Raw genomic sequence first — 65590 nt, 5'->3', positions numbered from 1 at the left:
CAAAACTGAGGGAAACATTTACTTACATTTACCAGTTTGTTTTAAAGGATATTACAGGGCAGGCAGGGTGGCTAACGCCTGTAATCCCAGCACTTTGGGAGGCCGAGGTGGGCAGATGACTTGAACTCAGGAGCTTGAGACCAGCCTGGGCAACATGGTGAAACCATGTCTCTACAAAAAATACAAAAATTAGCCGGGAAAAAAGGCCAGGTGCAGTGGCTCACACCTGTAATCCTAGCACTTTGGGAGGCCAAGACGGGCAGATCACTTGAGGTCAAGAGTTCGAGATTAGCCTGGCCAACATGGTGAAACCCCGTCTCTATTAAAAATACAAAAATTAACCAGGCCTAGTGGCACATGCCTGTAATCCCAGCTACTCAGGTGGCTGAGGCAGGAGAATTGCTTGAACTCAGGAGGCGGAGGCTGAAGTAAGCCAAGATCGCACCACTGCACTCCAGCCTGGGAAACAGAGTGAGACTCTGTCAAGAAGGAAGGAAGGAAAGAAGGAAGGAAGGAAGGGAGGGAGAGAGGAAGGAAGGAAGGAAATTACATCACAAAGGATACAGATGAATAACCAGGTGGATGAGTTGTTTCCAGCAAGGTTTGCGGGAGGGGTATGGAGCTTCCGTGCCCTCTCTGGGCGTGACATCCTCCCAGCGCCTCCAAACCTTCTCCAACCTGGAAGCTCTCTGAACTCCATTGTTTGGGGTTTTTATAGAGGCTCCATTATGTAGAATGATTGATTAAATCATTGGCCTTGGTAATTGAATTCCTTCTTCAGCTCCTCCCCGCTACGTGGAGGCTGGGGACGGGGGTTGAAAGTTCCAACCCTCTAATCACGTGGTTGGTTCCTCTGGCAACCAGCCCCCATCCTCCAAGAGTCACCCCACCAGCATCAGCTCAGGTATGGTTGAAAGGGGCTTATGAATAACAACAGATGCTCCTGGCACCACTGTCACTCGGGAAATTCCAAGGGTTACAGGAGCTCTGTGCCAGAGACCGGGGTAAAGATCAAATATATATTTCTTATTATATCACAGCATCACAGATGGAGGGGAGGCCGAGGAGACGGGGCACTGTGGGTTGGACTCCAGGCTCAGGTCCTCTTCACCCTATCTTGCCCCAGCAAGAAACCGGAGGCAGAGACTCAAGCCTGCTTTTAGTTTGGGCTTGGGGAAAAAAATCCAGGGAATTAGAAGCCTTTTTTTTTTTTTTTTTTTTTGAGATGGAGTCTCGCTCCTGTTGCGCCCGGCTCACTGCAACCTCCACCTCCTGGGTCCAAGAGATTCTCCTTCCTCAGCCTCTCGAGTAGCTGAGATTATAGGCACTGCACCATCGTACCTGGCTAATGTTTTTTGTATTTTTAGTAGAGACAAGGTTTCGCCATGTTGGCCAGGCTGGTCTTGAACTACTAACCTCAGGTAATCCACCTGCCTCGGCCTCCCAAAGTGCTAGGATTACAGGCGTGAGCCACTGTGCCTGGCCTAGAAGCCTTTTTATTTCTCCCCTTTTTCCTATTTATTTCTTACTTTTTTTTTTTTTTAAATGGAGTCTCGCTCTGTCGCCCAGGCTGGAGTACAGTGGCACAATCTCAGCTCACTGCAACCTCTACCTCTCAGGTTCAAGTGATTCTCCTGCCTCAGCCTCCCAAGTAGCTCGGACTACAGGCACCTGCCACCACGCCAGACTAATTTTTGTATTTTTAGTAGAGACAGGGTTTCACCATGTTAGCCAGGCTGGTTTCGAACTCTTGACCTCACCTGCCTCAGCCTCCCAAAGTGTTGGGATTACAGGCATGAGCCACCGCGCCAGCCTATTTTTTACTTTTGGATTTAAGTTTCTCCCATCCCCACCTTTGCCCATAAAGAGAGTGGGATGTGGGGGAAGCACAGCCCGGCCATCCTAATCGCTGTTAGGGAGCATCTCCTTCAGGCTGGGATGCAGCACCCATTAACACTTAAACCTGGAGACCCAGATGGGGCACCGCCCACTCCAACTGCCCTTCCCTAACCTCTGCCTTGCCCCGCAGGCTCTGCGTCTGGGAATGAGGACCACATTCACAGCAGCAGGGCCAATTCTTCCCCCACAGGGGAAGATAAGCAGAGAGGCTACTCAGCTGCCTGGCTGCCCTCGCCACCCTGGATGGGGGTGGGATGGGAGAAGCACAGGTTGAGTGAGGCCCATTCCTGTGCAGAGGCCTCTCCATGCCAGTGAGGAACCACATTAGTACCTCCTTAGCTTCTCCTTCCCTGCTCTGATCCTGAGATCAACCAGCTCTCCTCCTTCCACCTCCCACAAGCCAGGCTTTCAACAGGGGAAAGCACCTCAGCATCTTGGCTCGCTCTCCCCTGAGCCTCTGCATGGCTGTTCCCTCTACTGGGAAAAGTCTTCCCAATCTGGCCTACTCTTGTCTCACTTGTTAAATGCAAGACACCTATCCCTGGCCGGGGCAGTGGCTCATGCCTGTAATCCCAGCACTTTGGGAAGCTGAGGCAGGTGGATCACCTGAGATCAGGAGTTTGAGACCAGCCTGGCCAACATGGTGAAACCCCATCTCTACTAAAAATACAAAAGTTAGCTGGGCATGATGGCGTGCGCCTGTAATCCCAGCTACTCCGGAGGCTGAAGCAGGAAAATCGCTTAAACCCAGGAGGCAGAGGTTGCAGTGAGCCGAGATCACGCCACTGCACTCCAGCCTGGGTGACAGAGCAAGACTCCGTCTCAAAAAGAAAAAAAAAAATTAGCTGGGCATGGTGGCGGGCGCCTGTAATCCCAGCTACTCAGGAGGCTGAGGCAGGAGAATCACTTGAATCTGGAAGGCAGAAATTGCAGTGAGCCAAGATCGTGCCACTGCAATCCAGCCTGGACAACGGAGTGAGACTCTGTCTCAAAAAAACAAAACAAAACAAAAAAAACACCTATCCCTGACTGCTCTGGTGTCTTCCTCTGCACCTCAAGTCCCTCGTGCTTTCCCATCATTGCACTCATCACTCTGGTAGAATTTGCCAGTAACTTGTCTCCCCTGCTAGACTCTAAGCTCCGGGTAGCCAAGGACCTTATCTTGCCCGGCCATTACTATGTCTCCCCTGTTCAGTCTATCGCCTGACTTACATGCTACGTGCTCAGTGACATTTGCTGAACGAATGGATGAGACAGAGTTATCTGAATTGAGTGAAGCAAAGGAGAGGTTTGTAATTAAGAGCTCCTGTGCCGGAAGTGATGGGAATGGCAATCTCCGAATCTCACCAATAAGCATTCTTCTTCTGAACCCATCCATGAGGCCCTCCCACTTTGGTACTCCCTGGCCCTGCACAGTCAGCTCTTCCCAGACCCTGGGGTACATCCTTCCTGTTTTTTTGTTTTGTTTTGTTTTTTTTTGAGACGGAGTCTCACTCTGTCACCCAGGCTGGAGTGCAGTGGTGCGGTCTCAGCTCACTACAAGCTCTGCCTCCTGGGTTCATGCCATTCTCCTGCCTCAGCCTCCCAAATAGCTGGGACTACAGGCGCCTGCCACCACGCCCGGCTAATTTTTTGTACTTTTAGTAGAGACAGGGTTTCACCGTGTTAGCCAAGATGGTCTCAATCTCCTGATCTCGTGGTCCGCCCGCCTCGGCCTCCCAAAGTGCTGGGATTACAGGTGTGAGCCACTGCGCCCAGCCCACGCTTCCTGTTCTGTCACCCCAACTTCATCTCCTAGGACCCTGAGTTCCCATCCATCCTTCCCAATTTGCATTTGCTTCACTTGTGTTTACAATCATCAGTGCACCCCCTTGTACCTATCTGCTGTTTTGCTTTCCAAAGTGGAAGCTCTCTCGTGCTCACCACGTTCCTTCAGGCTCACGGTGCATCTGAGATGCTTGACAGCACAGTGACTTAGGCCTCAACACTGGATCTGCCTGCCTGTGTTCTATCCAGCTTTACCACTTAAAAGACTGTGAATCTGAACAAGTTACTTCTCATTTCTGTACCTCTGTTTCCTCATCTACAAGATATGTCTATTAGGATCATCTACCTTATGGGGTTATTGGAGAAGTAACCATCCACATGTGCGGTAACCGGCCTCCAAAGTGGCTGCGGCTGCAACGCCCCTCCGGGTATTCCTACTGTTGTATAGTCCCTTCCCACAATGAATGGGGCTCATCAGTGTAACCAGTGGGATCCCCAGAAGGGATGGTGGGTGACTTCTGAGACAAGCCGTATAAGGCAGCATGGCTTCTGCCTGGCTCTCTTGGATCACTCCCTCTGGGGAAGCTGTCATGTCAAGAGGACACTGAAAGCCGGGCGCGGAGGCTCACGCCTGTAATCCCAGCACCTTGGAGGCCAAGGCGGGAGGATCACTTGGGGGTCAGGAGTTCGAGACCAGCCTGGCCAACATGGTGAAACCCCGTCTCTACTAAAAATACAAAAGTTAGCCAGACATGGTGGCAGGTGCCTGTAATCCCAGCTACTCGGGGGCTAAGGCAGAAGAATCGCTTGAACCTGGGAGGTAGAGGTTACAGTAAGCCGAGATTGCACCACTGCACTCCAGCCTGGGCGACAGAGCGAGACTCCATCTCCAAAAAAAAAAAAAAAAAAAAAAAAACTGCTTAGACCGTCTGACACGCTGTCTCCGTACACATTAGTTATCATTAACTCCATTTTGCAGGCAGGAGGACTGAGGCTTAGGTTGCTAAAGTAATGTCCCCCGGTGCACATGGCTAGGATGGACCCAGCCAGCCGTGTCATAAACCCAAGACATTTAGTGCCATGTCCTAGGCTCCTTTTTCTGTCCCACTGTACCAGTTATCTGTTTTGAAGAAATAATACCTAGTGGCATAAAAAACACTGTTTGGGCTGCGCGCGGTGGCTCAAGCCTGTAATCCCAGCACTTTGGGAGACCAAGGTGGGCGGATCACAAGGTCAGGAGATCGACACCTTCCTGGCTAACACGGTGAAACCCCATCTCTACTAAAAATACAAAAAAAAATTAGCCGGTCGTGGTGGTGGGTGCCTGCAGGCCCAGTTACTCGGGAGGCTGAGGCAGGAGAATTGCTTGAACCCGGGAGGCAGAGGTTGCAGTGAGCCAAGATTGTGCTACTGCACTCCAGCCTGGGAGACAGAGCGAGATTCCGTCTCAAAAAAACAAAACAACAACAACAAAAAAACACTGTTTGATCATTGCCCTGGACTTCTTGAGTCAGGAATTCCAGCAGGACACTGTGGGGTTAATCTCTGCTTTACAATATCTGGTGTCTTGGAAAAATAAAAGTCTGGGGGTAACTGGACATCGGGGGGCTGTAATATCACTCATATGTGTGGCAGGAGATGCTGGCATTTGGCTGGGACCCCTCATATGGACTCTTCCTGAAGCCTGGGCTTCCTCAGAGATGGTGACTAGGTTCCAGAGTGAGTCCCCCAAGAGACAGAGAGTGGAAGGTGCCAGTTCCTTAAGGCGTGGGCCCAGAAAGTGGAGCAGTGTCACCTTCTCCCACATTCCACTGGTCAGCCAGACACAGAGCCCAGATTCAAGGGAAGGATCCATAGAATCTGCCTCTCCATGGAAGGCAGGTCAGAGAGGATTTGGGGGCCATTTAAAAATGTTTCTGTACCCACAGCAGCCTCCCTTGTTTGGGAGGTGCTCAGAAATACCAGCCCTGTAGACCATACTCCAGTGGGCTGGCCTTATGTGCACAGAAAGAAACACAGGCCCAGTGCGGTGACTCACGCCTGTAATCCCAACACTTTGGGAGGCCGAGGTGGGCGGATCACTTGAGCTCAGGAGTTCAAGACCAGAATGAGCAACAGAGTGAGAGAGTCTCTACAAAAAAATTTCAAAATAGCTGGGTGTGGTGACATGTGCCCATAGTCCAGCTACTTGGGAGACTAAAGTAGGAGGATTGCTTGAACTGGGGAAGCCAAGGCTGCAGTGAGCTGTGATTGCACCAGTGCACTCCAGCCTGGGCTACAGAGTGAGGCCCTATCTCAATAAATAAATAAATAAAATGCTTGAGACTGTGTCCCACATATACTGGCACTCACTCAGCATTAGCTATTATAATCTCTTGTTTAAAGATATGCCTGGCCAGGCGCACTGGTTCACACCTATAATCCCAGCACTTTGGGAGGCCGAGGTGGGAGGATCACCTGAGTTCAGGAGTTCGAGACTAGCCTGGCCAAAATGGTGCAACTCTGTCTCTACTGAAAATATAAAAATTAGCCGGGTATGGTGGTGCACACCTGCAGTCCCTGATACTTGGGGGGCTGAGGCAGGAGAATCGCTTGAACCCCGGGGGACAGAGGTGGCAGTAAGCCGAGATCACGCCATTGCACTCCAGCCTGGGCAACAAAGTGAGACTCTGTCTCAAAAACAAAACAAAACAAAACAAAAGACATGCCCTAGCTCTCTTCCTTGCCTGCAGTTTACAGACCTGGCTTTTTTTTTTTTTTGAGACGAAGTCTAGCTCTGTCTTCAGGCTGGAGTGCAGTGGTGCCATCTCAGCTCACTGAAACCTCCACCTCCTGGGTTCAAGCGATTCCCCTGCCTCAGCCTCCTGAGTAGCTGGGACTACAGGCACGTGCCACCACGCCCGGCTAATTTTTTGTATTTTAGTAGTAGAGACGGGGTTTCACCGTGTTAGCCAGGATGGTCTTGATCTCCTGACCTGGTGATCACCCGCCTCAGCCTCCCAAAGTGCTGGGATTACGGACGTAAGCCACCGTGCCCGGCCTGGCCTCTATTTACCCTGACATTCCAGGCTCTCCATCAGCAGCTCCCACTTGTTATATCTGCTCCTCAGGCCAGAGCTGTTCAAAGGTAGCACTGCCTGGAATCTCCACTTGAATGTCCCCACCCGGGCATCTCAGATTCCGCATGTTCAAGCTCACCTTCCTCCCTGAACCCATCACTTCTCTGTGACCTCTCTGGAGCTTCATGGCAGTGCCAACTGTACCCTGGACATTCTCTTCCTTCTTCGCTTCCTGCCATGCCCACATGCCCACTTCTCATCAGTAAGCGAGTGATCTACCTGTGTAATACTTCCTGGAACCTGGCCCCCACACGTCCTTGTGGCTTTATCTCTCAGCACTGCCCACCCAACGCACCCCCCACGGCCATACTGAATCACCTGTAGCTGCCCAAACACCTCCTGCTTTTTCATCTCTCGTTGCCCAGGCTTGTCCTTATACCTGGGATGTCTTTCTCCTTTGGCTCAGGCACAACCTCTTCTGAGAATCCTTCTCTGAGCCCCTGGGGGTGTCCCTTCTCTAGACATCCCTCAGCTGTGTCACATCAAGGTGGTGGTGTTTCTTTGCCAATCCATCTTCCCTCCGAACCATGCCCTGCCCTATTAAACCACCAGCTAACAGGTTTTTTGTTTGTTTGTTTTCAAGACCGAGTCTCACTCCATCACCCAGGCTGGAGTGCAGTGGCACAATTTTGGCTCACTGCAACCTCCTCCTCCTGCTTTCAATCGATTCTACTGCCCCAGCCTCCCGAGTAGCTGGGATTACAGGCACCTGCCACCACACCTGGCTAATTTTTGTATTTTTAGTAGAGACGTGGTTTCACCATGTTGGCCAGGCTGGTCTCGAACTCCTGAGTGACCTCATGTGATCCAACCGCCCTGGCCTCCCAAAGTCTGGGATTACAGGCATGAGCCACCGTGCCCGGCCACCTAATAGTTTTTTATCTTTGTTTCCACAGTGTTTGGCACATGGCAGACTCCAAGTTATGTACCTGACAACCCCAGCCCCTTCTCTGAACCCTTGTGATATAAATTCCCCTAGTAAGCTCTTCATGAGCATGTGGCACGAGAGGTTGGTGGAGTTTGTGTTTCTTTCTTTTTTTTTTTTTAAGACAGGGTCTCACTCTGTCACCCAAGCTGGAGTGCAGTGGTGTGATCTCAGCTCACTTCAGCTTCGACCTCCTGGGTTCAAGCGATCTTCCCACCTCAGCCTCCTGAGTAGCTGGGACCACAGGCACGCGCCATCACACCCAGCTAGGTTTTTTTGTTTTTTTGTTTTTTTTGTTTTTTTTTTGTGAGATGGAGTCTTGCTCTATCCCCCAGGCAGGAGTGCAGTGGCTCAATCTTGGCTCACTGCAACCTCCGCCTCCCGGGTTCAAGCAGTTCTCCTGCCTCAGCCTCCCAAGTAGCTGGGATTACAGGCATATGCCACCATGCCCAGTTAATTTTTGTATTGTTAGTAGAGACAGGATTTCACCATGTTGATCAGGCTAGTCTTGAACTCCCGACTTCATGATCCACCCGTCTTGGCCTCCCAAAGTGCTGAGATTACAGGCATGAGCCACTGTGCCCAGCCAACACACCCAGCTAATTTTTAATTTTTTTTTTGTAGAGATGGTGTCTCACTATGTTGCCTAGGCTGGTCTCAAACCCCTGGGCTCAAGCGATCCTCCTGCCTCCGCCTCCCAACATGCTGGGGTTACAAGTATGAGCCACTGTGCCTGGCCTCAAGCATTTTATATTAGCTTATTTAGACTTCACAGCAATCCCATAAGGTAACTACTACTGCATTTCATTGAATTTATCATGAATTGTAATATATCAATTGTAATATATACTATTATTTTATTTAATTTTTAAATATTTAAACTTCTTCTTATTATTATTATTTTGAAACGGAATCTCGCTCTACTGCCCAGGCTGGAGTACAGTGGCGTGATCTCAGCTCACTGCAACCTCTGCCTCTCGGGTTCAAGCGATTCCTCTGCCTCAGCCTCCTGAGTAGCTGGGATTACAGGCACCTGCTACCACGCCTGGCTAATTTTTGTATTGTTAGTAGAGATGGAGTTTCACCATGTTTTTCAGGCTGGTGTTGAACTCCTGACCTCAAGCAATCCACCCGCCTTGGCCTCCCAAAGTGCTGGTTTTACAGGTGTGAGCCACCGCGCCCTGCTGATATACCATTATTTTATATACTGCTAAGAAAAAAAATACTACGTACTAAGCCATGGCATGCCTTCAGTTTAACATGCATTCTGCCTTCAGAGATGCTCAAATGTAAACAGATTAAAAACGTTATATAGAGTCAATAAAATACATTTACTGCATTTAAAAGATGAGGAGGCAAGGTGTGGTGGCTCACACCTGTAATCCCAGCACTTTGGGAGGCCCAGGCGGGAGGATCACCTGAGGTCAGGAGTTCGAGACCATGCCGGCTAACACGGTGAAACCCCGTCTCTACTAAAAATATAAAAAATTAGCCCGGCGTGGTGCTGGGAGCCTGTAGTCCCAGCTACTCGGGAGGCTGAGGCAGGAGAATCGCTTTAACTGGGGAGGCAGAGGTTGCGATGAGTGGAGATCGCGCCACTGCACTCCAGACTGGGCAACAGAGCGACACTCCATCTCAATAAATAAATAAATAAATGAAATATGAGAAAACAGGCATAGAAAGGTTAAATAACTTGCCCACGGTCCAGTAAGAGACAAAGCCAGGATTTGATTGAAACCAGGCAGCCCAACTCCAAAGCCCAAATTCTTAATCATCATTTGATGTGGGGCTTGGGGTTGTGAGCAGTGTGGTGTTTTTAGGGAGGCCAGCATTGCTGCTGAGGGTGAAGTGCATTCCAGGAGAGCAGGCAGTCTGGTGGCGCCTCTGGGAGACTGGGGTCCACTGTGAGAGGGTTCTGGGTGGGCTGGGGTTATGGAAGGATGGGACAGACAGGATAGAGATCCTTGAAAAATGGGCAGGACTGGCTGGGCATGGTGGCTCATCACTTTGGGAGGCTGAGGCGGGCGGATCACTCGAGGTCAGGAGTTCCTGACCAGCCTGGCCAACATGGTGAAACCCCATCTCTACTAAAAGTACTAAAAAAATTAGCCAGGCATGATGGCGTTGCCTGTAATCTCAGCTACTTGGGAGGCTGAGGCAGAACTGCTTGAACCTGTGAGGTGGAGGTTGAAATGAGCTGAGATCGTGCCATTGCACTCCAGCCTGGGCATCGCAGCGAGACTCTGTCCCCCCCACAAAAAAAAAAAAAGAAAGGAAAGGAAGGAAGGAAGGAAGGAAGGAAGGAAGAAATGGGCAGGACTGGTTGGCCTCCTGAATATTGACTGTAAAAACAAGGATGGCTCCAAAATGTTGAACCTGGAAAGAGAGGACAGCATGGGAGGGTACGGGCACCTACTGCCATCCAGAGCAGGCAGCAAATGTGGCTTCCCATCCCTTCTTGATGGGTGGATACTCACTAAGTCTTTGTCGAATGAATGAATGAATGAGTTGTATGATCTTGGACAAGTTATATGATCTTACATGATCTCTGGGTCTCATTTTTTTCATGTGTTATATGAAGGGATTGGAATTGAACGTGTAAAACAAAAAGAGAGATACTTGGCTGAATGCAGTGGCTCATGTCTGTAATCCCAACAACTTAGAAGACTGAGGCAAGAGGACTGCTTGAGGCCAAGAGTTTGAGGCCAGCCTGGTCAACATAGTGAAACCTTGTGTCTTAAAATATATATATTTTTAATTTTAAAAATAGGCTGGGTGTGGTGGCTCATGCCTATAATCCCAGCACTTTGGGAGGCCGAGGCAGGCAGATCATCTGAGGTCAGGAGTTTGAGACCAACCTGGCCAACATAGGGAAACCCCATCTCTACTAAAATACAAAAATTAGCCGGGCATGGTGGCGGGCGCCTGTAATCCCAGCTACTCAGGAGGCTGAGGCAGGAGAATCACTTGAACCCAGGAGGCAGAGGTTGCAGTGAGCTGAGATCATGCCACTGCACTCCAGCCTGGGCAACAGAATGAGACTCTGTCTCAAAATAATAATAATAATAATAATAATAATTTTTAAATTTTTAAAAAATATATTGAAAAAAAAGGAGAGGTATGGTCGGGTGCAGTGGCTCACGCCTTAATTCTAGCACTTTAGGAGGCTGAGGTGGGTGGATCACATGAGGTCAGGAGTTCACCACCAGCCTGGCCAACATAGTGAAACCCCGTCTCTACTAAAAATACAAAAATTAGCCGGGCGTGGTAGCGGGTGCCTGTAATCCCAGCTACTTGGGAGGCTGAGGCAGGAGAATCGTTTGAACCCGGGAGGTGGAGGTGGCAGTGAGCCAAGATCGCGCCATTGCACTCCAGCCTGGGCAACAAGAGCAAAACTCTGTCTCCAAAAAAAAAAAAAAAAAGAGAGAGAGAGTACTACCATGGAAGACGTAGGAGTTCTTCTCTCCATCCTTAGGACCTCTCTGGGTACCCCAGAACAATGATTCTAACCCTGGCTGTGGGTTACACTAACCAAGGCCCCATATAGGACCACTTATTCCAGGATCTCTGGAGCTGGGGCCAAAGCACAGCTAGTTTTAAGGCTGCCCAGGTGGCTCTGATATGCAGCTGGCTGAGAACGCTTACCCTGGAGCCTCGAGGTACCCAGTTTGAAAACCCCTGGGCTAGGTAAGGGCTGGAATCCCTGCCAGGCCTAGGAACTCAGACTGTGCCTTGTGGTTGGCAACAGGCCTCTCTTCTCATGTTCCATGTCCCACGTTCCATTCCCAAACCAAAAACTCCTGATAGGCAGGAGACAAAACACCAGGGTTTCTCAACCATGCTCTGACATTTCGTGTCTTTCTTTTCTTTCTTTCTTCTTCTTCTTCTTCTTTTTTTTTTTTTCTCCTATCTCCCTTTCCTGGTAAACACTGACATTTTGGATGGGATAATTCTTTGCTGTGGGGACTTTCCTGTGTGTTGTGGGATGTTTAGCAGCATCTCTAGTCTCTACCCACCAGAGGCCAGCAGCACATTCCCCCAGTTAAAACAATCCAAAACGACTCCAGATGTTGCAAAATGTCTACTGGGGTGCAAAATCACCCCCAACTGAGAAGCACTGTGCTACTCTGAGAGTGTCCCATCCTTCCTTTGCCCTCCCCAGTTGCAGACAGAGGCTAGGCAGGGGCAGAGGCCATGAACAGCAAGTTTACTTAGGCCTGGCAGGACGGAGGCCTCTGAGGGAGGCCAGGGTTTCAAACTGTTAACACAATGGAGGGAGGGGATGCCCGCGAACCCACTGATGTGATCTCACTCTAGTGGGGTGAGTTTTCCAGAACATGCATTCCCGGATTCCCAATCAGTCACAGGAGGGCCTGGAATAGCTTCTGGGGCAGATGCCCCCGCTTTCCCGGAACAGGCAGAAGGGGGTGTGGGTGTGGTGGGAGTGGCGTAGGGGATTCTTTCCTTCTGTAGATATTTTCCTGGCATTGTTGACAGCCATGTGATCGGTTGAGGGCTGGAGGGGAGGAACTTTCCAGCTGTGGGTGCCTGGGTTCCCGGGAGGCCGTCTGACACTGGGATTGTGGGGGGTCTGGGTTTTTGGGGATTTTCTTGTTTTTCATGATCTTACCAACCAGAAACAGGGATGCCTGGGTTTTAGGGTCTGGAGACTGTCTTTGGAGCTGGGACTAAGAGGCTGGCTGGTTCCCCTCCAAGGGATGTGGAAGTTGTGACTGCATACTCCTTAGAGCTGGAGGCTGGGAGGTTTTCAGCGTCTTCACAAGCCACTTTTTGCTTGGAGGTGGTGGGACCTGAGGGAAGACGAGGATGGGAAGCCTACGATGGGAAGCCTACGGGAGGGGCCTGGGAGGGACAGAGGGAGGGAGGGTGGGCGGTGGAAGACACTGGGTGGGGTAGGATTCGTGTCTTTATCCCAAAACTCACTCCACCAGGAGGCTCAGAACACCCAGAAGCAGGACAGCTCCGAAGATGGAGAGGAGCAGAATCTTGGCTTCCCAAAGATCCTGACTTCCTGCAGGGAACCCAGGAGGCAGTGAATGATTCTGGGACCCACACGTACTGATGGGGGAGCCCAAGGGCTCAGGGTCTGGGCAAGGTGGGGTGGGGCCAGGGTGGGTGTGAGGACCTGGGAAGCAGCGCTTTCGGGGCCAGCAGGACACCTCCGTCCCCTTGCAGGTGGAGCAGTTGTACAGCGTGGTGCTGCCCCCTGCAGGAGACAGCAGAGGCAACGCTGGGGAGGGGAGGCCGGGCCTCCACCCTGCCTGGTACCCAGCTTCCTCCTGCAGCTGCCAGGCCCTCCTCTGACATCCTGCAGGCCCCAGGTCCTTGCTACCCCTTTCCTTTCCTACTCACGGCAGGCGGGGGGACAGAGAGCTGAAATGAAAGACAAGGAAGGGGTGGGGGTGTGAATGGATGAGCTGCTCACGACACATTCCTTTGGCTAAGACCCTAGGCTCCCCTTGAGGCCCATCCCGCATTGGTACCTTCCCTGGTGTACTCAGGGAGCTTGGTCTTTCGAAGCCAACTCCAATATGAAGGGAGTGAGGAGACAGCCTCTTTGATCTCTGGGGAGGCAGAGAGCAGCTCTGTTGCTCTGGGCCTCGACAGGGCCAGTTCCCCCTCTCTTCACCCAGCCCCCTCCCTGATCAGCCCTCCTGTCTTTGCCCCTCCACCCTTCCTTCCCCACCCCAACCCCTGTCACCAACCCCTCTCCTTGGTGTCCTCCCAAGCCCCTAGGTCACTCTTTCCCCTTGACCTCACCCATGACCCTCAGGACTCTGTGAGTCTTCTCTGTGACTTTGTTCACGGACACCTCATCTGTGGAGATGGGCAAGGACCAGCGCCTCCCTCACCAGCCCAGGTTCTGGGGTCTCTCCTGACTTTCCCGGATATGGAGCTCTCTCAGAGGGAAAGGCCAGCATGTCCAGAAAGGGCCACAGATGGAGGGCACAGCTGGAAGGTCACATGCCACCCTCTGGGGGTAGGGGGGTGAGGGCTTGCTGGGCCCATCCCTGGATGTCTGGTCCTACCTAAGGCAAAGGCCGAGAAGTCCGGGGAGGCCCCACATTCCTTCTGCCCGGCCTCCATCTGGCTGCAGAGCCGAGCCAGGCGGCCTGACAAATCGTGGGCTGGGAGGCGACAGAAGACACAAGCCTGGGCGGCTGCCAGGAAAACCCCGCCTAGTGCCAGCCTCCACATGAGGACCACTGGGGGATGGGGCGGCGCTGCCCCAGCTGGGCCGAGGAATGCTCTGCAGCCCTTGCCTGGAGGTTCTAGAGTGTTCCAGAACAATAGAACAATGGCACTGCCCATCCTCAGCTGGGGTAAAACTGGGGCTCAAGGAACTGGGGTCCAGAAGGCATCTCCAGCAGGCGATGGGCAGAGAAAGCAGGGCTTCTGTTGTGAGGGGACAGCACCCCCAACCTGGCCCTCAACAGCCTTCACAAGTTTGTAGTTCCAAAAGCAGTTTTATTTTTCTTCTTGTAAATCATGACCAGTGAGAAATAATGCGTGCCCCCCCCCAGTGAAGAAGCTGTGCATAAGTATCCCACCCGCTCCGGGGCCCAGAAATCCCATCTCTTCCCATCTCCTCCCCCACTGTCCCAAACTCTTCATCTCCTCTCTCTGCCCTGGGCAGCCTTGGGCCTTCCCCAGCTATCTCCTAGCAACAGGCCCATGGTTGCCTCAGCAACCAAGAGTTCCATACAGGCCTCAGAGGCCCAGCTAAGCCCAGTGACTTCTCTTACCTCTCACCGGGAAGATCCCAGTGACTCAAACCCCAACAGGCCCCTCCTGGCTACGTGGTGATGCATATACATGCGTGCACATAAACACACACACACACACACACACACACCCTGTGATTAAACTACTAATTGTCAACCACCTCACAGGTATACCATAGACACACCCTGTGCCAGAAGAGTCACTAGGCAACCCCAAACAGGCCTGGACATGCGGACATCACAGACACTGTAGTCAGCAACACAGATATGAACCAGGATGCCAGGGACCTATACATCAGTCAGACACACGGGCTGATATGCACGCACACATGAAGAAAGGCCAGGACCCACAGATACTATCCTCTTCCCCCTGGCCAGCCCCACCACCAATATGGGATTCTTCCAGATGAGGGATGCTCCAGCCCCATTGCCATGGGGACTGTCCTAGCTCCCATACATCAACCTAGGGTGGGTTGTGGCCTTTCTGCCTCCCTCAGTAGATGGTTTGGAACATAGCAAAGAACTCCTCTTCTGATGTTCCAGAGTGTTCTGGCCTCTCATTGGTCAGGCCAGGCCAGGCCACCCAGCTTCAGGAGGAGAAGCCATGGTCCAAGAGACCGCACTGGGAAAATGCAAAGTCCTCCCTTTTCCCCAGACCTCAATATCCTTCCAGGGTTTTGCTAGGTCTAGTCTGGGTAAAGAGATGTTCCCCTCTTTTCCAGGCCCTTAAACACTGAGCTCCAAATCAAGGAGAGACTGGAGGTGCCCAGCCTTAGGCGAGAACAAGCCGAGAGAACCTTCCCTACCCCTCCCAGGGTCAGCACAGGTCGAGACCTTCTGGACCACTTGTGAGTCCTTGGTGGGCCCAGGTTTGGGAATTCCTGCCCACATCTGAGCTCCAGTCAGGTGCAGGAGAGTCCCGACTCTCATAGCTCCTGAAGCAGAGCTGGAAAGAGGCTTCAGGGGTGCCAGTACCCCATTCTCTCTCCTCCCCACAGTCAAACTGAGAACAGCGTCCTCAGTGCCGGACAAAGCGCAGAGACCGGGAGTTGAGCAGGTCTTCGGGGTCGGGGAAGACAGAGTCTAGGCGGAAGCCGTGCTCGAGAGCCACCCGCAGCACCTCCTCCAGGAAGCTTGGGGTGCCCACCACCTCCCGCCGCTCTCCTGGCCCCCCAGTCCACAGCGGCTGCAGCCCCAGTCTCCCATACTCCACCTCGGGGAGTTCCACGGGGCGGGGGGCCCACTCCAGATGAAAGTGTGGGCTCCCCTCTGCCCTATCCCCACTGGCCACACCAAATCTGGCCCGCAAAGCACCTAGACACTCAGAGTCGGTGCAGAAGAGGTTGGCTCGGAAGGTGTCCACCTGGACGGAGCTCAGCTCATAGTGATGGGGTCCCCGGCGAGCAGAGAAGTGCACCAGGCGGGGGCTCACATCTACATCTGCGTGGAGCAGGGCAGCTGTGGGTGCAGGGGTCCCCCGAGAGGCCTCCAGTTCCCGCAGCGCGTCCAGGAGGGGCCGGATCTGGTAGAAGTCAGCCTCTGCCCTGAGCAGCGCTGTCTCTCCGTACCCGCGGGGCAGGTCCAGGCGGCCCAGCCTCAGGAAATTGAGGATGTGCCGGAAGGCCTTGCCATCCCGGTCGATGAAGTAGTGGCCGCCTCCTTGGGGATTGAGGTTGGGGGGCATGGGGGTGCCGGCCCTAAACATGGCCCCCAGCATGGAGTCTGGGAAGCGGGTCAGGGTCTCCAAAGTGGTGGAATATAGTGTGCCCCCCACATTCAGGGTCACGGGGCCCCCAAAGGAGGGGGGCGAAGAGGGCACAGGAGGAGGAGAAATTTTGGGAAGTACAGGAGACACCGAAAGAAAAGAAAAGGCACAACTTCCTGGGTGTGTGCAGAATTGGGTCGAAGCTGTCAGATTCGCTGGGTTGGAGGCACAAGTGGAGCACACGCAGTAAGGTTTGGGGCTCACTCCGGATACTTTGGTGGTGGATGGGGAGCTGGTGTCAGGACACAGAAATCCCCAAAAGGTTGAGAGAAGAGATGAAAAGAGCAGAGGGCAGCCAGAGAGGGGAAGGGAGCTTGAGGTCTGGACGTATCCGATTTGGGGTGGTCAGCGACACCCCTCTGTGGTCTTCAGACAGTGGGTTTCCGGAATCCAACCAGCAGGTGACGGTGGCGAGCACAGGGCCGACTCTGAAGGGATGGCTGCAGAGACCCCGGGCAGATCGCTGCCGCCGTGGACGAGTCCAGCCAGGGCTCTGGGGCCACTCAGAGGCCTGGCCTGGCTGCCGGCGCGGGTCCCAGGAGATGGAGGCGGAACCGACGGGAGCGGATGGCGGAGCCCCCTTGTATCCGCCAGGGAGCGACGATGCGTGCTCAGCCCGGGCTGGGAGTGTCCGAGGGCTCTGATGGAAACAGCCAGGAGTTTCGGGACCCGGCCGCGCCGCCTTCCTTGGGTGTCGCCGCAGCTGCTGAGGTCCTCTCCGCCCCCAGGAAGTGGCCTAAGGGCAGCGGCCCGGGGCCCTTTAAGAGACAGCCCCGCCCCTTGGCGCCCCGCCCCCGCCCCCGCGAGGCTCGCGCGGCTCGGGCGGAGGTGGGAGGCTGGAGGCGAGTCTCGGACGCGAGAGACTGGGCGGACTGGCAGGACTGGCAGACGCTGGCGGGACGGGGTGACTCAGGCACGTCGCCCCGGATGTGGCCGCGACCGCCCCGCCGCCGCTCAGGTGTGCCCGACCTCACGTCTGCAACTCGGCGGGGCTGGAGCCTCTAATCCCACCGCTCAGAGCCCGAGGCCCGGCCGGCCCGGCCCGGGAGCCGAGTCCCTCCCAGCGGCTCCCCCGGGGAATTCCCGAGGGGGCGGGTGCTGAGCCGCCGCATTCCGGGGATGCCTTCCAGCCGGGGTGGCCCGGGCGCGCGCTCTCCGCGGCGGCGCGGGGCCAGCGAGCCCCAGGGCCAGCCCCACCCCTCGGCAGGACTGGGCTGGCCACGTCGCCCTAGCCCTAGAGCCCCCGCCCCGCAGCGCCCGGCGTTCAGGCCGCGGCCGAAGCTGCAGCCTCGCTCCCCGGAGTCGCCCCTTGCTGGACTGGAGCTCCCAAACCCCCAGTCGCTCCCCGCACCTCGGGAGCCGCAGCGCCCAACACCCTACGGGCCCGAAGGTGGCGCCCAAGAAGTGAACCAGAAGTGAGAGCGAAGCACGGAGGCTTTAATGGCAGAGGGCCCGGTGGCGGGGAAGGGAGGGAGGCGCGGGCCCCGAGGGCCTGGGGTCACAGCGTGTGGAGGTCATGACTGCGCCGGCTCAGCTTCTCCGGGTCGTCTGACGCCATGAGGGAGAAGTCGCGGAAGATGTCAAGATACGTCTCATCTCCTGGGGGAGGGAGGAAAGGCCGGGAGGCGGCTGGGCCCCAGTGCAGAAGGGCAGGATCCGGCGGTTGGGGCCCACCTGGGGACCTCGCGCTCCGAGCCCGGGTGGGAACGTGCGCGCCGCGGGCACTGCGCCAGCACCTATGCCTTGCCAGGGCCTGGCACGTCACATGCGCCCAATACGCATTTGTTAAATAACGGAATGAATGCAGTTGGGCACTAGGGAGAGAGGTCACCGTGGACCAGAAGCCCAGAGTTCAGGTGTTGGGCCTGGGGGGTGGGGTGGGTGTATTCTTTACCTGCCTGCCCCTGGGCCGCTTCAGCCTCCCTCATCTTTGCCAGTCGTAGCCTGAAGGGGAGGGAATTAAGAAATGAACGACACTATCTTTGGCTGGGCGCGGTGGCTCACGCCTGTAATCCCAACACTTTGGGAGGCCGAGGCAGGCGGATCACGAGGTCAGGAGCTCGAGACCGTCCTGGCCAACATGGTGAAACCCCGTCTCTACTAAAAATACAAAAAATTAGCCGGGGTTGGTGGCGCACACCTGTAGTCCCAGCTACTCGGGGGAGGCTGAGACAGGAGAATCGCTTGAACCCGGGAGGCGGGGGTTGCAGTGAGCCAAGATCGCGCCACTGCACTCTAGCCTGGGCGACAGAGTGAGATTCCGTCTCAAAAACAAACAAACAAAAAAAAAACGACACTATCCTCACCTCCCCCACAACTTCCCATCCTTTGAGCTGGGTTGCGTTCCGTTCATCTGCCCCCACCCCCGGGGTCATGTCTAGTGCTAAAAAGATGCCTAACAGCAATGATGATGGGCGAATGACGCCTCTCAGGGTGGGCCAAGCATCCTTGCACCCTGCCCGCCCTCCCGCCCGCCTTCTACTCCACGTCCCAGTGCACACTTGGCGCAGCCTTTCTCGAGCCTGGCCCCGGCGCTGGCCCAGCCCTTCCCCAGGCCCCACCGGGCAGGCTTCTGTTTCGGCGTCAGCCCCGCCCGCCCGAAGGTGGGCGGGCGGGGGTAGGAAGAGTCCCAGCGCCAGCGCCAGCCCCGCCCCTTCAGGCATTCTTACAGAGTGACGATGTCAGCGTTGGCTGTTTCCATGGCGATGGTCAGAGGGTCCCTGCCTTCAGAGTCTCGAGCTCCCAGATCAGCTCCCCGTTTCAGGAACAGGCAGGCGAGCCTGGAGAGAAAAGCCAGGGTCAGCCGGCCGGCCAACTTCTCCCAGCCTTCCTCCCCATGGCCATCATCCCTACCCCGTGTGGCCAAGAATGGTTGCGTGGTGCAGCGGGCCCCGGCCCGCACTGTCCGCTTGGTTCACGTTCGCCCCGTTCTGGAGGAGAAACTCACAGGCCAGAAGAGAATTCTGCATGGAGAAGTCGAGAAGGGGGGTTGAGGGTGGCATCCCTAGTGGTGGATTTCAAGATGTCTTAGGGTGGCGCCAGTTCAGAGAATGGGAGGGTGGAGTGTGGTAATCAGGAATGTGGAAGGGGTTACAGCTGTCAGACTTGGCTCTAGCTCTTTGCATGTATTCATATATAAATCCATAGTACAAGCTTATGAGGTATGTTACTATTTTACAGATGAGGCTGAGAGGTTAATAACTTCTTAAAAGTCTCCTGTAGGCCGGGCGCGGTGGCTCACAAGGTCAGGAGATCGAGACCATCCTGGCTAACACGGTGAAACCCTGTCTCTACTAAAAATACAAAAAATTAGCCGGGCATGCTGGTGGGCGCCTGTAGTCCCAGCTACTCAGGAGGCTGAGGCAGGAGAATGGCCTGAACCCGGGAGGTGGAGCTTGCAGTGAGCCGAGATCACACCACTGCACTCCAGCCTGGAGGACACAGCGAGACTCTGTCTCAAAAAAAAAAAAAAAAAAAAAAAAAATCTCCTGTAAGGGGTGAGAGCCTGGGTTCAAACTCAGCTTCTCTGCCTCCAAATCACACACACTTAGCAACCAGTCTCTATTGCTGATCTCTCCCTGTGGGTGGAGGCCCTAGGGAACAGGTAGTGGGAAAACGAGGTGAGGGCAGGGCCCAGAGTCAGGAGTAGGTGTCAGCCCTAGGGTGGGGTGGGGAGGTGGGCAGGGCTCTTACAGCAGCTGTGGCCTGGATCAGCGGTGTGGCATTATCTTGGCCCCCATTGACCCAGTTGACATCAGCTCCATGGGCAAGCGCGTCGGCCATGGTGGGAAGAGATGGAGGATGCCCAGACGCTCGAAAGAGTAGGGCCCCAGGGTGCAGGCTTCCCAGGTCCTCAGAGGGGGGCTCTGTTCGGGGGATTTGGTTCTGTTAGGGGGAAGCAGCTCTGAGTCTGAGAAGAAAACCCTCAGCACAGTGCCCCAGTGCTATAATGGGACAGGTCTCTTCTAAATGATGGGGAGCTTGGGACTGTGGAGGGAATAGAGTGATGCAGGCGTGTCCAACCACCCCGACTGCTGGGATGACACAGGTGAGCTGACTGCCTGACACTTGGCCTCAGCTCTCAACCCCTGATGCTCCAGCCAAACCCACCCCCTCTCTCTCTCCTTTTCTCATGCTGTTGGCACCCCTTACCCTCCCTGCCCACGCCCAGCCCCACATTCCTTCCCATTCTTAATGTCACACTCCACCGTAACCCCTGAAATTGCAGTCCGGTCCCTCCGACATTCTCCAGGGGAAGGCCTGGGCTTCACACTCTGTGCCTCCCCGCGGTACCTGGCATGGTACCGAGCACACAGCAGGTGCTCAATGAATGCCCAACCAACCCTATACCTGGCTTGGATCTCAAGCTTCCTGGCCGGGGCCTGATGGAAGGTTTTGGGGGCACAGGAGGCTGCCCCCTTGGGGGCCCCCGGCCACCTCTTCGCCCTCGAATCTCAGGCAGCTTGGTCAGGAACTTCTTCTCCACGTATTTAGCATGAATCCAGGCCTCCTTCTCCTGCCTGTGGGAGGGGAGAAGCAGGCAGTCTTCCCTCTTCTTGCTCCAGGGGCCCCCCATTCCCCTGGGAGGCTAAACCCCAAGCTCACCGGGAGCAGCTGGGCCCTGGTTTCTTCACTGCCATTGCCTCCACGCGGGCCTCGTAGATCTGGTTGATGACGACGTTTCCCAGCTCGCACATGAGCTTCGGGAGGCCCAGGCAGAGGCAGAGACAGGGAAGGTGGGGGCGAGTGACTCCTCAGGGATCACGCCCCTGCACCCCCATGTCCTTGCCCCACCCCAAGTTCTTGTGCCCAATCTTCACAATACCCTAAGTTACCTTCACTAGTTCTGGCTCCCATGAGTCAAGGGTCAGAGACCGGACTTTGGAGAAGTGAACACCAAGACTCCTGGAGGGCCAGAGGGGAGGGTCAGGCCCTGTGCAGGGGGGCAGTGGCCTGGGGAGCTGCTGCTGCTCCTGAAGACACTGGGAGGCAAGGCTGGCATGGGGGCCTGTGCAGAGGTGCTGGCCCAGGAGGCAGGGCAGCTGCGGCCATGTAGCCGCCATGTAGCCTTGACCCGGCCCTGACAGGACCCTGCCTCGTCACCATTCCTTGTTCCTTAGGTTTCATTTCAAGGCCCTCATCACTCCAGCCACCTCCCTTCTCTAGTGACACTTTGGCCTGGACAACCTCTCCCATGTCACCTCCCTTCCGCCACACTGAGGTGGGGGGTGAGGGCCTTAGACACTTGCTAAGGCCTCATGACCGTTTCTCTGCCTAGTCTTCATTGGCTGCCCCACCCTCAGCAGCCTGGACCCCACACTTCTTCCAACCAAGCCAACAAATTATGGGTATCCCCCAATTTTGGCCAGACTAGGACACAGAGGGGCTAGGCCCACCTGGGTCCAACTGGCACCCCACAGGCTTGGGCCCAGGCCTGGTACCCAGTGACAAAGCCAGAAGCTAAGAGAGGAAGCCAGGACAGGGAAAGAAGAGGGGCTGGTGTGGTGAGCTCTCTATTGGAGCCTCACTGTGGCCCGAAGGAGTGGGGCTCCCGCATGGGCCTCGTGGAGTAACCTGTGGATGCCGGAACACTGAATGCAGAGGGTGACACCAAGGTTGATGCTGGCCCACTCCGGGGCTGGCTCCCGGCAGTCGCAGCACTGGGCATTGCCATCCACACTCTGGACCTGGGCCACTACGTGCCCGACTCCCCCAGGCTCCCTTCCCCTAGCCATTCCACCACAGCCCAGGGTGGCAGCAGAGCCTATGGCCAGGTGTCCCGAGCCCTGGGGGAGAGAGGGGAAGAAAGGGTGGCCAAGGGGCCTAGGGTAAAGGGTGCCCCATCTCCACGGGCAGCCTGGCTCCGCACCCCCAGATTAAGGTACCTGGCCTGGACCCCGGGGGCTGTCATCAAGGCGAGCCTGACTGAAGGCAGAAGCAATGCTGCTCTGCACAGCACTGACCCACAGCTGCAGGAGGCGCTCTGAGTCAGCCTGGAGGAGGCAGGACCTAGGTAGGAGGGTGAGGGAGATGGCAGAGGGGTCTGAGGCCCGGGAAGCAAAGTGGCAGGATGGGCAGGCTGACATTCAGCCAGTATTCAACCAGTTCTAGTTGCATTGAAAGACTTCTGTACCAGTTGGTAATATTCTCCTAAATATCCCCCATCACCCTGTACCCTCTTCCACAATGGCCCCCCAGTCCAGCTGCCAAAGGATTAAATTAAGGTCTGGAGGTGCATGGGGGGCCTCCATTGTGGTGGGCCCTGCCTTTCAGATTGGCAGCTGTTTAGATATATTAGAATATCACCCCTGGGGATTGCACTCACTTGCTGGTGGACACCACCTCAAAGCAGAACCGCCTTTCTGCGTCAGGGCAGAGTTTCACTGTGCAGAGACGAAGGTCATCCACCACCACAGTCACAGGGTCCTGGCAGGATAAGGTGATAAGGGGCCAGATGTCCAGCTGCAGGCAAGAGCTGAGTCTCCCTGGGGCCCAGGCATCCAGGACCCAGGCCCACTCACCTTGTACTTCTTCTGGTAAACCAGTTGGTTGCTCTGAATGGTGAACCAGCGTCTGTAAGAGAAGGAAATCATTACAGACATGGGCAGCTTTAGGATGAGGGACGGAAGAGAGGCTGTGCTGTTTGCCCATGAGGATCTAACTGAGAGGAGAGACACCTGGGCTGACTGTTCCACGAGACATTCCAGAGAAGGGTGGACAGTTGTGCAGATTGGAACATCTAAAGGATGCTATTCATATCTTGGACAACCCAGATTTCATATGGTTATGAAGACAACTTTCCAGCAGATGGCAGTAAAATTCTTTTTCTAATAAAATGTCTATTGCTACAATTTAAAAAAATACTGTTTAGGCTAGGGTCACACCTGTAGTCCCAGCACTTTGGGAGGCTGATGGGGGCGGTGGATCACCTGAGGTCAGGAGTTTGAGACCACCCTGACCAATATGGTGAAACTCCGTCTCTACTAAAAATACAAAAATTAGCCGGGCATGGTGGCAGGCACCTATAATCCCACCTACTTGGGAGGCTGAGGCAGGAAAATCGCTTGAACCCAGGAAGCTGAGGTTGCAGTGAGCCAAGATCGCACCACTGCACTCCAGTCTGCACAACAGAACGAGGCTCCGTCAAAAAAAAGAAAAGAAAAGAAAGAATCTTAGGGGCCAGGTACAGTGGCTCACGCCTGTAATCCCAGCAATTTGGGAGGCCGAGGCGGGCGGATTGCTTGATGTCAGGAGTTTGTGACAAGCCTGGGTTACATGGTGAAACCCTGTCTCTACCAAAAATACAAAAATTAGCCGAGCGTGGTGGCACACGCCTGTGGTCCCAGCTATTTAGGACTCTGAAGAGGGAGGATCACTTGAACTCAGGGGACAGAGGTTGCAGTGAGCCAAGACTGCGCCACTGCACTCCAGGCTGGGCAACAGAGTGACACCCCATCTCAAAAAACAGAAAAAAAAAAGAAAAAAAGAAAAGAAAAAGAAAAAAAAAAGGTATCTTGGGGAAGTGGCTCCATTTTCTAATTTGCACAGAGATCCCATGTGGGCTAGCAGTGGCGCTAGAAGGGAAAGGAGTCAAGTCACAGCATGACTTGTTCCAAACCCTATAGTGGCTCCCAATTGCCCTCAGAGTAGACCCCAAATCCCTACAAAAATCTATAGGGCCCTATAATGACTCATGCCCCCATTAGCTCCGATTTCATCTCCTGCACATCCTCCTCCCTCACTCTGTCCAGACCCAGGGCTGCCACGCTGCTCTTCCAACTCCCCAGCTATCTCAGGGCCTTGGCACTGGCTCTTTCTTCTGTCTAGAACTTTCTTCCTCCAGATATCCTTCAAGTCTTTGTTCAAAAGTTACCTTCTCATGAAGCCCACACTTCCCAACTATTTAGAACTGTAACCCCTACCCAGCTCCCCACATCCCTTGCTTTATCATCTTTCTCCTATAGCACTATCACCTTCTAACATAGCACGTAATTTACTTACTAGGTTTATCCTCTGTCTTTGCTGATGGAATGTAAACTCTACTGAGGCAGGGGGGTTCATCCGTTTTTCCTTGCAGTGCTTAGCGTGCTATTACCACTCGAAAATACATCATTGGGTGGGGTGGGCTGATTGGGGGTGTCCTCTCCTCACCTGCTCCAGGTCTTAAATGCATTGCTGGCCCGTTTGAAGAGATGTCCTTCCATCACCAGGCCACCAGCCCCCTCTCTTAAGCTTGGTTCTGGCTCCTCCCCACCCAGCTCCTGGAGGCATAAAAGGATCAAAGGGCAACTGAGATGGGCAGAGACCAAGGCCATAGGCATCTGCCTCCTGCCCACAGCCCTAGCCCTCACTTTCTGCTTTTTGAAATATTTTTTAAAATTTGTTTTTAGAGACAGGGTCTTGTTCTTTCACCCAGGCTTAAGTGCAGTTGTGTGATCATAGCTCACTGCAGTCTTGAACTCCAGGCCTCAAGCAATCTTCCCACCTCAGCCTCCTGAGTAGCTAGAACTACAGGTGCATGCCACCACACCAGCTAATTTTAAAATTTTCTGTAGAGATGGAGTTTCACTACGATGCCTAGGCTAATCTTGAACTCCAGGCCTCAAGCAATCTTCCCACCTCAGCCTCCCAACATGTTGGGATGACGGTCGTGGGCCACCGCACCTGGCCCCTCACCTTCTGTTTCAGCAGCACGTGTCTCTGCTCCATGTCCCTCTTCTCTCGTGCTGAATTCAAGACCAGCTGGTGCAACTGGGCACAGGAAGGGCATCTCAGATGTCCAAGGCCCCCCAGTTAGGAGTCCCTAACCTCCCTCCACCACCTGCTGTGCCCTGGGGCCCCACCTGGGCGCCCAGCTCCTTTCGATACTGGGACAGCCGGCTCAGCTCCTCATGGCCCTGCTGGAAATGGGTAGCCTGGGCCTCCACCAAACGCAGCACCTAGGGGACAAGGCGGGCAGTGGGCGGGCTGAGGAAGAACCCCTCTCCCCCTTCCCCTGTGCTGGCAGCAGGCTCCTCTCCACCCTTCCCTCACCCCCGCCACAACTCACAAACTCCATGATGTCAAACTTCCTCTTGTCCTCAATCACATTGATCTGAGGATGTAAAAAAAACCCCAGGTCAGTCTTGAAAACACAGCACCCCTTCCCACTGCACACTGGGGACCCCTCAGCCTCGAGGTGACACCTGAGGCTCTGGTACCCCAGGAAGACAGATTGGGGCAGGCACCTGCAGGGCATAATCCAGTGCCCGTCCCCGGTACCCAGCTCGAGCCGTCCTCAAAGCAGCTCCTGCCTCTTCTGCCTCCTGGGCCCGGCGCCTGGGAACCTCTGCGTTGTGGTTCAGGGCAGCCTCCAGGCTCTCAGCCCCCCGCCAGAAATCCCGGCGAGCCTCTCGGAAACCCCGCAGACCTCTGAGGATGGGAAGATAACACAGAATCGCAGCTAACACCCACCTGCCCCAGCAGAGCATTCCCAGGGTAAAGCCCTCATGTCCTTTCAGTTAGTCTCTGCAACGTGGGAAACCCAAGGAGATCCCTGGGACAGAAGTCAGGACACCAGAAACCCCCAATCTCACAACTCCGTCACAGGGGAGGCTCCTGTGGTCATGGGAAGAGGGTGGCAGGGCTGGTTTCCGAGAAATAAGGCTCCCTTCTCTCCCATCTCACTCCCCCTTAAAAAAATTTTGTTGTTGTTGTTTTTGTTTTTGAGACCGGGTCTTGCTCTGTTACCCAGGCTGGAGTACAGTGGCACAACCATGGCTCACTGCAGCCTTGACCTCCAGGCTCAAGCAATTCTCCTGCCTCAGCCTCCCAAGAAGCTGGGACAACAGACATGTGCCGCCACGCCCGGCTTTTTTTTTTTTTTTGAGGCGGAGTCTCGCTCTGTTGCCCAGGCTGAAGTGAAGTAGCGCGATCTTGGCTCACTGCAACCTCCACCTCCTGGGTTCAAATGATTCTCCTGCCTCGGCCTCCTGAGTGGCTGGGATTACAGGCACCTGCCACCATGCCCGGCTAATTTTTTTTTTTTCGTATTTTTTAGTAGAGCTGGGGTTTTGCCACGTTAGACAGGCTGGTCTCAACTCCCAACCTCAGGTGATCCTCCCGCCTTGGCCTCCCAAAATGCCGGAATCATAGGCATGAGCCACCGTGCCCGGCCTAATTTTTGTATTTTTTGTGCAGACAGTTTCGCCATGTTGGCTAGGTTGGTGTCGAACTCCTGGGCTCAAGCAGTCCTCCCGCCTTGGCCTCCCAAAGTGTTGGGATTACAGGCATGAGCCACTGCGCCCGGCCCCATCTCACTCCTTGACCAGGGTCTGGATCTGCTGCTGCAGTGTGTGTTGGGTGGCATCTAGAAGCTCCTGAGGGAAGGAGAAGTTGGTAGACTGGGGTCAGGACCACAGGCGACCTGGCCACCACCCCCACAATCCCTACTTTCCCCTACTTACCGCATGGCTGTCCAGCTTGTGGTTCAGGCTCACGGTGAATTTTTCCAGACACTCCTAGGCAAGAAGAGGCACAGAAAGAGTACCAGGCATGGGGTGGCAGCACCCTCCCGACTCGAGACCCAGCCTGCTATGGCTATCACGGACAGCAGCCCAGCCCTGCTGTGGCCTGGAAGCTGCAGACCCCAGGCCAGCCCTCCTCTTCCACAGCATCACCTCCTCATCCCAGACCCCTTCCCTCCCAGATGCAGACCCTCCGCATACCGCCATCATGGGCTCTGGTGGACCCAGGCGGGCCAGGTCACAAATGCCAACAACGAAGGCGCGGCTGGCAGCAAGGTAATGACGCCCGCTTTCCAGGAGACCAGTGCCCAGTTTCAGGAGCTGGGAAAGAAGGAGGGTAACAGGGAGCTGTGCTGTCATCCTCACACCCGGCGATGCCCCCACATCTGCCCCACTTCCTTCCCCTTGCCCAGGGCGGCGCTCCCCCATTCCTGCCTGGCCTCACTGCCCTGCGGGCTCATCCAGCTCTCCCTGTATCTAACACACACCTGCTGTGTTCTCATCACTGCGTCTTTGCTCCCACTGCCTTGGGCCTGAAACCCAATTCCTGCCCATTCCTCTCAGCCTGTCGCCAACACCTCTGTCAGCCTTACCTCCAAAACATCTTTCCCTGTCCACTCGCACATATCTCTTCCTTCCCTGCCTACCTGCTTAGATCCAGAGCTCCGTGGAGATTCCAGCCTCCTGCACGGTCTGGATGCTCTACCTGGTTGCTATTAAATTCTACAGTATTGGCTGGGCGCGGTGGCTCACACCTGTAATCCCAGCCCTTTGGGAGACCAAGGCGGGCCAGTCGCTTGAGCTCAGGAATTCAAGACCAGCCTGGGCAACATGGTGAAACCCCATCTCTACTAAAAATTCAAATATTAGCCAGGCGTGGTGGCACATGCCTGTAATCCCAGCTACTTGGGAGGCTAAGGCAGGAGGACTGCTTGAACCCGGGAGGCTGAGCTGAGATGGCACCACGTGACTGTAATCCCAGTTACCTGGGGGGCTAAGGCAGGAGGACTGCCTGAATCCGGGAGGTCAAGGCTGCAGTGAGCCAAGATGGCGCTACTGCACTCCAGCCTGGGTGACAGACCGAGACTCTGTCTCAAAAACTAACTAAATAAATAAAATCTCTAGTATTTACTGCTAGGAGTCGTCCCATTCTGTGCTCACTGCACGTTCCCTCATAAATATTAATCCATCATCTAGACCATGGGTCAGGGCCAAGAGGAAATGCTGGGGTACTCCTGGGGCCCATCCTATCTGGCCCTTTTGACTGACAAAGAGACTTGATAGGCCAGGTAAGGTGGCTCAGACCTGTAATCTCAACACTTTGGGAGGCTGAGGTGGGTGGATCACCTGAGGTCAGGAGTTGGATATCAGCCTGACCAACATAGTGAAACCCCATCTCTTTTTATTTTTCTATTTTTGAGATGGAGTTTCGCTCTTGTTGCCCAAGCTGGAGTGCAACGGCGTGATCTTGGCTCACCGCAACCTGCGCCTCCCAGGTTCAAGCGATCCTCCTGCCTCAGCCTCCCGAGTAGCTGGGATTACAGGCACCCGCCACCACACCCGGCTAATTTTTTGTATTTTTAGTAGAGACAGGATTTCACCATGTTGACCAGGCTGGTCTTGAACTCCTGACTTTAGGTGATCCACCTGCTTCGGCCTCCCGAAGTGCTGAGATTATAGGCATGAGCCACAGCACCTGGCCTGACCAAGATCAGATCTTATCAGACATCACCATGGGTTGTCTGTGACAAGGTACAAGGATGTTCACAAATCACTGTGTGAATCTGAGGACTCTGTGTCTAGTTTTTTCCTTACCATCTCAGCCCCTCCCCCTTAGATGAGTAAGAAACTTTCATAACACTGGACTAGTGACAGACTGGGACATCTGTTCAATAGAACAGTACTCAGCAATAAAAGGGAACAAACTGTTGATATGTGCAACAACTTGGATAAACTTCAAGAGCATTAATCTTTTAAAAAATAATTATTATTTTTAGAGTTGAGGTCTCTGTCGCCCAAGCTGGAGTGCAGTGGTGGGATCATAGCTCACTGCAGCCTTGAACTCCTGGGTTCAAGGGATCCTCCAATCTTGGCTTCCTGAGTAGCTGAGACTACAGGCACACACCACCACACCTGGCTAATTTAAAAACAAAACAAAACATTATTTAGAGACAAGGGTCTTGCTATGTTGCCCAGGCTGGTCTCGAGCTTCTGGCCTCAAGCAACCCTCCTATCTTGACCTCCTGAGTAGTTGGGATGGCAGGCATGAGCCACCACACCCGGCAGCAGCATTATTCTGAGTGAGGGGGGAGGGGGAAGCCAAATCTCAAAGGGTCACATAGTGTATGATTCTATTTATGGAACATTCTGGAAATGACAAAAGTAGAGAGATGGAGAACAAATCAGTGGTTACCACGGATTAAAGAAGTGCGGGAAGGGTGTCGGGTACCACTGTAAAGGAATTCCTTGTGTCCATTGGTGTGTGGTGATGGTTAAAGGAATCCATACACGTGATAAAGTACCCTAGAATTATACACAAAAACACCAAAAAAGAGTATATGCAAAATGTAAAATCGAAGTAGGATCTATAGAGTTTATTTATTTATTTATGTATTTAGAGACAGAGTCTCGGTCTGTCGCCCAGGCCGGAGTGCAGTGGCACGATCTCGGCTCATTGCGACCTCCGCAGGCTGGAGTGTGGTGGCGTGATCTCGGCTCACTGCAACCTCAGCCTCCTGGGTTCAAGCAATTCTCCTGCCTCAGCCTCCTGAGTAGCTGGGATTACAGGTGTGTGCCACCACGCCTGGCTAATTTCTGCATTTTTAGTAGAGACGGGGGTTTCATCATGTTGGTCAGGCTGTTCTTGAAGTCCCGACCTCGTGATCCACCTGCTGCAGCCTACCAAAGTGCTGGGATTACACGCGTGAGCCACTGAGCCTGGCTAGAGTTTATTGGGTTTTTTTGTTTGTTTGTTTTTGTTTTTTGAGACAGTCTCACTCTGTCACCCAGGCTGGAGTGAAGTGGCACGATCTCCACTCACTGCAAGCTCTGCCTCCTGGGTTCGCGCCATTCTCCTGCCTCAGCCTCCTGAGTAGCTGGGACTACAGGTGCCCGCCGCCACACCCGGATAATTTTTTTGTATTTTTAGTAGAGACGGGGTTTCACAGTGTTAGCCAGGATGGTCTCGATCTCCTGACCTTGTGATCCGCCCACCTTGGCCTCCCAAAGTGCTGGGATTACACGCGTGAGCCACCGCACCCAGCCGAGTTTATTGTTAATTGTAATGTGACAATATTAATTTCCTGGTTTTAATAATGTAGTAGTGTTGTATAAGATGTCACCACTGGGGGAAGCTGGGTGATGGGTACATGAGACCTCTCCTTACTAGTCTCCTGAGTCAGTAATTTACTCAAAATAAAAAATTCAGGCCAGGTGTAGTGGCTCACACCTGTAATTCCAGCACTTTGGGAGGCTGAGGTGGGAGGATTACTTGAGCCCAGGAGTTCCAGACCAGCCTAGGTAACATAGGGAGACCCCATCTCTACAAAAAATAAAATTAAATTTAAAAAAGCCAGGCGTGGTGGCATGTGCCTGTAGCACAGCTACTGGGGATGTTGAGGAGGGAGGATCACTTGAGCCCAGTAGTTCAAGCATCTGGGATCACAGTGGTGGCCACCCCATCCAGTCCATTGTTTAAAAATTATTATTTGTAGGCCGGGCGCAGTGGCTCACGCCTGTAATCCCAGCACTTTGGGAGGCTGCGGCAGGTAGATCATTTGAGGTCAGGAGTTCAAGACCAGCTTAGCCAACATGGTGAGACCCTGTCTTTACTAAAAATACAAAAAAAAAGAAAAAAGAAAAATTAGCCAGGTGTGGTGGTGCACGCCTGTAATCCCAGCTACTTGGGAGGCTGAGGTAGGAGAATAGCTTGAACCTGGGAGGCGGAGGTTCCAGTAAGCCAAGATCACACCACTGCACTCCAGCCTGGGCGACAGAGCAAGACTCCATCTCAAATAAATAAAAATAAAAATAAAATTATTATTTGTAGAGATGAGCTCTCACCATGTTGCCCATAAAACAATGTTGCCCACTAAATTTGTGACAATTTGTTACACAGCAATAGAGAACTAATATATAGCATGCAAATACATAATGTGTCAGAGGTAAATGTTGCAGAGAAAAGTAAAGCGAAGTAAGGGGAATGAGAGAGCATTTGAGTGTGTATTTGTGTGAACATGCTGTTTGATAGAGTGCTCAGGGGACACCTTACCATCTTGAATTGAAACATTTCACTGGTTTGTCTCCCAGTCAGCCTTTGGGCTCTGTGGGAGCAGAAATGATCTTGCCCTCTCTGAATGCTCAGGGCCTGGCACAATGCAAGAGGAGCTCAAGAGCTGAACAAGGAAGTCCAAAATTAAGTCTTTTTTTTTTTGAGACAGAGTCTCGCTCTGTCGCCTAGCCTGGAGTGCAGTGGTGCGATCTTGGCTCACTGCAACCTCCGCCTCCCAGGTTCAAGAGATTCCTCTGCCTCAGCTTCTTGAGTAGCTGGAACTACAGATGGGTGCCACCAAGCCTGGCTGATTTTTGCATTTTTAGTAGAGATGGGGTTTCGCCATGTTGGCCAGGCTGGTCTAGAACTCCTGACCTCAGGTGATCCATTCACCTTGGCCTCCCAAAGTGCTGGGATTACAGGCGTGAGCTACCATGCCTGGCCCAAAAGTCAGTCTTGTTTTCCAAGATCCTGAGCTTCTTGTCGGTACAGAACCACCTTTTTTGCGTCTCTGCAGTCTCCAAAATATCTGCCCTACACAGTATTCAACAATCCCTGGAACGGATTCTGTGTCTCCAGCTTTCTCCCTGGCCCTACCCCTCTCAACCTAATCCACTCCTGGGTCACCTCTCCATGTTAGGGTCACCTTTTCCAGACGGGTCTCCAGTTCTGACACTTCGGCTTCCACCAGCTCAATAGAGGCTCTGGGAAAGAGGGGGTCATGGGAACAGAGCTTGGGTCCATCTGGTCTGTCTGCCTCATCAGGCAGGATGGGGTCGCAGGGTGGTGGGTATGGAGGAGAAAGCTGCAGATTTGAGAGGCTCGCCCCCCACCCACCCGCCCACTTGCGCTCTGCCCGCTCTGCAGTCTGGGAGCTACCACAGCCCAGGCCAGAGCAGGAAGGGTAGACGGAGGGTGGATGTGGCCAGGGCAGGAAGTTGCTAACCGCCCCAGAGCAGGTGCTGGGGGAGGGGCAGGGGTCCCACTGAGAGGCCAGAGGGAATGCCAGCTCTAGGGGTGAGGGAAACTGCAGAGGCCAGGAGGAGCGTGCAGGGGCAGAGAGCATTGGAGTACCCTGCTTTCATAGATGGGGTACCACTTTGGCCCACAGGCTCGCTCCTGCCTCTTGGAGGCCTGCTCCCTGGAAGGAGATCTGGCCTGGGGAAAGGTGTGTGTGTGCTGGGGGTGTTAGACTTTCCCCTCCTTAGCCCCCCAGACCAGTTCACACTTACCGGAAACGGGGTGAGTCCTTGAGACACTCCTCGAAATCCAGCTTGACCGTCATCTCAGCTTGCCTGCTGTGGGGCCAGCGGGCCCTGGAGGCCGGGCACCTGGAGATGCAGGTGGAGGTACTTTCTGTCCCAGGAAGGGGAGATGATGGGGAAGGAGAAGAGGGACCTCCGTGGGGAAGGGCCTGGGGGGCACAATTCTTTCCCCAAGGGGAAAGGGATGTCCTAGGAGGAGCTCTCACCCCACACTTCCAGGCAGTGCTGGGAGGGGCAGGGGCGGGGCCTGGGCGGAAGATGGGGGCCTGAGATCAGAGAAGCCACAGCCCCGCCCTCAGAGACGATCTGCCAGCTCCTTCCTCCTAGGGCTCTAGCCTCTGTTTCTTTCTCTCTTCATGGTGAGTCTTGGGGGCCTGGCAGATCTAGGTTCAAATCCTGGCTCTGTCACTTAGAGGTTGTGTGCCCCGGACGAGCTCTCTGATTCCTCAGTTTTCTCATCTGGAAGATGGAATGATAACCCCTTCCTCCAGGGCTGTACGAAGTGAAGAAGGTGATAGCAGTAAATTCGTGGTTCACTAAATTTATTTATTTATTTATGAGACGGAGTCTCCCTCCGTCGCCCAGGCTGGAATGTAGTGGCGCGATCTCGGCTCTCCGCAACCTCCGCCTCCTGGGTTCAAGCAATTCTCCTGTCTCAGCCTCCCGAGTAGCTGTGACTACAGGCTCCTGCCACCACGCCCAGCTTTTTGTATTTTTAGTAGAGACGGGGTTTCACCTTGTTGGTCAGCCTGGTCTCCAACTCTTGACCTCAGGTGATCCGCCCACCTCGGCCTCCCAAAGTGCTAGGATTACAGGCATGAGCCACTGTGCCCAGCCGGTTCACTATATTAATTGCATCAGTCATTGTCATCCTGCTACAGCTTGGGCCTTCTCGTGATTCTAGGCTCCTGAGGAGTCCAGTACCCCGGACTGCTCCCAGCTTTCTTCGCTTTGCCGTCATATTCATGGTTCCTGTGTGTGAACTCCCCTTCCTCCTCCCCTCTCCTCAACGACTGAGCAGGCCCAGCCTGAGTACCCGATTCACAGCTCCCACACTGTTGCTCTTCTGCTCTTTATTTCTATTCATAGGGTGGCCATGAAGGGAAGGTTGCCCCCACTCCGCCCCCAACCAGCCCCATTTTCCATTGTTTGCTTTCCTTTTCTTGAGTCCATCAAAGTCCCAGGGTTTCATCTGGAGAGAAGAGTTTGAGTTCACGGCTTTCTCGTAGCAGGCATGAGATCTTGTCCATGTGATTCTGGATCCCCTAGAACCTCCCCACTCAGCTCCTCTACCTCCCTGGCCAGTGTAAGCATCCCCTTGCCTCTGCCCAGGCTCAGTGTGCCAGGCTGTGCTTGTTCTGGCTTGAGGAGTTGGCGTTGATTCCACTCTCCCTCTCTGAACTCCTTGGGCTTTGCCAGCTCAGCCCCCCAGCCACCAGCTGGACACCACTTGAGACTCACTGTCTTTGGAGGACAGAGAAATACCTGGAGTGGGGTGGCGTGGCAGAGAGGAGTTAAAGAGCAGGCGTGGAGCCAGTGGGTGGTGCCAAGCTGGAGGGGGTCCCAACCGCTTCTCAGTCTCCCTGGTTCCTCTCCTGTCCAATGTGGACCTTGCACTTGAGGCTGTTCAGGGCCTGTCCTTCCACCTGTCGCTGATGTACTGGCCTGAAAGAATTGGAGGGCTGGGAGATGGGAGCTTGCCAAGAGACAGCCCCAGGGAGATGGTGGCCTGGTGCCCTCAACAGGCTGCAATGGTGTCATTGTCACCATCAGGGAGCTCTCTGTGGCCTTGTGATCCCTAAAGGGGCCTCCCATGTGGTCCAGTAGGTGGACCTCAGTGCTTACGGGGTTCTCAATCACCGAGGTCAAGCTTGTGGAGCCTAGAATCAGGGATCAGGGCTGGGGTACCCATCAGGCTGTGGGTTCCCAGCCCTCCTGCCCCCTAGGCTGGCCTGCTCAGGCTCTCACCATCTTGATGCTCATCTTCCATATCCTCTACAAGCTCTGGATGAGAGCAGGACCTCAGGTATAGTCCTTTGCCACCATATTCCTTGTGCTGCAGAGCAACCTCCTGCCCCAATATGATAGTGGCCACAGCTGGGGGGACTGATTTCTGTAGGTGGAGGAATCTGAGGAATCAATCAAATGCATCCAAGTCTTCTGGCCATCTGGTGTATCCATGCCTCCCAGGTGTCTGTTGTGGGCCCTCATCAGAGGGGAGAAGCTCAGGCCCCAGATCCTCATCTCACTGACTTCTCTTACCCTTCCCATTTGAGAAAAACTTCAGCGACCACTCCACATCCCCCCATGGTTGTCTCGGACTTTTGTTTATTTTTTATTTATTTTTTGAGACAAGATCTTGCTATGTTACCCAGGCTGGAATGTGGTAGTGCCATCATCGCTCACGGCAGCCTCAAACTCCTGGGCTCAAGCTATCCTCCCACCTTAGCCTCCCCAGTAGCCTGGACTGCAGGTGCACGCCACCACACCTGGCTAATTAAAAACAATTTTTTTTCTTTCTCTTTTTCTTTTTTTGAAGAGATGAGGTCTCCCTATGTTGCCCAGGCTGGTTTTGAACTCCTGGCCTCAAGCAATCCTCCCAAAGTGCTGGGATTACAGAAGTGAGCCACTGGGCCTGGCCAGCAAATCAGCCCCCAATCAGACTTTCTGTTCCTCAACAGCCAATAATCTCCGGGGACTATCCTGAGTGGGGTCCTTCCTCCAGCTGCCCTCTTTCTTCCCTGGGGTTACTTCCCAGCATTACCTCCCTGTCAGGCAGCAACGTCTTGGGCTGATAGCCACTGAGAAAGACAGACTGTGGTAGAGAAGTGAGGAACGGGCTCTGGAATACAACCCCCTCTAGTCCCTGGAGCCCTGCCATCGCTAACCCTGGGCTTCAAGGATGTGCCTCTGGGTGACCAGGCCTGGCTCATCTTTGGCTCCTCTGGCTAGTTCTCCTGCCCAGCCTCTCTGCACAGGCCTGGGCTCTGGGTCCAGCGTCATGCCTTGACTGCCACCACTGATACTGACAATACCACCATTGTCATCCTCATCCTCTTCATCCTCCAAGGGCCGGTTTTTCTGAGCCTTGAGAAACTTCCCTTTATCATAGTGTGACTTGCGGCGCTTGTCAAAGTCGGTGAAGTCTGTGACCGTGGTGAGAGCTTGGCTTTCGCACCGTACTCTTGCCAAAGGCTCGCTCCACCTCCCCCTTTCCATTCAATCCACAACCTTCATCTCATGTTGCAGGCAAAAGATTACCTAGGTGTCAAGGCAAGAGACTGAAGGCACAAAGGAGTATTGTGGCAAGAAATAGTTAGAATAAGAATAGTCATAATACAAATTAGATACAGAGATGATCATGGACAATTATCAATCATTATTATAAACATTATTAATCATTAGCTTTTAATATTACTGCTTGTTGCATTACTAATATAACTTAGGAATAACCGGCAGGTATAGGGTCAGGTACTGAAGAGACATTGTGAGAAGTGAGCTAGAAGGCAAGAGGTGAACCTTCTGTCATGCTCGCATAAGGGCTGCTTGAGGGCTCCTTGGTCAAGCGGTAACGCCAGTGCCTGGGAAGACACCCATTACTTAGCAGATCGCGAAAGGGAGTCTCCTTTCCTTGGAGGAGTCAGGGAACACTCTGCTCCAGCAGCTTCTTGTGGAAGGCTGGATATTATCCAGGCCTGCCCGCAGTCATCCGGAGGCCTAAACCCCTCCCTGTGGTGCTGTGCTTCAATGCTCACACACCTTGTCCACTTTCATGCTCCTCCCGTACTCCTGGTTCCTCTTTGAAGTTCGTAGTAGAGAGCAGTAGAAGAAATAGTGAAAGTCTTAATGTCTTTGATCTTTCTTGTAAGTGCATAGAAGAAAATGCTGATGTGTGCTGCCTTCTCTCTCTACTTCGGTTACCTAAAAGGGAAGGGCCCCCTGTCCTGTGATCACGACTTGCTGCACCTTATCAATCACTTAGAAGATTCACCCTCCTTACCCTGCCCCCTTGTCTTGTATGCAGTAAATATCAGCACAACCAGCCGTTCGGGGCCACTACTGGTCTCTGCGTCTTGGTAGTCGTGCCCCAGGCCCAGCTGCTTTCTCTTTATCTCTTTGTCTTGTGTCTTAATTTATTACAATCTCTCCTCTCTGCACACGGGGGGAACACCTGCTAAGCCCCATAGGGCTGGACCCTACATCATGTATCTTGGAAAAGTTGTCTGCAGGCCCTGAGCTCCTGTCAGCACAGTCCTGGCGGAACCTGGGGCAGATACTGTCCATCATGGCAATCCTGAAGGGGCAGGAGACTAGTTGGGGGCATCAAGAGAAGAAAATAGCAATGGGGACAGGTGGTAAACGAGGCCAAATTGGCGGACCCCCACCCCCATCCAGGCCTGATGGAAATTGTAGCACCTCCCATTGCAAGTGTCAGAAAGCAGACCCGCTGCAGACCTGAATTCAGGGCAGAGGGAAGGAAGAGGCCCCACACCCCGGCTGATCTCTGGCAGGACTCTTACCTCTCTGCCAGCACTCCGGGATTCACTGAGCAGGAGGAGCCAGCAGAGAGGTCCTCAAAACTGTCCTGCAGCCTGCAGAGGAGGGGGAAGCAGCGCCGGGAGGTGGGGGTCAGGCAGTATCCAGTCCCTGAGGCTCTCTGCCTCCTCCACCTGTCCCCTCCTTTAAATAGAGAAGAATCTCTGGACTGAAGGGTTGGGGCTGAGGGCTCAGCACCTGTGGTAGGGAGTGTTGGGCTCATCCACCATCATAAATCCATAGTTCTTGTCAGCAGGTGGCCAGGATATTCATCTCGTCCCAGTGCTGAGACTTCCTTCTGGGGCTGGGAGAGGAGACCTTCTAGTGACCCTCCCACAGGCCTCCCTCATTTTCCCAGTCATTCAAAACAGGGTTTTTTTGTTTTTTGTTTTTGTTTTGAGATGGAGTCTCTCTCTGTTGACCAAGCTGGACTGCAGTGGCACGATCACAGCTCACTGCAACCTCTGCCTCCCGGGTTCAAGTGATTCTCCTGCCTCAGCCTCCTGAGTAGCTGGGATTACAGGCGTGCGCCACCACACCCGGCTAATCTTTGTATTTTTAGCAGAGATGGCGTTTCACCATGTTGGTCAGGCTGGTCTTGAACTCCTGACCTCGTGATCTGCCTGCCTCGGACTCCCAAAGTACTGGGATTACAGGCGTGAGCTACTCTGCGTGGCATTCAAAACAGTTTTTGTTGTTGTTTGTTTTTTGAGATGGAGTCTTGCTCTGTTTCCCAGGCTGGAGTGCAATGGTGTGATCTCAGCTCATTGCAACCTCTGCCTCCCCGGTTCAAGCCATTCTCCTGCCTTAGCCTCCCGAGTAGCTGAGATTACAGGTGCCTGCCACCACGACCGGCTCATTTTTGTATTCTTAGTAGAGATGGGGTTTCACCATGTTGGCCAGGCTGGTCTCGAACTCCTGATCTCAGGTGATCTGCCCATCTCGGCCTCCCAAAGTGCTAGGATTACAGGCATGAGTCACCACTCGGACTCAAAACAGGTTTCTTATACTCCCTTGTTGAGGCTGGGGATGGGGTCAGACTTAATGATAATCACAGTCCTGTGCAGCCACGGTTTATGGGGCACCTGCTCTTCTCCCGAAGGCCTGGAACCTCGGACTTCCCACTCAATTGCTCTCACCTACTCTAACTCTTCATTCTTAAGGCTCTGCCCCTTTCCTTCTGGCTCCGACCTTCCGGTGTCCCGAACCCTCCCGACTCTGGGCTGCCTGCCCGCAGAGCTGGGCTCCTTACTTCTCCACATTGGGGGATTTCTGCATCAAGTTGGAGCTGTTCTTTCGTAGGATGCTCCGGGGCCGGTCCTGTTGGGAGTTTTGGGGGTTCAAGCAAGTTGGCCCTGAGTGCGGACTGCACCCGGGGCTGTTTACCTCTTGCCCTGCAGGTCCCCCAGGCCCGGGGCTGGAAGCCCTGGATACACTGGTTCGAGATCCGAGGATGTTGAATCCACCAGGGTTCGTGCCAGACCCAAGGCTGTGGTTCGCAGCCTCCCTTGGGTGCTGACTGGGCCCGGAACCAAGGACCACTATCCCCCCGGAGGGACAGCTTGAACCAGTACTGCGAGTTACGGAGCCCCTGAGTGCACGTGAGGCCCAGAACCGTGAAACAAGACTACTCCGGAGGGCTGCCCAGCGCCTGCCTCGACTCCTGTGACCGCTGCGGGCACTCCTCTGGCTGCCCCTCTAGGGGAAATCCCGGTTGAGGCCGCCAGCAGCCCCTAGGCACTCCACCTTCTCCATGGCCCCACTGAAGGGCCGCTCTCAGCGATCCTGCCCCGCCTCCCGGCTCCACGTAGCCCCGCCCCTGGCCCCGCCCCCACCGCTGCCGGCGGGGGATGCTCGGGCTCAGTCCCGGGTCCACTTCTCCCCTGCTCCGGAGCTGCGGCGGGCGGAATCAAGGCTATATAGAGACTCGGGCTGGGGGTCCCTCCGCTCGCCCCTTTCCTTTGTGTCCCACCCAAAGATTTTCTTTGTCTGGGCAATTTGTTCCCGCCCTTCTCCATCACCACCCTCATCCAAACCAGCCAATCCCAGTCAGGGGGCCAGGCCAGGAGCCTCGATTGTGACGTCACGGTCCTCCAGCCTGAGAGTGAGCTTCGGGGAGTTGGGCTGGGGGCTTGTTAATAGCTCTAAAGGAGATCTTTTGGGGTCATCAACGCTGTCGCTTGAAACTGCCTGTCGGGACTTCTTTAGACTCTTTGTGCCCTTAACGTGGCATAGTTTGATTGAGTTGGAGTTGAGGCTGGGCTTGACTTGAAATATCAGCGAGCTTCCCCACCCCCGCCAGTCGGCTCGCTCAGCCAATCAGGAGAGGTGTGAGGCAAAGTGGAAGGATTGCGGCACTGTCGCAAGACACTTCGGTCTCAGTCGGGTGGCGGGAAGAGACTTTCACTTAGACTTTCACTACCGCTTCTCTGGGTCCTCCAGACTCGGCTCACGCTGCTTTGGAGCGTGCATCCCGAGGGGAGACACCCCCCTCCTGCCGTAAAGCGAGTGCTTCAAGGTGTCACCTCCTCCTACCGAGGGCGGGGTCGTCGGTGCCGCTGTCGCAAAGCAGAAAGAGTTTGGGCTCCAGTACCCCACCGTCGTAAAGATGCCTGCGGTGGGCGTGTCTTTCTCCCACTGTCGCAAAAGCTCCCTGCCCAGGTCTTCGTCCCCCTCGGAGCCACTCCGTCACCTCGCTATGCCGTAAAGCGAGGCTCCCGACCCCGTGTCCTTCTGTTCTCACCGTGGTCGTCCCCAGCTCCTAGCACGGGCTGCTTCATTGCCCGGCAGTGCCGTAAAGCATACCTGGCCTCAGCCCCCGGTCATATTCCTCGGACTGTCTGCCCGCCGCGGTTGCCACGGTGCCGCCAAGCGCGGCTGTCGCGCTGCCCCGGTGTCAGCGGAGATGGCGGCGGGGTCGGGTGGGAGTGGGGGCTCTGGGGGAGGCCCTGGACCGGGGCCGGGCGGGGGTGGGGGCCCCAGCGGGAGCGGCTCAGGACCGGGGTCCAACGGGGGTCTGGGCAGCGGCGGGGAACTGCACCCGCGCACTGGGCGCTTGGTGAGCCTGTCGGCCTGTGGGCGTACAGCGCGGCGGCAGCAGCCGGGCCAGGAGTTTAACCACGGGCTGGTGTTGAGCCGAGAACCCTTGCGCGATGGACGCGTCTTCACCGTCCGCATCGACCGCAAGGTGCAGCGCTGGTACCGCGGAACCGAGATGTGGAGGGTGGTGGGAGGCGTCTAGAGGGAGACTGGGTAGGACAACCAGGGTAGCCCACATCGCCGGGCACCGAGAGGGAACAGAACGACCATAGAGCACCAGGGGGCGGTCAGGAAGCCAGCATGAAGCAGAAACATTGAGTTTGAAGAAGACATTAAGAGCTTGAGTTTTCTCAAGATCCAGAACCAGGGAAGGGACACGAGGGCTAACCCACTAGAATGGCTGGGAACAGACCTCCTGGTACAATTTCTTGGGCATAGAGGATGGAGAGATGTCAGAGATGTGATGGCAAGTGAAGAAAGATGCCAAGGAACGAACAAACCTAATCCCAGCCCTTTGGGAGTCCGAGGCGGGCGGATCACTAGAGTCAGGGGTTCGAGACCAGCCTGGCGAACGTGGTGAAACCCCGTCTTTACTAAAAATACAAAAATTAGCCAGGCATGGTGGCGCGCGCCTGTAATCCCAGCTACTCTGGAGGCTGAGGCAGGAGAATGGCTTGAACTCGGGAGGCAGAGGTTGCAGTCAGCCGAGATCATGCCACTGCACTCCAGCCTGGGCAACAGAGTGAGTGAGACTCCGTCTCAAAAAAAAGAACAAACCATTGAAGGACACACAGGCTGTGCCAGAAAGATAGGTGAGGAGAAAGATCCAGGGTGAGGGAGGTGTGTGTGATTCAGTGAAGAGGCCAGGCTCACAGAAAAAGAACTTGGAAGGAGATTGAATCTGGGTAGAGCCTGATCTTTGGAGAGAATTAGGCCAGGGGAAGGGAATGAATGATACACAAAAGCAAGAGGTGTGGGTATAGGAAGTAGGTGAATTTGGATGGTTGGAGAGCCATGGAGACTGGGAAAGTTAGAGGAGGCAGGAGGTTGGAACCAAGAAATTTGTGCTTGGCTTGGAAAGGAGTGGTGTAGTAAACACTGAGTAGAGAGCAGAGTTGCTAAAGGAAAGCCCAAATAATTACTGAGACGGAGTCCAGAAAATCACTGTCTGCATCTCTGGATTAGTGTTCCAAGAGACAGAAAGCCAGCTAGCTGTCTGAGAGGTGGGAAGATATGGTGGCCTGTGGAATGGGGGGTGGCCCATTCTAAGCCTCTGTCCAATACCCCTATCCCAGGTCAACTCCTGGAGTGGCTCCATTGAGATTGGGGTGACAGCGCTGGACCCCAGTGTGCTGGACTTTCCAAGCAGTGCCACGGGGCTGAAGGGGGGCTCATGGGTAGTGTCGGGCTGCTCTGTGCTGAGAGATGGACGCTCTGTGTTGGAGGAGTATGGTCAGGACCTGGACCAGCTTGGTGAAGGGGACCGCGTGGGCGTGGAGCGCACAGTTGCTGGGGAGCTTCGGCTCTGGGTGAATGGGCGGGATTGCGGTGTGGCTGCCACAGGCCTGCCCCCTCGTGTCTGGGCCGTCGTGGACCTTTATGGCAAGTGCACCCAGATCACCGTGCTACCCCCTGAGCCAGGCTTCAGCCCCCCTACTCCCATCCCCACACCTCCCCTCGAGCCCTTGGCCCTCACTGAAGACTCTGCCTTGGCTGAACAGGGGACCTCTGCAGATGAAGGTGAGAACACAGCTAGGGCAGTAGTGGTGAGGTGTGGACGGAACGGGGGAAATACAGTGACAAGACAGGCTGGGTGTGGGCAGGGCCACCCTGATCCCCAAGTCTGTTGAATGGGAGAGCAGGAGCTAGAGGATGGGGGGTTCTCCTGGCTATGGGCCCTGAAGCAGGGACTGAACCCTTATTCCCCTCCCATCCCACCTGGTCCCCAGCCTTCATGGTGTCCCCAGCACAGGCCCGGCCGGAGACGTTTCCTAACAGCCTTGAGTCGCATAACGGTGAGGGCTTTGGGGAGGCCCTGGGAAGGGGAGTGGGAAGTGAGGTGGACAAGGGAGGGCCCTCAGGAGAAGGGGTAGGAGAGAGGCACCAGGTCTGGGGGTGTAGAGCCTCATCCCAACTTCTCAGCTTCCTTCTTCCATCCTGCCGCTGTAGACTTTGCCAGCATGGAGCTGTCTGAGGTGGTGAGCAACACCATCCTGTCTGCCTACAATGGAGGGCTCCTGAATGTGAACCTGAGCTCCCCACCGGCAGGAGAAGGCCTGGGGTCTAGCGGTGCTGCCACCTCGCCCATTCTCACTTCCAACGACGCCCTGCTCTTTCATGAAAAGTGCGGGACCCTCATCAAACTCAGCAACAATAATAAGACAGCTGAGCGCCGGCGGCCCCTGGATGAATTCAACAATGGGGTTGTCATGACTAATCGCCCACTTCGGGACAATGAGATGTTTGAGGTGTGCAAAGTCCTGTGGTCTGGTTGGCGCCTTACCCCTGGGAGTAAAGATGGGGCTCGACCCTTGATGCTAGGAGGGTGGGCCCTGGGGAAGAACCAAGGGCTGAAGGTCCCTTTCTGCATTTACATTCCCTGCTTCTCCCTTCTGTCCCTCAATGCCAGATCCGTATCGACAAGCTTGTTGATAAGTGGTCAGGCTCCATTGAGATTGGGGTCACCACCCACAACCCCAACAGTTTGGAGTACCCAGCCACCATGACCAACCTCCAGTCAGGTACCAGCCCCAGGCAGGGGCGGGGGTGCAGGCCTGGTGTTGCTGAGGGGAAGGAAGCCCCGTACCGGAACCCAAGTGTCCACTATCACCCAGGCACCATCATGATGAGCGGCTGTGGAATCCTGACCAATGGCAAGGGCACCCGCCGGGAGTACTGCGAATTCAGTCTGGATGAGTTGCAGGTGAGAGTGGGGCATAGATCCTTGGGCCACTTTCAGCAGAGCCACAGGTACTCTGTGTCCCTGCCAGGGGCACCAAGCAGGGTCTCGTATGTGACCTAGAGCCAGTCCCTGTATCTTCTACCTAAAGGCTTCCTTCCTAGAAGCCTGAGTTGCCCAAGAGTTCAGCACTCAGACTTTGGAGTCAGATGGTTGAATTCCTCTTACTGTTTTCCCATTTGTAGTGGCGAACCGGGGCAAGCAGCTTATCCTCTTTGATTGCTCCCCCACCCCCTGCAATCTCTAAAATGAGCCTACGAGTAGTACTTATTCCATAGGCTGAGCCTTGTAGAAGCTAATGTCTCAGTGCCTGACTCACGTGGAGCATTGAGGAAATGTGGAAATTGTCATGTCTGGAAAACAAGGACCCAGAACCTGTCCTCCAGGGTGGTCTGAGACTCTGGCGAATACCTTCTGGAGTTGTTCCTGTGTGGAGTGGGGTGCTGAGCAGGCCTCAGGACTCCTCTGAACTGTTTTTCTTCTTTGATTAGGAGGGTGACCACATCGGCCTCACAAGGAAGTCTAACTCTGCGCTACATTTCTTCATTAATGGTATCGATCAGGGTAAGGGCCGCCCAGACAGAGCCCCTGGGCCGGGGCTTTCGGTGGGGCTGGGACTGGGGGCTGTACCTCATCCTCCTGCTTCTCTTTGGTGCTTGGCCTCCCTGTGTTTGACTTTCTCCCCTCATTCTCCCTGCCTACTCCCACACCCCCGTACCTTCCTGCCACAGGAGTGGCGACCCCCTTGACGCCCCCAGTGGTGTATGGTGTGGTGGATTTGTACGGGATGGCAGTGAAGGTGACCATCGTCCACAATAACAACCACAGTGACCGTCTCCGCCGGAACAACGCCATCCTGCGGGCGCTGTCCCCCGAGGGTGCTCTCCGCCGTGCTGCCCCTGCCACCCAGGCAGAACCTGAGCGCCTGCTCTTCCACCCCAACTGTGGGCAGAAGGCAGCCATCACCCACGAGGGACGCACTGCCCTGAGGCCCCAGTATGGCCCATGGGGTGGGGAGAAGCCTGAAGAAGGGATTCTAATGGAAGGGGGGCGGAGCAAGGAAGTAGAAGGCGGAGGGAGCCTGGCGGGGGCAGCTTCCTGGAGGTTGAGCTTTTAGTTCTTTGGCTTGGGGCAGTGAGTGTTGGCAGGCATTGCTGGGCTAAGCCTTGGCACATTGAGAGCGTGTGTTGGGGATCTGACTCCACTTGCTGTGCCCTCAGTGCCACCGATGACTTCAATCACGGCGTGGTGCTGAGCAGCAGAGCCCTGCGGGATGGAGAGGTGTTCCAGGTGCGCATCGACAAGATGGTGGACAAATGGGCTGGCTCCATTGAAATTGGTGTCACCACCCACAACCCTGCCTACCTCCAGTTGCCCTCCACCATGACCAACTTGCGCTCTGGTGAGCTCCCAGGAAGGGCAGGCACAGGATAGGGTTTTGGGGGGAAGCTATCCCCAAAGCCCTGGCACTTGTTCTGCAGCTTCTTTTTCACTTGTCACTCTTGTGACCACTCATTCAGTGGCTAGAGAGTGTCCCATGGGCAGGGCTGTGGCTGTCTTGGGAGCTGCAGAGTTTTCTTGTCCTGCTCAGGGAAGAAATCTAGTCGTCAAAGAAAAGGCAAGGTGGACTGTGGGCTCGGGAGTCCTGTGGGCGCTGCTGCGGAAAGGAGAGGAGCCCGCCCTGCATTTACCCTCATGTCCCCTCCTGCTCCTTGTCCTCCCAGGGACCTGGATGATGACTGGGAATGGGGTGATGCACAATGGGACGACCATCCTGGATGAATACGGGCACAACCTGGACCGCCTCAAGGTGGGAAAGTGGGTGCGCCGCCTGGCGGCCGCAGCAGGCATCACAAACACCGCGGGGCTGATGCAGGACCAGCCCCAGCAGGAACTCTGCCTGACTCCTCACTCCAGCACCCCCTTCTTCCAAGGCAGGGGACACGGTGGGCGTGGTACGGCGGGAGGACGGGACTCTCCACTTCTTTGTCAATGGGATGACTCAGGGCCCTGCTGCCTGGAACGTGCCCCCGGGCGTCTATGCTGTCGTCGATCTCTATGGCCAGGCGGCCCAGGCCACCATTGTGGACGACGTGGGTGAGGGCCGGGCTGGGCTGGGGCCAGGGTTAGGGTGGCCTTGGGAGGTCTGAGAGACACTAGAGACCTGATGGGTGATGTCCACTTTTACAGAGGTGCCTCCAGTTCCTGAACCACTTCCTGAGGGGAACAACCAGGTGTCTCCAAGCTCTCCGTCCTCGGGGGCCGGGGGCTCTGACCTGCGCTTCCATCAGCTGCACGGCAGTAACGCAGTCATCACTAATGGGGGCCGCACCGCCCTCCGCCACAACTGTCGCAGCGAGTTTAATGACGCCATCGTCATCTCCAACCGGTCAGTCTCTCAACTTTCATGTCCCTACCTTCCTCCTGCCCAGCCTCAGCCACACAAGTAGAGCCTCTCTGATCGCCAGTCTCCCGGCAGGGCCCTGCGGGATGGAGAGCTATTTGAAATTGTCATTCAGAAGATGGTGGACCGCTGGTCAGGCTCCATTGAGGCTGGTGAGGGGCGTCTGTGTGTGTTGGGGGCTGTCAGATGTCTGTGCCTTGGGGGATCGGCCTTGACTTACCCCTGCCTCCTCCCAGGAGTGACTGCTATTCGCCCTGAAGACCTGGAATTCCCCAACACCATGACAGACATTGACTATGACACATGGATGCTGAGGTTGGGCTTCCTGCTTTGGGGACCAGCTTGGGGCTGGGTGGAGCTGACTGGGATCAGGGAAGCAAGGTTTGGGCCTATGGTGGCTGTGGGTAGTGACAGACCTAGGGGATCTACCTGTCCCCTCCCCTTGGATTCTGGGAAGCCCTGCTCAGGCCCACAGGGGCTCAGTCCTCCTTCATCTTAGGTAGTTCTTGCTTTTTCCTAAGGGGATCCCAGGGACAGAGGAGATAGGATTGGGCCTTACACCCAGATCAAGACACCAGCCCAAGGCATTGGAGGGTTCTGACAGACAGGGAATGGGCAGAGGCTAATGTGAAGTTGAAGTTGGCAGGCTGACTCACCCCTTCTGCCATCCCCCTAGTGGTACAGCCATCATGCAAGACGGTAACACGATGCGCAACAATTACGGGTGTGACCTGGATGCGCTGGGCACAGGTGCACGCATTGGCATGATGCGAACTGCCAAGGGTGACCTGCACTACTTCATCAATGGCCAGGACCAAGGCGCTGCCTGCTCGGGCCTGCCTCCGGGTAAAGGTGACTATGTGGCTTTCAGCCTGCCACCCTCAGCCCAGACCACCTGGCTGTCAGGCTTCTGACCTTCCCTCTCTTCCCCAGAGGTGTATGCGGTAGTCGATCTCTATGGCCAGTGTGTCCAAGTGTCCATCACCAATGCCACCGGCCCCATGGACAACAGCCTGGCGACCAGCAACACTGCCACCGAGAAGTCCTTCCCACTGCACTCTCCAGGTGCGGCAGCAGGGCGGGGGCTGGACAGGCTCTGCTTGCCTGTTGTGCACCTGAGGAGTAGGGTTTCCAGGTTAGAGAGGCTGTGTAAAGACGGTTGGCTGGGGTAGCTGCCGGCTCCAGGGAAGGGACAGCCCACGGTGGCAAGCAGCCAGTGAGGGGGAGGTTACACCTGGTACTTAGAGCCTGGACACTTCCCTGCCACCAAGGGGCCAGGACACCGTAAGCTGAGCATGCCAGGTTTGGAAATGGGCCTTGCTGTGGTGAAAAGAGGTATCAGGGCCAGGTGCAGTAGCTCACGCCTGTAATCCCAGCACTTTGGGAGTTCAAGGCAGGTGGATCGCTCGAGCACAAGAGTTTGAGACCAGCCTGGGAAACACGGCGAAACCCCGTCTGTACCAAAAATACAAAATGTAGGCAGGTGTGGTGGCATGCACCTGTGGTCCCAGCTACTTGAGAGGCTGAGGTGGGAGGATCGCTGGATCCCAGAAAATCGAGGCTGCAGTGAGCCATGACTGTGCCCCTGCACTCCAGCCTGAGTGACAGAGCGAGACCCTGCCTCAAAAAAAATACAATAAAGAGGTGTCAGAACGCCCTGAGGTGTGATGGCAGATGGCAGATGGGGCATTGGTGTCCCCATTTCGTTTCATCTGAAAACTTTGCTCTGTGTTCTGCCTGAAGCTCGCTGCCCCAATCCTACCCCTTCTTCTGGTGCCATCTTTTCACAGTGGCCGGCGTGGCTCACCGATTCCACAGCACTTGCGGCAAGAATGTCACTCTAGAGGAGGATGGCACGAGGGCAGTGCGTGCCGCTGGCTATGCCCATGGCCTTGTCTTCAGTACCAAGGAGCTGAGGGCTGAGGAAGTCTTTGAGGTAGGCTGTAGCGATGTGACAGAGGGGCTGCGAGGCCCATCACGACAGGGCCAGCTCATGTTTTCTCTGTCTCATAGGTGAAAGTGGAAGAGCTAGATGAGAAGTGGGCAGGTTCCCTGCGGCTGGGGCTGACCACACTAGCACCGGGGGAGATGGGACCCGGGGCAGGTGGTGGTGGCCCAGGGCTGCCTCCTTCCCTGCCAGAGCTCCGGACGAAGACCACTTGGATGGTATCCAGCTGTGAAGTGAGGCGTGATGGGCAGCTCCAGAGGATGAACTATGGCCGGAACCTAGAGAGGCTGGGGGTGAAGTGGCTGGCTCTAGGGACAGGGGAGGGGTTGGGAATGGAGGTGGCAGGAAGAGGTGGGCTGAACATCATCTGTCCTTGTCCTACCTTGGTCCTAGGTGGGGAGCTGTGTGGGTGTTCGTCGGGGGGCAGATGACACAATGCACATCCTGGTGGATGGAGAGGATATGGGGCCTGCAGCCACTGGCATTGCCAAGGTAAACCTGAACACTTCCTTGGGTTCTGGGAGGATGGTTGAGGTCTTCTGCTGATGTCTGATTTCTGGGTCTTGTGTGCCTCCCAGAACGTGTGGGCTGTGTTGGATCTCTACGGGCCAGTCCGCAGTGTGTCAATTGTCAGTTCCACGAGGCTGGAGGAGTCAGAAGGCACCCAGCCTCCTTCCCCCAGTTCAGACACCGGCAGTGAGGGCGAGGAGGATGACGAGGGCGAGGAGCATGGCATGGGAGTAAGAGGCTGCAGCACGGTCTGCCGTGCACATGGATGGGCAGTTGCTGGGCCGTTGGATGCCAGGCCTTCTCTGGGTTCTCTGATCGTTGGGTGGAGGCTCACACTCAGGGTCTGTGCAAACTCCAGTGGGGTGGGTCGGTCCTGACATTGGCAACCCATGCAGCTCAGTCCCTTCTTCCACACCAGGGCCAGAATGAAGTGGGTATTATACCCACCACTCTCGAGTTCCTGGAGAACCATGGGAAGAATATCCTTTTGTCTAATGGGAACCGTACGGCCACACGGGTGGCCAGCTACAATCAGGGCATCGTTGTCATCAACCAACCTCTGGTGCCCCAGCTGCTGGTCCAGGTGGGTTCTCCCTCCCTATCCCCAGCTTCTCTCGCTCCACAGTGACCCATGGCCAACCCTTCTGAAGAAAGGCCTTTTTGGGTGGAGAAAAAGAAAGCAAGCCACTTGGATGAGCTTCCTAGGCTTTTATTCATAGCCTGTAATGGGGGTCATCAGTCAGTTACCACGAAGTCCCTACCTGGTGATTGGTGAGGGAAGCAGTAGGGACAGGCTGGAGGAGTCCAAGGGAAATGCCTGATCCTATATGTGTGAGCAGAGAGGGCTTTCCAGAAGAAGGTGCCTTTTTGCTACAAACTGAAAGATATGTGAAAGTTAGCCAGGTGAGCCCAGGTGCGGTGGCTCATACCTGTAATCCCAGAACTTTTGGAGGCCAAGGCAAGCGGATTGCTTGAGCTCACGAGTTCGCGACCAGCCTGGGCAATATAGCGAAACTCTGTCTCTACAAAAAAATACAAAAATTCGCAAGGCATGGTGGCACAAGCCTGTAATCCCAGCTACTCGGGAGGCTGAGGTGGGAGGATCGCTTGAACATGGGAGGCAGAGGTTACAGTGAGCCAAGATCACGCCACTGCACCCTAGCCTGGGAGACAGAGCAAGACCTTGTCTCTAAAAAAAAAGAAAAAAAGGCCGGGCGTGGTGGCTCATGCCTGTAATCGCAACACTTTGGGAGGCTGAAGCGGGTGGATCACGAGGTCAGGAGATCAAGACCATCCTGGCTAACACAGTGAAACCCCGTCTCTACTAAAAAATACAAAAAATTAGCCGGGCGTGGTGGCTGGTGCCTGTAGTCCCAGCTACTCGGGAGACTGAGGCAGGAGAATGGCTTGAACCCAGGAGGCGGAGCTTGCAGTGAGCCAATATTGCGCCACTGCACTCCAGCCTGGGCAACAGAGCGAGACTCCGTCTCAAAAAAAAAAAAAGAAAAAGAAAACTAGCTAGGTGAAGGAAGTCCTAGGAATAAGAATCCTTACGGATCCTTACAGAGGCAACAGCAAGGTCAAGGCTCAAACAGCGTGTTTTGTTTTTTTTTTGGTTTTTTTTTTTTTTTTTTTGAGACGGAGTTTAGCTCTTGTTGCCCAGGCTGGAGTGCAATGGCACGATCTCAGCTCACCGCAACCTCCACTTCCCGGGTTCAAGCGATTCTCCTACCTCAGCCTCCCAAGTAGCTGGGACTACAGGCATATGACGCTACGCCTGGCTAATTTTGTATTTTTAGTGGAGACGGAGTTTCACCATGTTGGTCAGTCTGGTCTCAAACTCCTGACCTCAGGTAATCCACCCGCCTCAGCCTCCCAAAGTGCTGGGATTACAGTGTGGGTCACCGTGCCCGGCTGACGGTTCTTTTTTTTTTTAAAAAAAAAAGAGGGAAAGAAAGAAACAACTAAATTAGCGTTTTCTGGTCCTTCCAAGCATAAGAAAAGGCAGCATCCCAGGCACATTCTGGGAGGTGCAGTATTCCCTCCTTGGCTGGGGTGGGGAGCCTGGTTCTTCCCAGGAGGCTGTGATTATGGAGTAGTTCTTTCTTCCCCAGGTGCGGATAGATTTCCTAAACCGACAGTGGACATCTTCCCTTGTCCTGGGAGTCATCACCTGCGCGCCTGAGAGGCTCAACTTCCCTGCTTCTGCCTGTGCCCTCAAACGGGCAGCCTGGCTGCTGCGGGGCCGTGGGGTCTTCCACAACGGTCTCAAGGTGAGTAGGAGCCAGAGAGAAGGAACAGGACCAAGCCTGTGAGTAGGGAAGGGCTGGCCAGAAAGGAGAAGTGGGCCCCTAGCCTTGGAGGTAGGACCACAGGTGTAAAAGGGGGACGGTAATGGGCAGGCAAGGGTGAGTGTCATTGCCTGGTCAGTCTTAGGCCTGCTGCTTCCTGCGGTGTCTCTGCCATTGAGAATGTGCCAGTTTTGGGGAAGGGGAGGGGCTCTAGGTAACTGCAGTGAGAGGAGAGCCTCGGCAGTGGGCAAGCGTGGAGGCAAAGCCAAGGCACTGGCAGCAGGAAGCAGAGCAAAGGGCGGGACAGCTGCTGCGGTGGAGTCTGACCTCTGGAAGACAGCCGGTCTCTCCTCCCAGATCTGCGAGAAGTTTGGGCCGAATCTGGACACGTGCCCTGAAGGCACCATCCTGGGACTGCGGCTGGACAGCTCTGGGGGGCTGCATCTCCACGTTAATGGGGTGGACCAGGGGGTAGCTGTGCCAGATGTGCCCCAGCCCTGCCACGCGCTTGTGGACCTCTATGGGCAGTGTGAGCAGGTGAGTGGCAGTGGGGGCAGGGAGGAGGGGTGCCTGAGAGTCTGGGCCGTCCAGGACAGGGGAAATCTCTGTTCCAGGGAGGAATCAGCAGGCCCTGGGGTGTGAGCAAGCTCTGTCTGACCGCCCTCTCCCCTGCAGGTGACAATCGTGAACCCTGAGCCAGGGGCTGCCAATGGGAAAAGTGCTGGAACCCAAGGGGACATGGAGAAAGCAGACATGGTGGACGGTGTGCCAGCCCAAAGGGACCCAGCTCCTGCCCCTACTCCCCCGCCCCCACCCTTCTAGCCCAGCTCCTGTGACCTGTGCCCCTCTGCTCCCTCAGGTATCAAAGAGAGTGTGTGCTGGGGTCCACCACCTGCCGCTAGTCCTCTAAAGAGCTGCGAGTACCATGCCCTTTGCTCTCGCTTCCAAGAACTCCTGCTGCTTCCTGGTGAGTCCCACAGTCCCCCAGAACTGACTTCATTCCCAGGGCCAGGCCTAGAGCCTTGGAGAGCAGCTGGAGGGTGCCAGTGTGGTTGAGATTAAGGGTGGGAGCCACAGCACCAAGCCTGCTACTCACTGTCCCGCAGAAGATTATTTCATGCCTCCACCAAAGCGAAGCCTGTGCTACTGTGAGTCCTGCCGGAAGCTGCGAGGAGACGAGGCCCACAGGCGCAGAGGGGAGCCTCCCCGGGAATACGCACTGCCCTTTGGCTGGTGCAGGTTCAACCTCAGGTACATATGGGCAAGGTCATGCCTTTCCCCTACTGTTCTCCCCCTGGAGAAATGGGGATCCCAAGAGGGAGCATGGAAGAAGTAATAGAACTTCCTGTCTAAGGAAAAGCCAGGAAGTGCCAGGAACTTCCCGTCTAAGGAAGAGCCTCGTGAAGCTCCTCCACTGGGGAGTCAGTGGCCTTCGTTCTATCTGCCCCGCTTGTCCACCTCCTAGAGTGAATCCCCGCCTGGAGGCTGGGACACTAACCAAGAAGTGGCACATGGCATATCATGGGAGCAGTGTTCCAGCTGTACGGAGAGTGCTGGACCGAGGGGAGCTGGGAGCAGGTACTGGCGAGCAGGCCCATGCAAGGTGGGCTGAGCCTGGGGGGCTGTGGAGGAATAAAAAGGGCTATCCTGACCCAGTTCTCCTCCCAGGTACTGCCTCCATCCTGAGCTGCCGTCCTTTGAAGGGAGAGCCTGGGGTAGGGTTCGAGGAGCCTGGCGAGAACTGTGCACCTCCTCGGGAGGAGCAGCCCCCTCCTGTGCTGCTTTCCCCCTCCCTTCAATATGCTGGGGCGGAGACCCTGGCCTCCAAAGTGCAGTGAGTACTGGGAGGGGTGGGGAGAGATCTCCAGGGGCTCGGATGGAGAGGGCCCCAGCGCAGCCACTGGGGTCTTCATGATTTGCCCTCCCTTTTTCTCATCTCGTCTTGCTAGCTGCCAGTCTCCAACTCAGCCCTTTCTTCATTCATTGAACAAATACTACTTACATACTCTTCTAGTGGACAAAAGAAGGAAACTTGCTCTTGTGGAACTTCTGCCTTTTCTCTCTATAATGTTCATACGTAATAAGTATTATTTATTTATTTATTTTTATTTTTATTTTTTTTGAGACGGAGTCCTGCTCTGTCACCCAGGCTGGAGTGCAGTGGCGTGATCTCACTGCAACCTCCACCTCCTGGGTTCAAGCGACTCTCCTGCCTCAGCCTCCTGAGTAGCTGGGACTACAGGCACGTGCCACCAAGGCTGGCTAATTTTTGTATTTTTAGTAGAGACGGGGTTTCGCCATGTTGGCCAGGATGCTCTCGATCTCCTGACCTCGTGATCCGCCCGCCTCGGCCTCCCAAAGGTCTGGGACAGGCGTGAGCCACCGCGCCCCGCCAGTATTTAGTATTTTTAAAGGTAATAAGTAAAGACTATGGAAACAGAGAAAGAGTGGGGCGGGGACAGCAGTGCGGTTGGTGTGGGCATCGTAAGAAGGTGGGAGAGATTCGAGCAAAGCCTTGAAGAAGGAAGTGAACGGTGTAGCTGAGCAGGCTTTGGGAGGAAGAGCATTTCAGGTAGAACAGCTAGAGCGAAGTTCCCATAAGGTAGGAGTATTTCCTAGGTACAGCAAGGCTTGTGTGGTTGGAACAGACTTTGCAAGGGGGAGGTGATGGGGCGAGAGGCTTCACTCTCCTATTTTTTCTTGTCTGACAGATTCCGGGACCCCAAATCCCAGCGGACGCACCAGGCTCAGGTGGCGTTCCAGGTGTGTGTGCGCCCTGGCTCCTACACCCCGGGACCCCCTTCCGCTGCCCTTGGAGAACCTCCTGACCCTCACTTCAGTCCAGCCGAACTTGAGTGGGTCACTAAGGAGAAGGGGGCCACACTCCTCTATGCCCTGCTGGTACGGGTGGAATGAGGGGTGAGACACCACTACTACAAGCACAGTCGGGCCTCGGGCCCGTGGACTCTGAGTGGTGACTGCCTCCACCTCATTCCCGTGACTCGTGGCATGCGCAGGTGCTGGAGCTTGGCAGCCGCGCAGGAGCATGTAGGCAGGCTCTCAGATGTGGCAAGTGGCACAGCTCCATGTCCGGAGGCCCAGCACTCCGTCTGATGGGAGGAGCCGTGGGAGCCCAGCTCCAGGCCCTGGTACCCCTCTTCATGCACTGATTTGGGGAACATGACTCCCTTTTACTCCCCTACCCCACATCACTTAATTTATTTCCGTTTTTGTTTCTGGTTACTGTGAATCCCAGAGGAGTCTCTCCCTGTGCCCACATGAAGCTGCTTTTTCCGGGGCCACCGGGCGGGAGTGGGGAAGGGTGGGCGCACGGAAGATGGGGGCCTCTGTACAGTTGTTACTGACTCTGATTTCTAAGGAGCCAATAAACACCGTCTCAGAGCCTCCGCCTCGGCCTCTCTCTCGCGCGCCCCTCTGCGGAGCCCGTGTCCCCTGGGGTGCCACCAGGTGGGCCCGCGAAATTAAACAGAGCTGAGGATGCCAAGGCCGGTCTGCAGCGCTCGTCGCTCACGTCCCCGGCGACGGGGTTTGTACGCCGCGGGCACCCGTCGCAGCGCGCTTCCGCCTTCTTTCACCCAACTTGTGAGGGCGGCCGCCGCCGTGACTCCGGAAGGACTCGGCCGGGCCGCCGGATGTGACGCAGGGGCCAGGGCGCGCCGGAGCCGCTGAGAAAGCGCAGAGAAGGCGGGTAGGGAGGGCCGGCGTCCGGGCTGGCTGGGCAGGGAGCGGCGGCACCGAGCCGGGGATCCCGGCGCCGCCCGCGCACGGTGGAGCGGGGGTTGCGGTCCCGGCCGGGTGGCGGGCTCCTGGGACACGTGAACGGGGCGGCGAGCGGGCTGGGCGGACGGGCTTCCGCCTGGGCCGGGCGCGGCCCCCTCTGAGCGCCCGCCCTCCCCGCAGGCCCCGTCTGAGGTCTGGCAGTCAGAGACAGAGCCGGGCGCCCACGGCCCGAGCGCCCACGGCAGCACCATGCCCGCACTCCTGGAGCGCCCCAAGCTTTCCAACGCCATGGCCAGGGCGCTGCACCGGCACATTATGATGGAGCGGGAGCGCAAGCGGCAGGGTGAGCCGGGGCCATAGCGGGGGGACGCACGGCCCAGAATGGCTCCTGTACCTCAAGGCTGGCCTCAACCCACCGGCCAACCAGCGCGCCCGCTGCCGAGCGCAGAGGAGGGAAGTAATAGCCCCGTTGTGGTGGGATTTAAGCGTCCTGTTCCACGCTCCAGAACCCTTGAGATGGGAAGGACCTTGGAGAGCACCTGATAAATCCTCTCCGTTCCCTATTGCCGCGAAGGGGAGCTTGTCCCTTCGAGGCAGAGAGCACACAGGCGTGTTGGGATGACTGGGTTTTGCTGGTCTTCAATCTGTAACGTTGGAATTGTTTTCACTACCCTGCCTCTTCTTCATTCTGCCTGATTCTCCAGAGGAAGAAGAGGTGGATAAGATGATGGAACAGAAGATGAAGGAAGAACAGGAGAGAAGGAAGAAAAAGGAGATGGAAGAGAGAATGTCACTAGAGGAGACCAAGGAACAAGTAAGCAGTCCCTTGAACTCTCCCAGCTTTGATTTCTTCGCTTGACTCTCCCTGCCTTCATCTTCTTTTCCCATCCCATCCCAGATTCTGAAGTTGGAGGAGAAGCTTTTGGCCTTACAGGAAGAGAAGCACCAGCTTTTCCTGCAGCTCAAGAAAGTTTTACATGAGGAAGAAAAACGGAGGCGAAAGGAACAGAGGTGGGATCAGAGTGCTAAAAACTGAAATGGGAGCCAAGTGGAACTGGGATCAGGTAGTAAAAGAACCAGTGTTTAATGGCAAAAGAGAAGGCATCTGTTCTTGACTTTGACCTGTTTTCCTTTCACTCCAGTGACCTGACCACCCTGACATCCGCTGCATACCAGCAGAGCCTGACTGTTCACACAGGAACTCATCTCCTCAGCATGCAGGGTGAGGACTAAAGAAACCACCTGATGGAACCGGCCTTCTTGGAGGTTGCAGCCTCCCATTTCAGCATCATGAAGCCCTTCTCCCTTTCTAGGGAGCCCTGGAGGACACAATCGCCCAGGCACCCTCATGGCAGCTGACAGAGCCAAACAAATGTTTGGACCCCAAGTGCTAACGGTGAGAGTAGGATTGGATGCCTAGCCCCTAGTACTTCCATCCATGCATCCTTGCCACCAGTATTCAAGTTACAAACATATATCAAACACTTAAGTTTAGGGGGGAAACGGGGCATACAGATATACACAAGTCACTGGGTTTCAGCTTTCAAGTTTATAGGTGAGTTCTCATTCTCCGTCCTTAGACCCGGCACTACGTGGGCTCAGCAGCTGCTTTTGCGGGGACACCAGAGCATGGACAATTCCAAGGCAGTCCTGGTGGTGCCTATGGGACTGCTCAGCCCCCACCTCACTATGGGCCCACACAGCCAGCTTATAGTCCTAGTCAGCAGCTCAGAGGTGAGTAATAGGAGGGATGGGGCTTGGCCTTCCTCAAGGTCAAAGGAGGAATGCCATTGAGTAAAAGCTTTTAATGGCTCTGTCTTTTCCTTTCTCAGCTCCTTCGGCGTTCCCTGCAGTGCAGTACCTATCTCAGCCACAGCCACAGCCCTATGCCGTGCACGGCCACTTTCAGCCCACTCAGACAGGTGATAACATTCCTTGCAGGAGCTCTAGCTCTCTGGGTCCTCCCCTCCGTTTCGTTCTCGTCTCACACGCCCCTCTTCCCCACCTAGGTTTCCTCCAGCCTGGTGGTGCCCTGTCCTTGCAAAAGCAGATGGAACATGCTAACCAGCAGACTGGCTTCTCCGACTCAGTGAGTATGGCACCTTGGGAGGTCAGGGTTAGGGATATGTTAAGGGGAGCGTCAGTATGCCTCAGGCCCTGACTCTGTTCTCTGCAGTCCTCCCTGCGCCCCATGCACCCCCAGGCTCTGCATCCAGCCCCTGGACTCCTTGCTTCCCCCCAGCTCCCTGTGCAGATGCAGCCAGCAGGAAAGGTAAGGATGGTAATAAAATTTACCTGTCAGAGTCCCTACACTAGGGATCCAGAAAAGCAGGCTTAGGTAGGACAGGTGGCCCACATCATGTGCTTTTTCCTTCCTCTTTGGGGGTGGTTATCAGTAGGGTATTAAGTGGAAGGGAGAGTACGCCCAGTGACAAAGCCCTCTTTTCATCACCACCGCCAGTCGGGCTTTGCAGCTACCAGCCAACCTGGCCCTCGGCTCCCCTTCATCCAACACAGCCAGAACCCGCGATTCTACCACAAGTGACCATCAGATTATATCTTCAACACCATACCCCCCACCCCATCGTGGGTGATGGTACCCCGCCCCCCGTGTGTCCCAGGCCAATAAAATCTACCTGCCACTGCCCCTGGCTGCTGCTGTTTGTGTTGCCTCCCACCCAACTGTCTGGAATAGGTCAAGGTTGCTTGGAGGGTGGGGGGATGGCTGGCAGGTCCACAGCAAGTCAAAGTGATAGACAGCGGGTTCCAGTGAACTCAGTGGCAGAGTTCAGTCTTTTTGTGGCTTCCAAATATACCCATTTAATTCAAATAAGCAGCTGAGTTGGGGGCTTCATATTAAACTTGTAGTTTTATTCAGGTTTGATTTTAACAAATGTGTCGGGGAGAGAGCCCGCAGGGAAGGGTAAAGCCCATGGGGGCAGGGCCCTCCCAGATGCCTGAGGAGGGGGCAGGTCCCCTCCCCTCTCCTCCTCTTCCCTCCCCATCTAAAGGGGTTTGGGGAGAGACACAGGCAGGCGAGGGGGCTGGTCCCCAGTCTGTTGGGGTGGTGCTCAGGGTAAAGGGCTATGGGCAACGGGACCAGACCAGGGATGAGTGGGGAGGGTACAAGGACCATTTGCCAGAATCCACCGCTTTCTGATTCCAGATTGAATTTAAAAAAAAAAAAAAAAAAAAAAAAAATACTAAACCACAAGCAGCACCCACCCCCTTCTCCCCCACCAGGGCTGTAGTGTGAGGGGAGAAGAGGAGGGCAGCTTCACCAAGGCCACGGCTTCGCTCGCTCCTGGCCAAGGGAGCTAGGTGAAGGGCAGGGGCTCCCCGACAGATTGAGGGGGTGGGGAAAACCAAAATAAAACGTCAAATAAATTGTGTAGGAGGAGTCCAGCCTAGGACCAGGCCAGAGCCAGGCCAGGCTGGGGGAGGGGGCCTCTGCAGGTTCGGAGGATCACTGCTGCCACCACTGCCACCCTAGGTAGGAGAGAGAAATTAGTAAGACAGGATAATACCTTCAACAGGAAGGATAGGGAGGACAGGGCCAGGCTAGGGGCAGAAAGCAAGCCTGGAACAGTTAAGACTAGAGCAGCTCTGCTGAGGACAACAAAATGTGAAGGGGACAGTGAGGGATTTATCACACTCACCTGGGAGCCAGTTATTTTGCCATGGCCTTGATTGCAACAGCTGCCTCCTCTGTCATGGCAGACAGCACCGTGATCTGGAGAAGCAAGAGGGATAGCCAGGAGATGTCTGGGCTCAGGAAGAAACGTACAGAACAAAGCTGAGCACAAAAGCAGGGAGGGAGGCACCATACCAGGATCTCTTCTCCACAGTCGTACTTCTGCTCAATCTCCTTGCCAAGGTCTCCCTCAGGGAGACGAAGGTCCTCTCGTACCTCCCCACTGTCCTGGAGCAGTGATAGGTACCCATCCTGGATGCCAATCAGCTGGGGGCAGATAGGGAAGGAGGCTGAAGACAGTAGGCCCAGGGAGGCTGACATGACAGTAAAGGCTCTGATAGACAAACTGGACTGTGATAGCAAACTAATACCAAACACCCTCTCCTGCCATTTCCCTCCTCTCTCCCAGCACAAGCTCTCCTGGTCAGTCCCTATCCCCCAACCCCTCCTTCCACCATAAACCGCTAACCCATCCTCATCCAGACCATCTACATACCTGGAAGTCATTCCTTTTGATGTTGGGGACATCCATATTATGAGTTGACGGGCAGATATCTTCATATTTCTTCCCAGTAAAGATGTCAATACCAACCAGATGGACCTGTATGTACGCATCACAAAGAGAAACCCAACCAAACTCTAAAACGGAGAAAATAAAGGCTCAAATTGACCTTGCCTGATGAGGGAAGTCAGACTACATTGTTGGGGCAAAGACTGGAGTGTTGGAATTGAACCAGTCAACTCAAGAAACAGTAAAGCCTCTTAAAGAAAAACAACAGAGGCTAAAAAACCACAGTTGAGATTGGGGTTGACAGCACAATAGAAAACTGCATGGCAGCCTTGGAGAAGACAGTTACCTTGATAATAGATAAGCTGCTAAGAGTCTAGGGGAGTGGGAGAAGTCTGAGTAAAAGTTTGGAAGAGTTTTCCAGATACCAGAAGACGCTGAGAAATTGGGGAATAACGAAGGTAGAGAAGGGAAAGGCTAAGAAACTAAGAAATGTGAAAGAGCTGAAGAAAAAAAAGGACTTGCAGGGAGATCAGAAATAACTAGCTAGAAAATAAGGAAGCCAGAAGAGCTCAGAGAAGGATCCAGACACTAGAGAATAACCCAAGATCAATGTCAAGTCAAAAGATGGAAAAACTGATTAAGGAAAAACACCACAAGAAATTCAAGAACGAATCAGGTTGAAATTCTAAAGAGACAGGAAAAGTCTGAGGTGATGAGGGAAGTGCCAGCAAGAATGTTAAAACCCATGAAAGCATGGAGGCTCAAGGAACCCAAGGAGAGTGGGACGGGGCAGGTAGGGGCAGTTTGATCCTGCATCAGAGTTCCAAAGGGAAAGCTAGAACTGGAGAACGAAGCAGCAAGGTGATCTGAAAGCTCAGAATTAACGCAGGAGTCCCTCCAGAGGAAGGCGTAGAATTGGAGAAACCCTGGGCAACGTGATGGAAACAACCACCTACAACGGCTCAAGGGAAGAAAGAAAAAGAGAAAACCAAGAATAAAGGAGGAGCAACTGAATAGCTAGAGCATAAAGGCCTATGAATTGAAGAGACTGGCACAAAGCTGGAGAAACAGAGGGACTGCCAGAGAATGACGCGGGGACAGAAGGGTAACCACAGAAGAAGCTGAAGACTGGGGAGCAGGTGTAGTTGTCTAAATGGGTATGAAGGCTGAGTGCTAAACAAAAACAGACAGTAAAAGGAGAGTTAAAGGAAAGTCAGCACTGTTGGCAGCTTGCTGCTGGGAGCGCCAAGGATAGTGGAGGCATGGGGAAGGCAAGATGCGGAGGTGAAATTCTAACCTTGGCGTGGCCGTGCTTGCCAGTCTTCGAAGTAGACATCTCGACGATCTTACATGGCCGGCCTTTGAGCACCACAAAGCCATTCTTACGTAATGCTGAGCACTGCATTGGGAAGGTGGCTGAGGCCCCTGCATCTCCTGTCTCGAAGTCCAAATCATCTGCCATTTTAAGAGGCTTCGATTCCAACTAGAGCCAAGAAGAGAACTGAAGTGAATAAGCATGGAGGTTAACAGGACCTCCAATCTATCCCATTTCTCTCTAGAAACATTTTCCCAACTCTTTATTCCATTACCCACCTAAAATAAAGTCAAAGTTCCTGAACTTAAAATACTGACTGGGCTCAAATATACTCAAGAACTGGCGTGTGTATGGGAGGGTGGAATAGCCGGTTTCTCCCCCATAAATCAAAGCTAAAGTGGTGGCTTGGGAAAGGAAGGCTCTAGGGAGCTGGAATGTCAAATCTCAGAGATGAGAAAAGGCCTACTTCCTGGGAGGGGGTAGGACTCAGGTGTTACTTGCCACTGAAACCAACCACCCCTCTTCCCCACATATAGCCAGGGCTATAATTAGGTGAGCAGCTATGATCCAGCAAAAGGGCAGGGCTAATGGGGGGGGGAGGGTGGAGACCGGAGGACAAGGCCCCACCCATCTGTTACACCGCACCCCCCCGCCCATCCACACACAAACCAGTCACTGCTACAGGAAACCACAAGGCCTCTTTGGGGGATTCCCGCCTCGCCAACATGCACTTGCAACAAGCCAAGGGGGAGAAAGCAAAGTTGTTTCCGAAATGATCCCCCTGCCAAACACCTCGATCTTGGTTCCCAAAGAGAACCCAGGAACCCAGCCTCTCCTGGAAGGCCCTCCCACTTTTCCCAGGATGCATCTGTCCTGTCGGCTTTTCAGGCCGGGCCAGCACAGTCAGTAGAAAGTGGGAGAGGTGGGGGGTGGTGAATGACAATAAAATGAAAGCAAAAGGTTGGTAGTAGTGAGTAGTAGAAAATCATACTAGGCTAGTAGAGTTAAGGACTTCGAAACCGTGGAACTCCCAAACCAGTTACAACGGGAAGACAGTGACAAGGTGAAGAACGCCTATCACGGTGGGAAACTCATCTGCCTGAGGCTTTTAGGCGCTGTCCACCCGGGCCGACAGAAGAGCTGGGCTCCTGTCCAAACGCCCTCAGTTTCCCCATTTCTCCGGCCTCCCAGCTCGAAGGAGTGCCACTTACACCTGGCTGGCCGCCACACTTCACAGGAGGGTTTTGCAGGAAAGGTCCTGGGGCCCTTAACGTTGGGAAGCGCTAACATATGCCTGCAGCAGGCCCTCCGGGGTGATCAGGACCCGAGCCTCCGGCTTCTCCCACTCCTCAAAATCCCAGGCCCCCTCGGACCCCCCGCGAGGACTAGCTCTCCCCGCGCTAGGGGCTGCCGGCTCCTGCCGACCATGTGGCCGTTCGGGGCTTCCGGTGGCCGGGACCTGGGGGGAGGGGTCCCCGCGCTGCCATGCGGCCCCGGTCCACGCTTGGCCATGCGGCCTGCGACCCCGAGGGCAGCCTCCCGTGAGGGGCACTTCCGGTGCCGCGGCCGCCCCCTCCTCAGAGACTGCGCCAGGCCGGAGCCACGCCGCCTCCCCTCCCCCCGGCCGGCCGCCAACCCCCCCCCCATCATGCCCTCTCACCGAATAGCCCCCTCCCCCACCTCACGTGGCCGCGCTGCGCCGGGTCCTCAACGGCCCAGGTACCCTTGCCCCGGTGGGCCGATCTGGCCCCTGGCCCTCGCCCCGGCGTGGCCGCCTGGCGGCCTCTCCCGCGTGGCTGCCTCGCGGCTCGCCGTCCCCCGCCCTGCGTCGCTCCAACGTCACCGGGCCAGCCCCAACCGTCACCCCGCGCGCCAACCGGGGCGCGCACCCGCGCCTCTCCTCACTTCGCGCCGCTCTCTGGCCGAACCCGTGCGGCGGCGGCCGCCGCTCCCCTCTGCCCCCTCCCCGACCCCCGCGCAGTTCCATCTTCTCCCGGACCCAAGTCAAGGTACCGCGCACGCGCGCCCTGCCCGCTCTCACCTCGCGCGAACGCACTGACTCGACCCCGTCCGCTCGCCGCGAGCCCAACCGCTGCCTCCGAGCCCGCTGCCGCCGCCGCCGCCGCCGCCGCCTCTACCGCCGTCGCCGCTGCTGCACACGGGTCTTAGTACGCAGGCGCCGACTCCCCACTGACCAACCAAGCAGCCCTATGACAGCCGCGCAAGCGTGCTATCTATCTCCTCCGCCCTCCACCCCCGCACTGCGCAAGCGCACACACCCTCCCCATCTCCACCCTCCCTCCCACCTACCCGTCCAATGACGCGCATACGCGACCCCGCCCCTCACAAACCCTGAGCGTTTTCAACTAATCTGCAACGCGCAGGCGCACCCGGTTTTTTAATCTCTTCAACCTCATCTTCCCTCCCCTTGATAGACCGCTCGTCCTACCGGGCAGTCCTTGCGCCTGCGCAATAAGGAGCCCTGCACTCCACACCCTCTAAAGGAAACGCCTGGGTCTCAGAACGCATGCGTGTTCGGAATCCTAAACGCCCCTTCCACCTCAGTCGTCGTCTGTACGCCGGGCGTTGAAAAGACCACGCTGCTAGATCACTTGTCTCGTCTAGAACGCATGCGTCTCAGGATACGCCCCACCTCGGCTTTAACTGGACTTAAACGACTCACACGTTTCAGAAAACTTGCTCTGTGGGGTGGGCGCCTTGTCTTGGAATCAGTCCCCCCAGTTCCACACATGCGCGGGAGATGTCTTTCCGCCCCACTCTTCTAGCGCGCTAGTGTGGTCGGGTTCCCACCCATCTCGGCTTCACTTCTCTAAATCGAACGCCTATGCTCTGCCATAGAGTTCACCCAGGAAGATAGAGCGGTCCTGCGGCGGACACCATCTTGTTTAAACCCTTAGTCCGTATTGGTCTCTATGGCATCCATAGAGGCCATTCCGCTCTGAGGTCCTCACTAAAGAAACTTAGATAGTATTATTGCGTTTTCCCCAACTGTGCTCTGCGGTTCCCAAAAGTACTGTCTACGAGGTCCCTTAGAAAAAATTGTCTATAAAAAAGAGTGGTGGGCCGGGCGCGGTGACTGACACCTGTAATCCCAGCACTTTGGGAGGCCGAGGCGGGCGGATCACCTGAGGTCGGGAGTTCGAGACCAGCCTGACCAACATGGAGAAATCCCGTCTCTACTAAAAATTCAAAATTAGCCGGGCGTGACGGCGCATGCCTGTAATCCCAGCTACTCGGGAGGCTGGGACAGGAGAATCGCTTCTCCTGTGGAGGTTGCCGTGAGCCGAGATTGCTCCATTGCACTCCAGCCTGGGCAACAAGAGCGAAACTCAGTCTCAAAAACATAAATAAATAATACATAAATAAAATAAAATAGTGGTAGGCTGGCCGCGGTGGCTCACGCCTGTAATCCCAGCACTTTGGGAGGCCAAGGCGGGCAGATCACAATGTCAGGAGTTCAAGACCAGCCTGGCCAACGTAGTGAAACCCCCGTCTCTACTGAAAATACAAAAAAATTAGCCGGGCGTGGTGGCGGGCGCCTGTAATCCCAGCTACTGGGGAGGCAGAGGCAGGAGAATCGCTTGAACCCAGGAGGCGGAGGTTGCAGTGAGCTGACATCGCACCACTGCACTCCAGCCTAGGCGACACAGCGAGAGACTCTGTCTCAAAAAAAAAAAAGTGGTATGTTAGATTACATTGACATTGTCTTAATCGTAGGAGACCGTGAAGCTGGAGACGAGCTATCTTCCGAACTTTATTTTCTTTGCCCTCTCTCCGCCCCCCATTTCGCTTTTCCCGAAACTTCTTCCAATTCCTGGGTTTCTTGCACTACCTTCATGGCTGCCTTGTTGGATAACAAGACCGAAACAAGTGGCCAGGCGCGGTGGCTCACACCTGTAATCCCAGCACTTTGGGAGGCCAAAGCGGACAGATCACTTGAGGTCAGGAGTTCCAGACCAACCTGGCCAACATGGTGAAACCCCGTCCCTACTAAAAATACAAAAATCAGCCGTGCGTGGTGGAGCGTGCCTGTAATCCCAGCTACTCGGGAGGCTGGGGCAGGAGAATCGCTTGAACCCAGAAGGTGGATATTGCAGTGAGCCGAGATCTGGCCAATGCACTCCAGCCTGGACGCCTGAGCGATACGCCATCTCAAAAAAAAAAAAAAAAAGACAGAAACAAGCGACCAAAGATCTTGGGATCTCATCCTTCTTTTATGTCTTTAAGGAATTACTTCAGATAGCTCTGCCTTAATTTTCTTCCCATAAAATGAGAATAATAATGATGCCTGAACTTCCCAATTTTTCAGGACGTTGCAGAAATTCTGCAACATGGGCTGGGCATAGTGGCTCATACCTGTAGTCTTAGCTTTTTGGGAGGCCAAGGTGGGAGGCTCCCGTGAGGCTAGCAGTTACAGACCAGACTGGGCAACATAACAAGGGCCCATCTCTACAAATAAAAAATTAAAAAAACAAAAACAAGAAAAGCTCAGCTCAGTGGCTGGTGCCTGTAGACCTAGCTACTCTTTCTTGGGAGGCTGAGGTGGAGGGATATCTTGAGTCTAGGAGTTCGAGGCTTCAGTGAGCTATAATCCCCACCACTGCACTTGAGCCTGGGCAACAGAGAACCTGTTGCTTAAAAAAAAAAAAAAAAAAGTCTTGTGACACGATACATGTGAACTGCAAACACTAGATTGAATTATTACATTTCTGTAGCCTGTTATGCCAACCCCCAGCTACTTCCTCTCAATTTTCTGAAATTCATGCCCTTTGCTTTGTAAAACAAAAACAAAAACAAAACAGAAAAAAAAAACTTTGTGAGTACATTGTTCAAAAGTCCAACACCTGCTTTTCTCAAAGCAAAGTATTTATTGTTCATGTGACCCAGCAATTCCACTCCAATGTATATATACTTCCAATGAATTAAAAACAGGTACTCAAAATCCGGGCTGGGTGCAGTGGCTCACGCCTGTAATCCCAGCACTTTGGGAGGCCGAGGCGGGTGGATCACGAGGTCAGGAGATGGAGACCATCCTGGCTAACACGGTGACGCTCCGCCTCTACTAAAAATAAAAAAATTGGCCGGGCCTGGTGGTGGGCGCCTGTAATCCCAGCTATTTGGGAGGCTGAGGCAGGAGAATGACAAACCTGGGAGGTGGAGCTTGCAGTGAGCCGAGATCTCGCCCCTGCACTCCAGCCTGGGCAACAGAGCAAGACTCCATCTCAAAAAAAAAAAAAGCAAATCCGGGCATGTGAGTGTTCATAGCAGCAGTTATTCACAGTAGCAAAAAAGGTGGAAAGAACCCAAATGTCTGTCAATAGATGAATGGATTTTTTAAATGTGGTATATCTATACAGTGGAATATTATTTAGCCATAAAAAGAGATGAAGTACATGCTATAACTGGATGAATATTGGAAAACATTATGCTAAGTGAAAAAAGTCAAGATGCAAAAGGTCACATATTCTATGATTCCACTCTTAGAAAACATCTAGAATAGCCGGGTGCAGTGGCTCACGCCTGCAATCCCAGCACTTTGGGAGGCGGAGACGGGTGGATCACCTGAGGTCGGGACTTTGAGACCAGCCTGACCAACATGGAGAAACCCCATCTCTACTAAAACTACGAAATTAGCCCGGTGTGGTGGTGCATGCCTGTAATCCCAGCTACTCAGGAGGCTGAGGCAGGAGAATAGCTTGAAGCAGAGGTTGCAATGAGCTGAGATCATGCCATTGTGCTCCAGCCTGGGCAACAAGAGCGAAACTCCACCACAAAAAAAAAAAAAAAAAAAAAAAAAATTAGCCAGGCGTGGTCATATGTACATGTAGTCCCAGCTACTGGGGAGGCTGAAGCAGGAGGATTGCCTGAGCTTAGGAGTTCAAGGCTGTAGTGAGCTGTGATCACACCACTGCACTCCAGCCTGGGTAACAGAGTAAAACCCTGTCCAAAAAAAAAAAAAAAAAAAAAACGAAGAAAAGAAAAAAACAGAAATGTTGTACATAAATGTTCAAAGCAGCATTATTACTTTTTTTTTTTTTGAGACGGATTCTTGCCCTGTCACTTGAGCTGGAGTGCAGTGGTGCTATCTTGGCTCACTGCAACCTCCGCCTCTCGGGTTCAAGCGATTCTCCTGCCTCGGCCTCCCAAGTAGCTGGGATTACAGGCGCCCGCCACCACGCCTGGCTAATTTGTCTATTTGTAGTAGAGACGGGGTTTCATCATCTTGGCTAGGCTGGTCTTGAACTCCTGACCTCGTGATGCACACGCCTCGGCCTCCCAAAGTGCTGGGATTACAGGTGTGAGCCACCACACTTAGCCTGACCTTTTCTAATTTACATATTAAGCATTTCTCTTCTGTTC

General features: G+C 54.7%; 6 protein-coding genes across 19 annotated transcripts; 2 read left to right on the top strand and 4 right to left on the bottom strand.

Moving 5' to 3' along the window:
• Positions 1-11896: 11896 nt before the first annotated feature.
• TMEM95 (transmembrane protein 95) lies at positions 11897-14102 on the bottom strand. Of its 5 annotated transcripts, none has more exons than XM_054458533.2 (7): positions 13761-14102; positions 13492-13548; positions 13215-13295; positions 13084-13104; positions 12857-12961; positions 12655-12742; positions 11902-12521 (listed from the first exon to the last, which is right to left on the bottom strand). In XM_054458533.2, the coding sequence occupies exons 1-7, from the start codon at positions 14041-14043 to the stop codon at positions 12488-12490; spliced, it is 669 nt and encodes a 222-aa protein (XP_054314508.2). In that variant the 5' UTR covers positions 14044-14102; the 3' UTR covers positions 11902-12487. The 5 variants fall into 5 exon arrangements, 4 of the variants coding, with proteins under 4 accessions (XP_054314509.2, XP_054314511.2, XP_054314508.2 ...); XM_054458535.2 differs by having other exon boundaries at positions 12857-12937; XM_054458534.2 differs by lacking the exon at positions 13084-13104 and having other exon boundaries at positions 11897-12521.
• A 76-nt stretch (positions 14103-14178) lies between these two features.
• Positions 14179-17448, bottom strand: KCTD11 (potassium channel tetramerization domain containing 11). The gene has a single exon (XM_054458528.2). It carries the CDS (start codon positions 16171-16173, stop codon positions 15475-15477), a length of 699 nt encoding a protein of 232 aa, XP_054314503.1. The 5' UTR covers positions 16174-17448; the 3' UTR covers positions 14179-15474.
• A 189-nt stretch (positions 17449-17637) lies between these two features.
• Positions 17638-38618, bottom strand: ACAP1 (ArfGAP with coiled-coil, ankyrin repeat and PH domains 1). 3 transcript variants are annotated; one of them, XM_063655380.1, is made up of 26 exons: positions 38544-38618; positions 38050-38117; positions 36996-37101; positions 36782-36853; positions 32229-36182; positions 31643-31700; positions 26928-27047; positions 26667-26720; positions 26521-26579; positions 25449-25632; positions 25271-25315; positions 25065-25160; positions 24898-24972; positions 24373-24482; positions 22743-22794; positions 22547-22647; positions 22107-22230; positions 21796-22007; positions 21057-21126; positions 20827-20921; positions 20572-20741; positions 19915-20087; positions 19075-19184; positions 18891-19001; positions 18116-18165; positions 17638-17820 (listed from the first exon to the last, which is right to left on the bottom strand). In XM_063655380.1, the coding sequence occupies exons 5-26, from the start codon at positions 32279-32281 to the stop codon at positions 17720-17722; spliced, it is 2223 nt and encodes a 740-aa protein (XP_063511450.1). In that variant the 5' UTR covers positions 32282-36182; positions 36782-36853; positions 36996-37101; positions 38050-38117; positions 38544-38618; the 3' UTR covers positions 17638-17719. The 3 variants fall into 3 exon arrangements, 2 of the variants coding, with proteins under 2 accessions (XP_063511450.1, XP_054314497.2); XM_054458522.2 differs by lacking the exons at positions 31643-31700; positions 36782-36853; positions 36996-37101; positions 38050-38117; positions 38544-38618 and having other exon boundaries at positions 32229-32515; XR_010124492.1 differs by lacking the exons at positions 17638-17820; positions 36782-36853; positions 36996-37101; positions 38050-38117; positions 38544-38618 and having other exon boundaries at positions 19169-19184; positions 32229-35431.
• A 1069-nt stretch (positions 38619-39687) lies between these two features.
• On the top strand, positions 39688-53355 carry NEURL4 (neuralized E3 ubiquitin protein ligase 4). 5 transcript variants are annotated; one of them, XM_054458515.2, is made up of 29 exons: positions 39688-39984; positions 41132-41576; positions 41786-41851; positions 42006-42304; positions 42466-42577; positions 42671-42759; positions 43287-43359; positions 43527-43791; positions 44016-44197; positions 44520-44605; positions 44730-44892; positions 44986-45184; positions 45275-45351; positions 45436-45514; positions 45876-46045; positions 46133-46264; positions 46990-47135; positions 47213-47440; positions 47541-47639; positions 47726-47887; positions 48076-48240; positions 49772-49930; positions 50306-50485; positions 50624-50711; positions 50808-50915; positions 51055-51199; positions 51414-51526; positions 51617-51782; positions 52660-53355. In XM_054458515.2, the coding sequence occupies exons 1-29, from the start codon at positions 39703-39705 to the stop codon at positions 52862-52864; spliced, it is 4683 nt and encodes a 1560-aa protein (XP_054314490.1). In that variant the 5' UTR covers positions 39688-39702; the 3' UTR covers positions 52865-53355. The 5 variants fall into 5 exon arrangements, 4 of the variants coding, with proteins under 4 accessions (XP_054314490.1, XP_054314489.1, XP_054314492.1 ...); XM_054458514.2 differs by having other exon boundaries at positions 45876-46051; XM_054458517.2 differs by lacking the exon at positions 41786-41851.
• A 169-nt stretch (positions 53356-53524) lies between these two features.
• On the top strand, positions 53525-56334 carry GPS2 (G protein pathway suppressor 2). Of its 2 annotated transcripts, none has more exons than XM_054458527.2 (11): positions 53525-53657; positions 53870-54032; positions 54394-54503; positions 54588-54700; positions 54832-54911; positions 55003-55085; positions 55270-55423; positions 55522-55611; positions 55699-55778; positions 55866-55961; positions 56151-56334. In XM_054458527.2, the coding sequence occupies exons 2-11, from the start codon at positions 53939-53941 to the stop codon at positions 56232-56234; spliced, it is 984 nt and encodes a 327-aa protein (XP_054314502.1). In that variant the 5' UTR covers positions 53525-53657; positions 53870-53938; the 3' UTR covers positions 56235-56334. The 2 variants fall into 2 exon arrangements, with proteins under 2 accessions (XP_054314502.1, XP_063511451.1); XM_063655381.1 differs by having other exon boundaries at positions 53650-53736.
• Positions 56335-56539: 205 nt separating this feature from the next.
• On the bottom strand, positions 56540-62154 carry EIF5A (eukaryotic translation initiation factor 5A). Of its 3 annotated transcripts, none has more exons than XM_054458530.1 (6): positions 61893-62154; positions 59192-59377; positions 57880-57984; positions 57519-57650; positions 57349-57422; positions 56540-57178 (listed from the first exon to the last, which is right to left on the bottom strand). In XM_054458530.1, exons 1-5 carry the CDS (start codon positions 61959-61961, stop codon positions 57360-57362), a joined length of 555 nt encoding a protein of 184 aa, XP_054314505.1. In that variant the 5' UTR covers positions 61962-62154; the 3' UTR covers positions 56540-57178; positions 57349-57359. The 3 variants fall into 3 exon arrangements, with proteins under 3 accessions (XP_054314505.1, XP_054314506.1, XP_054314507.1); XM_054458531.2 differs by lacking the exon at positions 61893-62154 and adding an exon at positions 61251-61452; XM_054458532.1 differs by lacking the exon at positions 61893-62154 and adding an exon at positions 60890-61035.
• Between the last annotated feature and the right edge of the window lie 3436 nt (positions 62155-65590).

The sequence above is a fragment of the Pongo pygmaeus genome, chromosome 19 (assembly GCF_028885625.2).
Source record: "Pongo pygmaeus isolate AG05252 chromosome 19, NHGRI_mPonPyg2-v2.0_pri, whole genome shotgun sequence".
In the NCBI taxonomy this organism is placed as follows: domain Eukaryota; kingdom Metazoa; phylum Chordata; class Mammalia; order Primates; family Hominidae; genus Pongo; species Pongo pygmaeus.
Note: the sequence above shows the minus strand (reverse complement) of the source record. Positions and strands in the feature narration are given on the sequence as shown.

Coding starts and splice junctions, on each gene's coding strand:
- TMEM95 (XM_054458533.2), bottom strand. CDS start 14,043: ATGGGCAGTGCCATTGTTCTATTGTTCTGGAACACTCTAGAACCTCCA. Junction 13,549..13,760: donor CTTCTCGGCCTTTGCCTTAG/GTAGGACCAGAC, acceptor CCATCTCCACAG/ATGAGGTGTCCGTGAACAAA. Junction 12,962..13,083: donor TCTCTGTCCCCCCGCCTGCC/GTGAGTAGGAAA, acceptor TCCCCTCCCCAG/CGTTGCCTCTGCTGTCTCCT.
- KCTD11 (XM_054458528.2), bottom strand. CDS start 16,173: ATGCTGGGGGCCATGTTTAGGGCCGGCACCCCCATGCCCCCCAACCTC.
- ACAP1 (XM_063655380.1), bottom strand. CDS start 32,281: ATGACGGTCAAGCTGGATTTCGAGGAGTGTCTCAAGGACTCACCCCGT. Junction 24,483..24,897: donor ACGTGCTGCTGAAACAGAAG/GTGAGGGGCCAG, acceptor TTATGCCTCCAG/GAGCTGGGTGGGGAGGAGCC. Junction 22,231..22,546: donor GAGGTGGTGTCCACCAGCAA/GTGAGTGCAATC, acceptor CCTCCTACCTAG/GTCCTGCCTCCTCCAGGCTG.
- NEURL4 (XM_054458514.2), top strand. CDS start 39,703: ATGGCGGCGGGGTCGGGTGGGAGTGGGGGCTCTGGGGGAGGCCCTGGA. Junction 45,352..45,435: donor GTCAGGCTCCATTGAGGCTG/GTGAGGGGCGTC, acceptor GCCTCCTCCCAG/GAGTGACTGCTATTCGCCCT. Junction 47,441..47,540: donor GGAACCTAGAGAGGCTGGGG/GTGAAGTGGCTG, acceptor CCTTGGTCCTAG/GTGGGGAGCTGTGTGGGTGT.
- GPS2 (XM_054458527.2), top strand. CDS start 53,939: ATGCCCGCACTCCTGGAGCGCCCCAAGCTTTCCAACGCCATGGCCAGG. Junction 54,033..54,393: donor GCGGGAGCGCAAGCGGCAGG/GTGAGCCGGGGC, acceptor CTGATTCTCCAG/AGGAAGAAGAGGTGGATAAG. Junction 55,962..56,150: donor AGATGCAGCCAGCAGGAAAG/GTAAGGATGGTA, acceptor CACCACCGCCAG/TCGGGCTTTGCAGCTACCAG.
- EIF5A (XM_054458530.1), bottom strand. CDS start 61,961: ATGTGTGGAACTGGGGGGACTGATTCCAAGACAAGGCGCCCACCCCAC. Junction 57,651..57,879: donor TCAAAAGGAATGACTTCCAG/GTATGTAGATGG, acceptor ATCTGCCCCCAG/CTGATTGGCATCCAGGATGG. Junction 57,423..57,518: donor ACTGTGGAGAAGAGATCCTG/GTATGGTGCCTC, acceptor TTGCTTCTCCAG/ATCACGGTGCTGTCTGCCAT.